Genomic DNA, 71,403 nt, shown 5'->3' on the forward strand with positions numbered 1-71,403 from the left:
CCTGAACTGAATCAAATACTTCTCAGCCCTCCCACCATGCGTGGGGGAGAGGGTAGCACACTGTGCCTGTTCTTGCCTCTCAAATCTGGGGTGCTTCCTTGTTACTGACACTTGTTTAGTCGCTCCGTCTGTCTGACTCTGCGACCAGGTGGACTGTAGCCTGCCAGGTTCCTCTGTCAATGGGATTCTCCAGACAACACTAGAGTGGGTTGCCATTCCCTTCTCCAAGGGACTCTTCCTGACCCAAGGATCGAACCTGCATCTCCTGCATGGGCAGGGAGATTCTTTACCACTGAGCCACCAGGGAAGCCCCGGGCTCTTCCTAGAGGGGCTTTATTTTCATTAGAATATGTTTGGAAGCAGCTGAGAGTGTTAGATAACAGGCACCCTGACTGCTGAGGGGGAGACCTTTGCGGCAGGAAATGATCAAGAACAGTTCATCCTTAAAAAAAATACCCTCCCTCTGACACCAGCCAGCTCAGGAGACTCGGGAGGGGGCAGTCGGAAATGAATCTCCATTCCAGAAAGAGCCAGCTCTTTCAATGAGACGCTTTCCCTCCTGCCCCCGCCATCGCTGAAATAAAATACCAGTAAGGTGTTGCACTGGCTCGTCCTTGCTTCCCAGCTCAGGTTGCCACTAGGACCCGCCTGGAGGAAGGGCGGAGGGACGGGGGAGGGGAGCGTCCCCTTGCACAGCACTCAGTAGTGCGGGCGTCGATTAACCCGCCTGGCATCCAGGCCGGTCTTCAAATCTCCTTCCTCCCTTTGGTTCCTGCCAAATCGTGGACAGTGTATCAACATTAAGGAACAGGTATATTACTCAGAGTAGTAACATAGGACATAGTGACATGCCCAGGCTGCAAGATTGCAAGCAAACTTTGGTTCAACCTACTCCTCTGCTTGCTTCACTAATTTTACCTTCGGAGCATCTCAAGTACAGCACTTCATCATCTGTAAGATGGGCCTATTGAAAGTATTCACCACATAGGAGTTGTCGGGGAAGTCAATGAAATCTTGCTTGTAAAGCCCTTTGCTTCCTGTCTGCACATAACAGCATTCAATAAAATATAGTTATTATTGTTGAATTAACAAAAACCTTTTTGGAGCTTATTCTGGGACAAGGCACCTTGGTGGGTGTTGGGCTATGTCCATAACCACACATGGGCAAGTGCTACTGGGAGAAATTCTTCAACCCAGTTCACTCTGAACTGCTATGAGGGGGATATTGGTGTGTGAGGAAATTGCCCATATTTACTAAAGGCTGAAAACAGTACTTGCCCTTGATGAGAAGGAGACCTCATGTGCTGTGCGATGCAGCGGGTGAGTGCAAGGATTCTTCCACTCTTTTGCTTGTCAGGCTGAGGGCTGCTCTGAAGGGAGAGGAAAGCTTTGTCCTTGACCCCAAAGGGGTGCTATTAATAGAAACTCCAAGGAAGCACAAGGCCTCCGGGGTTGGCTGTGCCCCAGCAGCCCTTCCCCAGCACACACCACAGATCCAGGCATGAGCTCAGGACAGTGACATCCTGCAACAGAACGCCACCTTCTGTGGGTGTGTGCATATAAGCATGTCCTTGGAGACAGGACTTGCCTCACATTTCCAGTGGGGTCTCTGACCCCCAGAGTTGAGAACCACTGCTCTTCAAATTAGTTTTGTCCCATTCTGCATGATTCTCAGACTACAGTGTGAGCACCAACTCCCTTTCTGCAACATGACTGCATTTGCCATGCATGGCTGTCACTTGATAGGGCCACGTAAAATTGTAGAATTTTATTCTACAAAATATGTAGAATTCTGTATTTTTCTACATATTTTGACTTTTCCTAGAAATCCCACTCTCACTTTGGAGAGCTGGAGGGATATAGGTGATGAATATAAATCCTTTGAGGCCTTCCTAGCAAGGTGGGTCAGGAAGACAGCGTTCATCCAAGCAGTGAGCCCTGTGCTCACCCAATAAGACTTTCCGCGTTCATCACACTCATGCCCCTCTCTCCACCCTAATTCTCCCTGATGTTCAAAGTCCAAATCAAGATGATCTTTTGAAAGAAGCCTTCCTTTTCCAGCCAGTCTCGCAGTATTTCTTCCATCTTGACCTCCTCGCCCCAGTCATACTGATAAGTAGTGGTGTGTGGTCTTGTTATCTCCTACTCCATACAGATTGGTTCTGTTGCCCGACTCGTCTATAAACTTCTAGAAGGCAGAACAGTGTGACTTTTCTTTTCTCCCCCTCACAGAGCCTCGCACAGAGTTGGACATGGACTAGAAGCCCTTTTATTAATAATACTCCTTAGATCTGATACTTGAGGAAAAGAAGTATATTTGTTACGTTGACTAGAATGGAATGAGATTGAACTGAACTGAATTGCTGGTCGGCATTTTCAGTATTGATATAGGTGACATTTGACTTTCTGGAAACATCTCAGATTAAATATAAGTTAGGAAAAAAGAAAATCCCAGTAGAAACTATGGACTCCTTAAGCCTGGCCCCATCTCCAGCCATGTGCTAACTATGCACAAAGTTTATAATGCACTGAGTGTACAAATTATTCTAATTAAGAATGCTTGATATTTAGAAGGAGAAAAGCTCAGTAACTAAACGTAATTATATTCTCTAGTTTCAACTCCTACCCCTCTATTGAGGTCTCTATCCCCTCAAAATTCCAAATCATGAACCAACTCTCATGGAAGTCTGGTTTGAGGGTGACCTTGAGATATAAACGGAGAGAGAGATGGTCCACATGGTTTCAAGAATTATTTCCTCATGTGAGCATAAATGTGTGTATTCATCATTTCCTATGAATACATGTGTGCTCTGCGTGTCCATATGTGTATGTATAGGTATTTGCCTATATATACATTTGTTTACATGTATGTGCACACTCCTGTTTGGTTCTTTGTGTGTGTGTGTGTGTAAATTCTTCCACATACCCTTAGGAACAAAGATCCTAAATTAAACTCCAGCTAAGGCTACAAAATATACTGCTGAATAACCTTTGTGGGTTTAATTTCAGCCTCTTCCATGAGGAAATCTCATTTTATAAAATGTTCATGGACTTCACAATCTGAATCTGCTCTCTATATTTATCTCAACCTCAGTGCTTTTTTCCCGGGTCTGCTCCAGTCCTAGCCCTGGCTCCACCCATTCCCCTTTTCTTATAACCTCAGCTGAATACAAGGAACACTCACCCACTCCTATTTCACCTTGCATCCACATTACATTATTTCTGTTTAAGCATTAAGGTGTTATTTGAAATTACATATTTTTGCCTGAATGTTCTATTAAGAAAGTTACAGTGCATATTTTTTGAGGAGGAAATATGTCAGCTGGTAGTACCAATCTACTGAGAATCAAGAGCTCCAATGCCCCTGTAATTATTAATCAGAGGCTGAAAGCAGGAGAGAGGAGGAGGTATGAGCTGCACAGCCATGGGTGGAGATGACTGCCTGCTGGTTTTGTAGCTCATCACAGACCCAACCACAGAAAGACCTGAACTTCTAGGGTCAATGCTGGAGGACTGTGTCCAGCGTGACTGGGAATATGTGTTCAACAACATGTGATTTCCTGTGCCTAGACACCTCCATGGACATGAACATGTGTGCCTGTGTGTGTGTGCGTGCGCAGGTGCCTGGGCACATGTGTGATGGACAACACCCCATGACCTCTGTTTTCAAACACACCAAAAGGCTAGATGCTTTGGGACTTTGGCCTATATAGATTAACTATGGAGCAGACTCAGCTTACGGAATCTAAAATTGAGAGTCATGTGTAGTAAGAAGTTCAAAAGAGCAACTTCAAGAACCCAGATCGTGCCAGCTCTAATGGGGGGTCTGCCACTGATTTGTAAAGGCGTCACTATACATCCATCTGCTGGGACAGGGTAAAGGGTCTTTGAGATGCTGTACAGGATAGACTGCTGCTACTGCTACTGCTGCTAAGTCGCTTCAGTCGTGTCTGACTCTGTGTGACTCCATAGATGGCAGCCCACCAGGCTCCCCCATCCCTGGGATTCTCCAGGCAAGAACACTGGAGTGGGTTGCCATTTCCTTCTCCAATGCATGAAAGTGAAAAGTGAAAGTGAAGTCGCTCAGTCGTATCCGACTCTTAGCGACCCCATGGATTGCAGCCTACCAGGCTCTTCCATCCATGGGCTTTTCCAGGCAAGAGTACTGGAGTGGGGTGCCATTGCCTTCTCCGCAGGATAGACTAGACTTTAAAAAAGAAACGGTATGATGGGAACAGAGGGTAGGGGCTGACTCGGGAAGATATGTTTGTAACTGCAGCCCAATGTCCACTTTGCAAGCTCTTCCTAGGCAGTATTAATTCTGGCCAAATAAACTTGTAACAATATCAAAACTTTACCAAACATGGTAGATTGCAGGCCACCTGTGACCCTGCTTCAGGGTGGGCTCTAGTCTGTCTTCTTTTTCATCTCATGACATGGGCTGGAGCTGCACCTATCTGGGGTACAAGGGCAAAAGAAGAATGAGTCTTGGTGCCACCCTGCCATATTTCTAGAAGCATCTGCTCATCTACTTACATTTCATTGGTCCAAGCCTGTCTCATGGCCAAGCCCAGGATCAATAAGGTATAAGTGGGTGATGACGGGTGTCTACCAGAGAAGTGGAAGAGTGGGTAGAAATCACTCCAGATGGCTGAAATCTTGAGAAAGAATCGGATAACGTGGAAAATAAGCTAATACATGCAAAGTCTGATTACAAAGGGCCTCCTAAGCCATGCTAAGGAGTCTACATTTCATCATGAGGTTAATGGGTGCCATTAGACGAATTTAAACATGAGAATAGGACAATCATATCTGGACTCTAATTTGGAAGCCCTGGCTGATTTTTGATGGATGGACTGGGGAAGGCACCGCATTGGGGAGTGGGGAGGAGGAAGCAAAGGAACTAATCTGTTTAATGCCTCTATGTAGCAAGCCCTAGACTTGGGTATTCCATTGCAAACCAGAACAGTAGCCCTCCAAGCACTTCATTCTCCCATGGCATGGTTCACAGTCCTGGGGGATTGGGCATGATGCCATATAGTCCTGCCCAGGTACCCATGCATCCACCCAGCATCCCTGATTGGAGTGGGAATCACTGGACCTAAAATGAGCCTATTAGATTCTGTCTCTCTCTCTCAAGAATTAGGAACAGAGTCAGAGATTTTGGAGTGCCTCCTGAGTGCCCAAAGAGGGAAACACATGAAAAGGTAGGGAAGTATTAAAAGGAGAAGAAACAGAGAAAGCTGCTCTTCCCAGAGAGAACAAAGATCCTCAGACAGAAGCAGAGAAAGGAGACCCTTCTACCACCCAGAGGGAGAAAAAGTGTTGCCTTGATAGCTATTTTCCAGTTTCTGGTTCCAGCCCGCTTAAGGCCAATGGTGTTCCCTGCCCTTCAATCCATGTGCTCACCTTGAATCCTTGTAAGAAATTCATTCTTTTGTTTCTTCTGTTGGTCTGAGCAGATTTCTGAGCTTGCACTCAGCCCAGGCACATTGGAGGCCATGAGTACATACCAGAATTTACCAGCTTGGGGCTAAGACTATCGCTGTACAGTTTTCCCTGGTCACAGTGGTCTTCTACCCTGCAGGGGTTTCAGGGAGCAAAGGCCACAAACCCCAGGATCTGGAGGCTGAAACCTGAGGCAGGCAGAGCTGGCTTCTCCTAGAGCTTAGACACATCTTCCTGACACCTGCAGGGAACTCTAGCCTCTGAGAGCTGGAAATGCCTGGGGAACCTGAGTTCAGAGAGAAGAAAGGTTTGGGGATAAGAGAGGAGAGTTTGATGAAAAAGCGCTCAGTGAAACAGATCAGAGCATAGACTCTGCAGATGAACAGCCTGGATTCAAGAACTCAGCTCTGCCATAGCTGCTGGACTTGTACTTAACATCTCTGAGCCTCAGTGTCACCACCTACAAAATGGAGCAGGTAATTGTGCCTGGCTTGTGGAGGTGTTTTGAGATGATGTGAGATAGCACAATATTTCCTAATATTACTTTTACTATTGAAAAGGAATTAATGGCAGCAAGGCTTATGGCTTTATGGATTTTGGTCTTAAGAACTGAAATTGCAGAGGCTCCTTACCAGCTGTATGACTTTGGTCAATTTGCTTAACCTCTGAATTATCTCCTCCTTTGAAAATGCTAATACTACCCAGTATATAGGATTATGGTACCCACTCTGCATTAGTATACTGTTTTGTATATAGAAGATACTCTACCCATCAAAGACATTAGAACAGATATTCCTGGCCATCTCTCTCAAGGAGCATGGGGCTGACAAGGAAGGAGTTAAGAGAGAAGAGGGGAGTTGCTTCGTTTACTCTAGGTCACATATACACAGTCCACACCCACCTATGGAGCTTTCATTGTGAGTTCTGCTTTGCACTCAACGCTGAGAACAAATACAACAGGCGGAGAAGCCTCAGTCTCAACCCCAAAGAAACATGCGATGTCACACCCTTATGCAGCTATCTTTTCTTTGAGAATTGTCTTAATGAGACCAAAACCCTGGAAACGCCATAAGATAATGCAAAATATTATGGCAGCTGAAGTTCTCTTGTTCCTCTCTGAACGGAGACCCAGTCTTTTCACATGCTTAGCTCATTTCCTTTTCCCTAACCCTTGCGAGCAAAGTAAAGGTGTTTGTTACGCCTACTTTTTATTCCCCCTAGACTGGGAAACTGACTCCATAACATTGTAGCTCATCACACTTACCCTTGGTCACACTGTTACTTAGTGGCAGAGGCAGGATTTAACCCAGATAGCCTGACACCAACACCCACACTCTTTCCAAGGCTGCCATGGATGGTGAACTGCTGACACCAAGGGAGTTGCACATGTACAAGCTCCTCTCTTTCCAACTGCTCCAGAACCTCCGGTCACACACCTGAGCACTTCCCATGACGCTTAGCCCAGGTCTGGGAAACGAGGGGGGCTTGATGATACTCGTCACCTCGAAATTAAATTTGCCTTTAGACACTTTAGTCAGGTGCTTTCTGAAAGCACACTGAACATATGCAACTGCGTAAACACACCATCCTATCATCCCAATGACAACAGCCTCAATTATTGAGCACCTACTGTCAGCCAGGTGCTCCCAAACTTTTATCTCCAGTCCCCAGTGCAACTGTATTCAATAAGCCAATGTTGAACGCTTTTTGTGTGCCCACTGGTTGTTATCCTCATAGGCAAAATAAGGCCCCAAGATTGCGTGACTTGCTAAACTGGCGAGTCTGGACCAAGGACCCAGGCCTGTATGCTGCCAAAGCCCATGCATGTCCTCTGCCCCACCCAGCCTACCTTCCCCATATGAGAGCATTTACTAACTGTATTAGAATGGGTGGAACACAGATGGTAATTTCCAGAGGGCCAACCACACCTGTCATCCCAAAACAGAATGCTACAGTGCTACCAGAGGACACCTATTACAGACTGACACTGACCTAGTCCCTCTGCACTGGTCTCGTGCACCGGTTTCCCTGAGTTACGTGATGTCCCTGGTAGGGCTATATCTTGTTTCTACCTACTTTATTAAAGCATTCTCACAGTGCTATGCATAAATTAATTAGCACACATTCTTCTAAAAGAAACAGCCCCTGGATTTTAGCCTTAATTCACAGAGACAACAAAATACAGTATTGGATTTCCAAGTTAAGAACAATCTTGGCTTTTTCCAGGTTCCCTTTTCAAAGGCATACTTACTGGAAAGCCCTGTGTGGCTGCCTTCAATGGCGGGGTGGGAGTGCCCTCTGGCCCAGGCATAGCCACCCAAGTCAGGAGAGCCAAGCGCAGTCACCAGCCAGGGGAAAGGGGTATCACTGATGAGTGGGGCTGATGCATTGTAATTAATGGTAATAAAAATAGATACTGCAGGAGAGAGAAGTGCCAAGCCAGGAATCCCTACTCTCGGATAGAATTTCTCACAGGTAATGGAAAGAAGAAAGAAAGGAAAAAAAAAAGTCACTTCTTACAGGAAACCTGATCTACACGTTGCCTACAGAGGATTTTTGTAAAGTAACTAAGGAAATGCAACTAAAGAAGCAGCCCCACAAAAATGAGAATAGCTCAACTTGGAAAACTCTCCTGCAGCCCAAGGGAGCCTGGTACTGCTACAGGCAGTTAGATCTCGAATTGCTAAGAGCAGAGCGTTAGGTCTGTCGCTTCTAGGTAGCCCTTTGGAGGCTACAGCACCCAGGACTTCTGGCTGGAGAACGCCATGAGTCTTCCCCTGCAAAGAAAGGAGGGAAAGAAGCAGGCTGGAAGCAAAGCACGGGAGGAAAGAGGAAGAAGAGGGCCATTTTCTTATTGGCCTGGTACTTCCCAGTTGTTGCTGACAGTCTAATCCCATTGGTCATTTCGTTCGAACATCTCCTGGATGCCCACTGTGTGCCAGGCAGATCCAGAGTCTCCAGGGTGTACATGCGACGGTGAAAAGCCAGTGACGGTCCCTCAAGGATCATGGGACCAATCCCTGGCAACTTACTGTGCCCTGGGACGGGTGTGTGTCTGTCTTCATGGTAGCGCGCTGCACGGACGCGCCCCACATCTCGTGCCCTCTCTGCCCGCGCGACCGGCCGGTTAGTGCCGGGGTTGGTGAGCAGGAAGGAACCGGCGGCCCTCCCCCGGCACGTCTCCCGGCTTGGCTAGAGGCCTACGGGAAACTGCGCACCGACCCACCGACCGGGACTCTGGGACCTCCCGCGTGGGGGCGCTCGCAGGCAGACCCGGAGGAAAGGCAGGGCCGGGTGCGCGGGCCCTCCGCGATTCCGCGGGAGAAAGCTGGCAGCGGACTTCCACGGCTTCTTAACCCGAAGCCGAGAGCCTGGCCCCTTCACCTGGATGCCCAACGCTCCGCGCCCCGCAACCCCTTCCCAGGCAAAGGGTCCCGCTGTCCCCTGCCAGCCTGGGAGGGAGCGCCGCGCGGGTAGGAAGGGCTCCGGGACCGAGCCGGGACCGCGGGCGGGGACGGAAAACCCCGAGCCGGGCCGAGCGTCGTAGGCAGGCGGGCTGCGCCCGGGACCTGGGGACCCATCTCAAGTCCCACTCGGCCCTGGCGCCACCCCGGGTCAATCCCCGGGTTTGCCGGCCTCCAGTCCAGCCCCGAGCCCTAAATTCTCGCTCTTTTCGTTTGAGCAAGATACCCTGTGAGCCCGCGGCCTCCAAACCGTTTGCTCGAGAGGGCGCTCCAGGCCGCCGCGTGGGTCCGGAGCAAAAGGCAGGCAGGGCGGAGGGGCAGCGGCGGCCCCCGCGGGATCCTGTTTTCCCGGCCCTGGGAGCCCGGGGCCGTGCCAGCCACGTGCGGTGCAGGCGACGCCACGATTCGCGCTGTTTCACGAGAGCGGCCACCCGGAGCCCAGTGCCCTGCATCCGCACCCGGGCTCGGGGCGCAGCGGGAACCGTCTTCAAAAAAGGAGAATTCCTGCGAGCGGAATTCCCGGGCCCTGACGTGCCCCAAACGTCGGCCAAAACAGAAAATAGTGGGGTGCGGCGGGGCGTGGAGGGGGTTTGGTTGCAGAGGGCAGGCGGAGGCGAGGCGATGCGAGCCCGCTTTCAACGAAACGAGAGCGAAGCCCAAGCAGGAGGCCAGGTCTGGGCGAGCGTGCGCGGGAACGGGGCTCTGCCGCCGCGGCCCGCCCACCCCTGCTTCCGCAACCCCAACCCCAGCCCCGACGCCCCAGAGATTCAGAACGGCCAGCAAGGCCTGAGGCGGGCGGCGCAAGGGCCCCTGTCTGCCCAGCGGATTTCTGCAATCTGTATAGGCTGGAGAAATAAAGAGAAAAGTTCTGGTCCTCTGGTTTGGCAACGAACCCCTGCCCCCTTCTCTGCTGGTCGTTGGAAATAGCCAGCTAGCATTTCCTTCACCTTAGCACCCCCTTCCTTCCGAAAAGCTCCAACTCGAAGTGAGGGGAGCCCTTGGGAGGCTGGTTCCTCTGTTTTCTCCCTTTCTCCGAAAGTCCCTGGAGTGGGCCATGTGCCATCCCTGGGATGGGAAATGGGTGCCATCTGTGGGTGCCCAGCCCCAGACTGTCCCTGACCAAGAGTCAGGGCAGGGGCATTTGTCAGTGCGGGCTCATTAAAGAACACCCATCCATACCTGCTGCTGCCTTCCCGAAAGTCTATCCCAGGGGCCTCCCAACCTACTTGGAGGTGAAAGAGACATTTCAGTAAGACCCAAATTTCCAGAGGTCTACAAAAGTTTTCTCCTCCGCAGCCATGGAGCTTCTCCGATTTGTGCAGAACTCTCAGGTGTGTCTTAGGGAGGAATAGACTGCATATTTCATAGATTCCTTGGATTGGTTGGAGGGGGTGGCGGGGGAGGTAGACCCAAGGCATCTGGCACCCTCAGGCTCTCCAGTGGCTGCTCTGAGCACTGGAACCTGGGGCTGAGATTGCCTTAGGGTCAGGCTGGTATCTATCAAGTCCTGGAAGACTCAAACACCTGCCAGTTGCTCTATCCTGTGGGGCAAAGGCTGACAGGGAGGGATGCAGAGTGTAAAGAGGCCCTAGCTGACCTCAGGAGCCTTTTTTAGGGCAGGCACTCAGGTGCCACTGTTAGCAATAGGTTTTAGCCCATACCTGCTAGAACCAGTCTCCTACAAATATGGAGAAAGGGAGAGTGGCATATGGACATATATGCATGTATTGGGTAATGGTGATACAGGATTTCTGTGCTTACTCTTTTCCTATGACACACACTGTATTGTCCAAGATGGCAGGTGCCATGGGTGTACTCCTGGCAGGTCTGACTCTTGGGCTCAGCGCCCAGAGGCCACAAAGAGAGCAACACTAGAAAGGATAGTAAGTCTGAAGCTCCAGAAAATCTGCCTTAGCTGAACATGGGCAGGACCCAGTCCCAAAAGAAGTTCAATCTTGCAGCTCCAAGGGGCCACTGAGGGGCATATTCCCAGTAGAAGCTGTGATTGAGGGTGCAGTTTACCCACCTTTTCAAGGTTAGTACTCTTAGACTCACTCCAGCAACAGGGACCTTAAAGATCACAAAGACCTCACCTAATAGTGGAGAGAATGAGGTGGAACAGACTGTAAAGTGGCCCAGAGTCTCATGCCAGGAAGTTATTGCCCAGTCCCACCCACCTGTACCAGACCAGGGTGCTCCCCACAGCTACAGCCTGATCGTGCAGTGGCCATAGCTGGGACCTGCCTACCTGTGGCTGAGAAAGGGGTCTTGAAAAGAGTAGGTTGACCTTTCTTGGGACCAGTAAGGTGGTCCCAGGTCTGAACCTCACTGCAGCCAGGGATATGTATTTCCCCATGTTTTCCAGAGTCCTCTAAGCCCGACTCTGAGATGAACTCTGTGTGGCAGGGCACAAGACTCTGGATAAAGTGGCCTGGACACAGCAGGGCTCCTCCCAGCAGATAGATACAGGCTCTGAACATGCCACCTGAACTTTTGCAGGGAGCTGTTCCTACCACTGGTTTGGAACATACTTTGATAACCCTGTGGTCTCAATACACCTGGACAAGCCCCCAGAGGCAAAAGTCCTAGGGAGACTTGGGTTCCACTCCCTGCAAGTCCCCCAGAGGACTGCTAGAACGCTAGAGCAGGGAACTTTGGGAAATGTTGCTAAGGGTTAGACGAATAAATAGGTGCCTTGCTCAAAAACACCACGCAAAGTCAAAACCTGAACCGGGGGTTCTGGGACCCCCCCCCCTTCCAGTGTTCCTAACACCAACTTCCGAGTAAATTTAAAGGGGTAGGAACCGAGAAGCGTGACCTAGACACAGACTGCACAGTCCTAAACTGAATGCTGAGCCCAGGCTGTTTTGGCCTGGGTCCTGGCACTGGGAGCCAGCGAGACTCCAGCCTTCAGGCGAAGCGGAGGTGGAAAGGACTACTCAGTGAAGGATCTAACCCCGGGGCTTTTCAAAACCGTAGAAACAGCCACAACACCCCCCTCTTCCACTCCAGCTCTCCCATCTACTCGCCTGCCCTTCTCGCAGAGAACCAGCAGCACGTGTTTACATATGCTCCCTGACAAAGAAGTAAAAAAGGCAAGATTCCCCTTTTAAGCCCCTCATTCCGGAGCTCAGCGACCCGGTTCTCATGTTGGAGTTGGCCAGAGCCGAGTCGGAGTAGAGAGGCCAGAAAGGGAGGGGGGATCTTGCCTCCACTCGGTCCTCCCCGACCACCCACAGGGGAAGCGCCACGAATTCAAGATTCCCTGCCCTCGCCTTCCCGTGGGCAGACCACCGGCTCTGCCCACCGGAGTTAACTTCCGTAGAGGCAGCACGGAAGTGCCGGGCGCATTTCGGGAGGTGGGACCCGTGGGGTTAAGTCTGTGTCCCCGCCCAGCGAGAAGCAGAGAGCGCTCAGCCGGGCGGTACCGGCCGCGGGGCAGCCGGCCCGGTTAGGAGACGAAGGAAAGGCGGGATCCTCCAAGAAGTAGATTGTCAGGCGTCTGCCTGTGGCCACTGCCAAATTTTCCCCACTTCTCTCTCTTACTCCCTCCCCCTTTCCCTAGCAGACCGGTCGGGTCCGGAGCTCCTAGGATGGGGGTGGAGCACTGTCAGCAGGAAAAGTCAAATCTTTGAGGGGCGCCCGAGAGCATCCAAACTCTTCCACCCCACTGGTCGGCTCCTGGGCACAATCCACCCGGCAAACAGCTGCCCCAGGAGCGGCGTGATGACCCAGGGGGCATCCGGAGAGGCCTTGCGAAAAGCTGCCCTAACTTTCTTCCCCATCGTGGCTCCCTCCGCCCCTCTCCTTCTTCCCGGCACCCCCTTAAACAGTCCTCCGCCTTCTCTTCTCCCCTCTTCCCTTCCCACCATGGTCCTCCCCTTTTCTTCTCCGCGCGTCTCCTCTCCGCCCCCCCACCCCACCCCGATCCAGCACCTTCCTTGCTCTTTGGGCGTCCGCCCCGTCAATCACCGCCGCCGCCAGCCCCAGCCCGGCCCTCACCTCCTCCCAGGCTTTTGGAGAGCCTCCGGCTCCTGTCTCGGGCCGCCCTCCGCTCTGCGCCGAGCCGGGCGATCTGTCAGCGGAGCCGGCCGGGGGGAGCCGCCTGGCCCGCCGGGGCTCGGGTTACCAGTGACTGACAGCGTCTCCATGGCGAATAATTTGACTCCGACTATTGTCTGGCGCGGGCAGGCCCCGGGTCAGATAACCAGACCAATCAGGGCTCGGGCCGCAGCGCCTCATGCCCGCTTAGAATAATATTATTAAAAAAGCAGCGAGCAAGCTAGACGGGAGGGAGAGAGCGAGAAGCGAACGAGGGAGCGGCGGGCGGGAGGGCGGGAGGGCGCGGAGCATGCGGAGCCGCGCCGCGGGCGGCCCCCGGGCTTGGACGAGGGCGCTGGCTAGGCGCGCGGCCGGCGGGGGCGTGGAGCGGCGCGGGATCCACGGCCTGCGCGGGGACGTACTGCAGTGACTCCGAGTTTGCCGGGAGCCAGAGCCAGGCCAGGGGCCCCAGTCCGCCTCTTGGCTCAGGACGGTCCGGCGGGGAGGCGCCCATGCCGGACCGCGCGGCGCGCTGAGGGCGCGCGGGCGGGCGCGGGAGCAGCCGGCACCATGTCCATGCTACCCACCTTCGGCTTCACGCAGGAGCAAGTGGCGTGCGTCTGCGAGGTGCTGCAGCAGGGCGGCAACATCGAGCGGCTGGGCCGCTTCCTGTGGTCGCTGCCCGCTTGCGAGCACCTCCACAAGAATGAAAGCGTGCTCAAGGCCAAGGCGGTGGTGGCCTTCCACCGCGGCAACTTCCGCGAGCTCTACAAGATCCTGGAGAGCCACCAGTTCTCGCCGCACAACCACGCCAAGCTGCAGCAACTGTGGCTCAAGGCACACTACATCGAGGCGGAGAAGCTGCGCGGCCGGCCCCTGGGCGCGGTGGGCAAGTACCGCGTGCGCCGCAAGTTTCCACTGCCGCGCTCCATCTGGGACGGCGAGGAGACCAGCTACTGCTTCAAGGAGAAGAGTCGCAGCGTGCTGCGCGAGTGGTACGCTCACAACCCCTACCCCTCACCCCGCGAGAAGCGCGAGCTGGCAGAGGCCACGGGGCTCACCACCACACAGGTCAGCAACTGGTTCAAGAACCGGCGGCAGCGCGACCGGGCAGCCGAGGCCAAGGAAAGGTACGAGTAAGTAGAGCTTCCACACCAGCTTCCCCAGGGGTCGAGGGAGAGGGGGTCCCGGGACGTCTGCTCAGACTGGGCCCCTGATCCCAGCCAGGGCCCTGCTGCGGCCTGATCTAACCCGGACTGCTCTTTCGGGAGACCAGAAGATCAGAAATTTGTCTAAAGCGGGCAAAGCAATCGGAAAGTCATCAACTAATTCCCTGGTCTCTTGTGCGCAAACGTGGAGAAGCAGCGAGCCTCGGGGTCAAGGCAAGACAGTAGGCCTGGATTCCAGGCAAGGGGGGCGGGTACCGCAGGCAGAGCCTGAGAGTTCTCTGAAGGTCGGAGGGCTGAGGGGTTTGGCGAGGACTATTGGGGTTGCGGGTTTTAAGACTGCGTGCGAGAATTCACCAGCTCTTCCTGGAACTTTCCGTCTGCCTCACTCAGCAGCACCAGGCTGTGTGATTAGGGGTCAGGACTGGGATTGGAACTTGCCTGATACAACCTGGATGTAGAGGGGCCTAGAAGAATTTTCCTTGTCTGGATAAGGGGGTTGATAGGGAAAGCGTTTTATCCCGCATTGAAAGGACCAAGAGGCAAAAGGCTTGGGGAGGAAGTGTCAGCTCCCGGAGAGAAGAAAAACACATGTCCCCTTTTCTGCCTTGTTGGACCCAGCAGCCTTGGATTGCCAAGCCTTTAGCTCCTCTCTCCTTAGGCTCTACCCTCTCTGGCGGGTAGGTCGGTAGGTCTAGGGTGAGCTGAGAGCAACAGAAGGGCTGGGAGTCACCCGTCCTCAGGGAAACCTGGACTTCCTAAACTAGCCTTGCAGTTGACAATGAGGTCCCTGTGGCTTTGGTCTCTCAGAACTCCAGATCTGGAGGAGGAGATGGGAGAGAAACTGTGGGAACAGACTCCAACCTGAGTGTAACAGAAAAACAAGACACCTGGGGTCTGTGGTACTGGGTGTGTGCAGCCCAGAGTGAAGGGCGGGGGTCAGACTGGGGGTGCTGAACAGTGTAATCTGAGGTGGGGAGGAGGCTTCCAGCTGACCCTGGTCTCTAAGACCATGAGGGTGGGGTATCCACAGTTGTAAGGATTCGGCTCCCAGCCCTGTGGAAAGTCCTCTTCCAGAAAAACAGAAAGAAAAGGCCCTGGAAAGCCAGTACAGAGAGAATTTACCTAAGAATTCAGATTTCCAAATTTGGGTGAGGGGCTGTTGGTGAAAGACCCTGCGGGAGGGGGGTTCTCCCTGTGGAGGTCCCCCTCCAGCCAGACTGGCATGTATCCAGAATCCTGAAGAACTAAGTGCACAGGCCAGGCCCCAGGTGAAGGCGGAAGAGTTTCTCAGTTTCTAGTATGGTGGGAGAATCTAGGCCAGGATTAGCAACCGTCTTCCCTCTCTCTTCTCTCAAAAGTCACCCTCCACATGCCCAGCCTCAGGCCCCAGCTGAAGCTTCCACTGGGAGCTGGGAAAAGGGCATCTTTGCCCTGGGAAAGGGCACCTTTGCACCCTTCTGGCCTGGTTCCGTAGGCCCCACAGGGAAAACTCTAACGCGGCCCGACAGTTTGGAACTAGAGGGAAAAGACCCTTAGCTCTGGAAACCTGTCCCTCTGACAGAGATTTCCCTCAGGCAGAGGAAAGCAAAGGGAGATGAGGACCTGCGAGATTTCTCAACCTCAAGTCCTCAAGTGGACCCTCAGCCTAGAATCCAGGGTTCCTGACTCTCCTGGTACCAGTTCTCCGCAACAAACCCTGGCTTTGTGTTCAGCCAGGAGTGATCTGAAAATCCAGGCACCTTCTCTTCCTCCCTGTTCCTCTCGGTGACAACTCCATGAACCCTGCTCGCCTGCCCCTCTGCTCTGGAAAAGAAAGGTTAGCCACTCAGTGGGGGCAGGCATGGAGGGCAGACACACGGAGAGCAGAAAGGTATTCCTGAGATTAAGAGCTGGAGAGGTGGGGAGACAGAAATGATACCGGGAGAAAGTACAGAGGAAGAAATCGGGTCTGGAGAGACTAAGAGAACCAGAGCCCAGACCTGGAAGAGAAAATGGTAGAAACCGAAAACACCCGCAGGCTGCGCGCGGCGGCTCTGGCTCCCGGCGACACTGAGCCGAGCGGCCTTGGTTTCCCCGCTGACCCCGCTGCTTTGCTCCTGCTCTTGCAGGGAGAACAGCGAGAACTCCAACTCTAACAGCCACAACCCGCTGGCGGCGTCGCTGAACGGCAGCGGCAAGTCGGTGCTAGGCAGCTCAGAGGACGAGAAGACGCCGTCGGGGACGCCAGACCACTCGTCGTCCAGCCCCGCGCTGCTGCTCAGCCCGCCGCCGCCCCCGGGGCTCCCGTCCTTGCATAGCCTGGGCCACCCTCCGGGCCCCAGCGCCGTGCCCGTGCCCGTGCCGGGCGGAGGCGGCGCGGACCCTCTGCAGCACCACCACGGCCTGCAGGACTCCATCCTCAACCCCATGTCGGCCAACCTCGTGGACCTGGGGTCCTAGAGCCCCTCCTGCCTCGACGCGCTTGCCTTCTGGCCTGGGCGCTGGGGACCCAAGAGGGACCGTGTCCGAAGGGCGGCCCGCGCCGGCGGCCCCACCAGGTACTGAAAGGCCCGCGCGCTGAAAGGGCAAGAACTGCCGGCCCGGCCCGGGTAGTACGGATGGCTCTCTGGTTTAGTCTTTGTTCGGGATTTTTTTTTTTTTTTTCCCAACAAGTTGCTTTGAAGGTCCTTTGGAGGCCGGACCGGGTCTTGAACCAGGGAAGGGAATAAATTATACACCATTCTCCTACTCTTTCTCTCTTTCCCTGCCTTCTCCTCCCCTCTCTTCTCTCTCTTCCTTTGCCCTCCTTGCTCATTCGTTCTTCCTCTTCCTTCCCCCTCTTCCTTCCCCTTCTTTCTCTTTCCTCCTTTCCCTTTCTTCTTTCCCCTTTTGTACTGTTTCCTCTGTGCCTCTTACTTGCCACTAGATTTCTGTTACTCATGTCTGTTTTTCTGTCTCCTCTCCGCCAGCCTCTTGCGCCTCGCAAGCTGTACCCCTCAGTGTTTCTCCTTATGCCTGACCATCTATGTACCCTCCACCTATTCCTCACTTTCCTAGGCTGGGAGTGGGAGGGGAAAGAGCAAAAAAAAAAAAAACAGGGCCTTTGAACCTGGGCTTTCTCCAGAGGCCCTTCCCCAAGGTGTCAGCTTTGTACCCAGTAACTTAAGTGAAGGAGAACGGGCCAAGGAGCAGAAGCCCCTGCACGCCCCCTTGCTTCCAGCCCCTCTGTCTTGGTGAGGCCCCGCTATGCTCTCTTATTCCTCCCCGGACAGTGGCCACCCGGCTCCAAGCGGAGCGTGCCTCCGGAGCTGCGGACTTGCCGTCTCCCTGTTATGCCCTCATGTGAATGTTCTTCGGGAAATATTTCTGCTTTTATTTTATAATAAAATTAGAAATCATAAATATAAATATGGATATATACCATGAGGCCTGCCAGCCGGACGTGCAGCTGTGTCTGATTTCCCTACAGGGACTCAACACCCCGGGTGGATCGTTCTGGGCAGCCATGCCCGGTAAGTCCTGGAAACTGGGAGATGCCTTCCCACATACACAACCTATATCAATAGCTAAGTGAAGGGACTGAATACTCTGAAACCTCCTGCCCCAAAGCCCTCTGTCCCTTTTCTTGTCCCTGAAGCTCCCCATAGGAGTGAGGAGGGGGCAGCTGCTCTTGGGGACTCCTCTGCTCCCACCAGCCCAGCAGTGTCCTCAACCGACTCTTTCTTCACCTGGGAATGGGGGTAGGAAATGAGGGGCTGTGTGCGGAAAGTGGGTACATGTGTTTGAAGATGCCAAGGCTGGGGAACAAGTTGGGCCGTGGAGTTTTCCTAAAGGGCAGACTCCTTAGCGGTGAAAGCAATGCCCAGAACCAGGTGGAAGGCACTGGGCAGATTCGCTGGATGAAAGGGCAGCCGCTGATCCAGCCGTGAAGCCGGGATCAGGCGTGTGGCCATGGAGCAAAGGTCTCCATACTTCGAAATCTGTTGGTTTGGGGTGGAGACGAAGGGGCTTGGGGAGGAGGGGAGTCCTGGAGACTGGACAAGCCCAGCTCTTGGAACGCGTGTTCTGAAAGGGAACAAGCAGATGCCAGGACTTGGCTGGTCAGATCGAGGAGTCCCTGCCATGTGTGGTGCCTCTGCGGCCATAAATTAACCTGCACTGCCCCCTCCCCTCTCGGGGATCCAGCTTCCCCGCGCCCCATTCAGCGACACGTCTAAGCCAGTCCTGGCAGATCTGAAGCAGGCGGGACTCCTCGCCAGGGAATTTGTGGCTTTTTCGTGTCAGGTCTTGGGGGCTGTTGAAATGATACACTTGGCTCCTCTGTGACCAGGAGGACACTTCTAACTAGATCTGGTGGCCCTGGGTGAGAAGGGATGGAGAGGATGAAGCGTTCTTGCGACCCGTGATCCTGGAGCTCGGGGACTTACTTCTCTGGCACTTGACTCTTTGGTGAAATTACCGCTAGAGGAGAACCCTTTTGCGCCGACTTTCTAAATACCAAGGATCTTTCCCAGTAGAGACCCTTACAATTCCGGAAGCTGGGCGTCTAATTTGGAGCGGGAGGCTTTGCCCCAGACTTCGTTCTGTGCAGGCGTGGGGGTCAGGTTTTACCCAGCAGGGTGAGATCACATCAAGCACCCAAAGTTCCCTGAACCCCAAGAGGAAGTCCAGCCCTGGCAGCTCCTGTGGCCTCTCCTGGAGGCTGTGCTCTCTGCCGCCGAAAACTCAGATTTTCCTCGGTGGGAGTGGCCCCACCCTCGCTGCCTGGCAGGGTGTAGAGCTGAGGATCCAAAGAGGCTCGAGGGATAGAGAAGCTGTCTTGGGTCAGCCAGCAGGTCGGTGATTACTTCTGGAAGGGAGGAAAGACAGTAGTCCCTGGAGCCTGAATCACCCCTATTGCCCCCCATTTTCACACTCACAATCCCAGACAAATACACTCTACACCAGCTTTCACAAGGACACATACATATTTACCATTCAATTCACTGTGCCATGCACTGTGGTTAGCACAAAAACACTCACCCGCTCACACTTGGTGGCTACACAAGGAAATCCATCACACAAAACTCCATCACGCATATAGTTCACATGCACACGAACAGAAACAAACACACACAGAAACACACAGACACATGTCCTCAGGTGAAACACTCTCCTGCACAGATGTAAGTAGTGAGGTACCTACACAAACAAGCCCTTCCCTCACCGCTGTATTCATGCACTCGAACACAAACCTCTGCTTCTCCCCAGGAACCTGCATATCCACCCCCATAGCCAGTGCCCTTGCCAGCAGCCAGTCCCAGCACATAGACCTGCTGGGGCCAGAACACAGCCCTGAAGCACAGCTGGCCGGGAAAGCCTAGGCTGCAGGAGCTGTGGTCCAAAGAAAGAGATGATGCTAACCCATCATCTCCGCAGATGGTCAGGGCTCCCAGCTGCAGCACCCTCTCTCCCCAGACCCAGATGGGATCCATGGAGTTAGCTGGGAGCTCTGATTTGGCCAGTAGGGGGCAGGGTGCCTGTCTTGGAGCTTTATTCAGGCTTAGTGGTGCTACTTGTTGCAACTTCCTTTTCTCTCCGCCTTGGAAAGTTAAGCCCAAAAATATTTATTTAAAAAGGGAAACTATGCAGAAGTTCTGAAAATAAACCTAAGCAGCTACTTACCCACTGTATAAATCTATACAAGCCAGTCCTCCACTCCACACTCCAATAGACCTACCGCACCAACTGTACATAACTTTTGCACAGACGTTGCCAGGTGAATACAACCATTCCCTGTCCAGGCCTTCATCAAACGGGGTTCTCAATGACTTGTCACCCCTCCCCTCTGCCAGTAGTCACTGAAACTGAGAGTTTTACTCAGGCCACTTGAAGGGAACGCAGCAACTAGAAGCATGAGTCTCCCTTTCTGCTTCCCCAACCACACTTGCTGTTCATTTATTCCCAGCCAGGTCCCATACCCATGCACCCCTGAAGGTGAAACACTAATGAAGAAGGTAGAATTTAGGCCTTGAGAGCAGCTGGCCAGCTCCTCTACTTGGGGGACTTAAAAGCCGAGGGCTACTGAGGGCAGAGGGGAAACTGAGGGCTGGCTATGCTGCCTCCGCAGTCTCCTTCCATGCCGGGCACTCGGCAGCCCTCTCCAGGCCTCAGGTCAGGCCTGGACCTGATGTCCCGATCTTGCAGGGCGTCTCGAGGGAGTGACTCGTCTACCTAAGGAGCAGGTGGTGATGGTGTGCCACACAAGAAAAGGTTAAACAGAGCCAGGGAGATCTGGGGAGACTACAAGTCCACTCAGTCTTCAGTTTAACCCAGTCCCTGTAGGACACACCATTTCAGTACCTGACAAAAACAGGGACCAGTCAAGTGGGGGTACTGAGTCAGGACACAGGGAATTTGGCCTCCTGGATTCCAACAGCTCCCACCTCTTGCCCAGAAGGATGCTGGGCCAGAAGAGGGAAGCGGGCTTTGGACAGGCGATATGTGAACGTCCTCATATTGAGGGGTGGGTGGAGGACGGAGGGCTTGGGCTCATGACTGGGCCCCTTCGTTTTTTTCGCGTCGCCCATCCCAACGCTGCGGCTTAGGTACCCTTGGCATTCGGAGCCGACTAGGGAAGCTGGAGAGGAAAGCGACCCAGTGCGCGAGGATGTACTGCCAGACGTGAGAAGGCTCATAAGAGTGCGTGAGCGCCGGTGCGCCTTGAGACGGCAGCTCTTTTGAGTACATAGGTGCGTGGGTGAGCCACTGAGCTGCCCAGGGCACTTGGAGGAGCCCAGAATGCGGCTTGTAAATAGAGGCGCCTGGGGCTGGAGTAGAACCAGCCTCTCCTCTCGCGCCGCGGGAACCCAACCCTGCCCGAACTGGTCCTGATTCCTGAACCCACGGCTGGACGCAGGCAGCCTGAATGAGGAGGAAAAGAGGGGGGCTGGGTTGCTGCTGCCAGGCGTGGGGGGCGCAATGGAGCCCGGAAAGATCTGGAGTCCCTGTGTCAGGGTCAAGGCCTCGCGTGCCTCTTCTCCGGAGCCTCTTCTCGAAACTCCGTGGGTCCCTGTGCGGCTGAAACTCAAAAAAGGTTTCTCATGGGTTGTGGGGTGGAATCGGAGAGGAGAGGATCAGAATGGTGCCCTTCAGAGGGGTGAGTTTTCCCTCCGTTTCTCGTCAATCACAACAGCAGGGTTGCTCCCGCGCTAGGTGAGAGACTAAATAAGACCATGTGGATGCGCCAGAAGAAAGACCCCGACAGGCGGCCCTAGTCGCCCCCAAAGGCTCCCTTTCTTGAAGGGCGCACAAACCCGACAGGCTGGCACAAGGGACGCCTTCTTTAGGATGCTAGCAGCCCTGGCAAAGGCCAGGGCTAAATCCAGAACTACCGGCCGCCTGGCCCAGCCGGAGTACCCCGTGCGTCCTCACTGTTTGACTAGCCCGAGGCGGCTGGGACTCTGGCAAGCTGCTACGGGGCGGCTGAAGCCTTCGAAGACCCAGCCGCGCGCTTGATGCCAGGCCCGGCGCGACCGGCTTTCCCAGACAAGTGACCCGCGCGCTGCTGGAGATAACGCGAGGCTCTGGGGCCTGAGCTGCGGGGAGCAGGGGCCCGCGGGACTGGACAGCCCTTCTTCTCTGGACCTTGAGCTAGCGGCGCGAGTAGGCCCAGGAGCCGGAACGCTTGGGACGCGCCGCGGGCGATAAAACCATGCGCAACCCCGCAGCCGTCCGGGCTCGGGGCTGGGGGGTGGGCGGGGCGCTTCAGCTCTGCAGGTCCAGAGCACTCAGGCCCAGCTAGCCCAGGCCTGAGATCCTGTAGTCTGCAGGCTGCGTTGCCTCGGTTGCCCCGGCCGGGGAGTCAGCCCAGTCGCCCGAGGTCCTGTAAAGAGAGCGACGGGTCAGACAGGAAGGCGAGAGCAGCCGCGGGGGCGGGCCTTGCAGAGCTGCAGGCCCTCGACTCCCTTCCTTCAGGGTTTTTCCAAGGATTTGTGTTGGCTTCCCAGGCAGGACCTTTCTTTAGTTCCAAAGCTCATTGCTGGCAGCATCATCCGGGTAACTCGCCCTGGGCCATGGAGACGCGGCTCGATGCTAGTGACTTCCCTAGTGCCCAGAGTAACAGGTCATACTTTTCCTTTCTTGAACGCTCACTCCACATCAGGCACTTTACACACCTGGTATCTGTTTAATTCTCACAGAGGCCACACAAAGAAGCTATTATTACTGATACATGAAACCGAGACGTCAGGTTCGGGAACTTGCCCAGAGTCAGACACGTTTACAGCGGTGGGACCGGCATTTGAACTTGGTCCTTGCCAGTATGCAGCGCATGTTTGCGCGGGGCCAGGGATTGGAGAGGCGCCTGGCCCCGGGGTCCTCGGGTGGCCGGGGGTGGGGGGGCGCAGATGCTTCCCTGGGGATCGGGGCAGCCCTTTGCCGCGGGAGCGAGCTGCGGCATCGGGGCTCGCAGTCCCAGTGACCCGCCCAAGTCCGGTGCAAGCGTTTATCCCTTCAACCATCAGCGTAATTACCCCGTTCCCTCACTTGAGCTCTTCTAGTTTTGAAGCACCATCGAGTACCACCAAGCAGATTTCGACCAGCGCAGGTTACTAGATAGAAAAGATAGAACCTTGGGATCCTAGGGTCAATCTGCTGCCACTTCCCTCTTCGCTCTCCTGAGACTCCGGCCTTGTCTCTGCCATTCTGATAGGGACAGTGAGGCTGATTGGGGACCCTGAGGGCTGAGACCAGAGTCTTGGGTGGGACACTCTCCTCTTTGTCCGCTTCCAGCCCCACCTCCATTAATCCTGTGCTGCGGACAGGGCTCTCTGGTGGGCTGTAAATAAAAAGCATCATTCACTTAACACAGGTTTAGTGCTGGGGTGCAAGGAGATTAGTAAGGAGGCGGAGTCCAGACACTATTTTTCAAAGACCAGAGCGCATCGGACCCATCCCAGTCCGGCTCCTCCCCTGCTTCCCCAGCGCACACCCTTCGGGCCCCTCTGGAAGCCCCCATGCCCTTCACCCGTGAAGCAGTAGATGGTGCAAGCGCTCAGATTCCACCCGAGCTAGGTGATTCTGTCAGTGTCAAGATAAGGTGTGTGCAATACCCTGTTGTCCCCAAGCAGAGCCATTGGCGACCCTGAAAAGCTGCCCGAGACACCTGAACTGATGAGGGAGATTGCTCGTCCAAGTGAATGCATGGGCTCAGCTTAAAGCCAGTCCGGTATGAGTCACTCCTTCGTTCTCCTAAGGGAAGAGCAGGCCCTGGTGGGACGGGCTAGGGAGCTGAAGGAGATTAGAAACAGGGCAAGGCAGAATCGTTTCTAAAAGCAAAATAATGTAGGGATTGCTAGGGTTTGTCCAGTCTTCAGTGGGCTCGTGCTCTTTCTTCTGCATTCTGTTATTGAGGTGGCTTCTTGAGTTTGGGGAAAATTGTTGTTCAGTCACTAAATCATGTCTGACTCTTTGTGACCCCGTGGACTGTAGCACTCCAGGCTTTCCTGTCCTCCCTATCTCTGGGAGCTTGTTCAGATTCATATCCATTGAGTCAGTGGTGCTATCTGACCATCTCATCCTCTGCCGCCCTTTTCTCCTCCTGCCCTCAATCTTTCCCAGCATCAGGGTCTTTTCCAATGAGTCAACTCTTCGTATCAGGTGGCCAAAATATTGAAGCTTCAGCTTCAGCATCAGTCCTTCCAATGAATATTCAGGGTTGATTTCCTTTAGGGGGAAAAAGCAGACACCAAACCAGCCCAAAGAATAGAGATTGTTCCCTTGGGATTGGGCAAGGGTGCAGAAAAATGGCCACCATCATGGAGCTCCAGATGCTGCTACAGAGACTTAAATGTATCTCAAAATCAGAACAAACCATCCCTGAAATCATTCAAAGGAATGCCTAACCACTGAAAGAAAGGGATCTGTTCTGACAGGCCACTTCCAAACCTTCCCCGGAGGAAGCAGGCAGAGCTGAGAACTTGAGTTTTGGTCTCTCACTGGACCTGTCAGTTAAGGCTCCCAACAAATGAGTTGTGAGCCAGAGATTTCCACAGCAGGTGAATACTGAATTTTGTGGGTGATCCCCAAAGGGATGTAGCTTTTTTTTTTTAACTGAAGAAAATGGAGAGTCAAGAGTTCTATTTACTCTGAAAGACTAGACCTTGGTGTCAGTTCAGAGCTATAGATAAAATCAAGAGTTACTTTATCATTTACTTATTTCTTTAAAGAACTAGGTTAAGCAATCACCCTAAAGGCAGATAAATATTTAGTAGGAATATTAAATAGACAAGGCTTCAGAGGAAGGATGAAGGTCCAGAATGGGTGGAGCCAAGACACAGTATCCGGGGTTAGGCAGTCCTCCTTCCCTAGAGATCAGGAACCAAGAGGGGGCAGGGAGGCACAGGGAGGTAATGCCACATCACCCAGAAGCAGCTGGAATGTGTTGGGCACCAAACTTGAGACCAGGAAAGAATCAAAATGTCGCCATACCTGGTAGCTATGTCAACAAAAGTGTGCCCCAGGCTCAAAGTCTACCCAACACAAACCAGCTTCCAATTCAGTTGGAGCTGAGGCAAAGCCCAGGAAAAGAGACTGTATTACCTATGTTTGTAGACAAATCCCCAAACAAGAGTTTATTTCTCATCCACATTCATAACAGTCTAGTGGAACATTTCTGGGCAACAGGTGGCTTCCCATGGGGTGGTTCAGGGACCAAGCCTTCCTTATCAGGTGGCTCCACCCTTAGAGTCTTTTGTATTCAGTTGCCATATGGGTAAGAAGCATGAAAGACAGGCATGGGAGGGGTGGGTGAGGTGAGAGGGTTTGGAGTGGTACACATCACTTCCACTTGCATTCCATGGAACGGAACTTAGTCATTTGATCAAGTAAACTGCAAGGGAAATTGTGAAAGGAAGCTACCTGTGTGACCAGAAAGATATCCCAGGAAACAGATTTACTGACTTTTTATGGTTAGTCAGCCCTCAGTGATTTTAAAGCTGAGAGATCTGTAAATTTTCCCTTTGCATGCATCTATATGTATTTTTTTTACAATTATGAGTTAGAATACTGTTTTTTGTTTTTTGTCTTGCTTGTCTTGGTTTTTCTGGGGTGAGGAATACACATGGAGATACCACTCTTACATTATAGGTCACTTCACTTCTCTGGGCCTCAGTTTCCTCATCTGTTTCATAGTATATTAATTAGGGCAAGGTTCAGCTAAACGTGATTTAAAAAAAAAACCCAAATCAGAGTCGCTTAAGCATAATAGAAGATCATTTCTCTCACAGATTAACATCTATGTAGGCAATCTAAGATTGATGCAAACCCAAGCTCTTCCTACTTTGTTGTTGTCTCTGAAGAAGTCTAGACATTGACTTACAAGATGGGCACTATAAATCACCTGATTTTATAATTTTTGTTTACTTATTTGTGACTGTGCTGGGCTTTCTCTAGTTGTGGAGATCAGGGGCTACTCTCTCGTTGCAGTATGTGAGCTTCTCATTTCAATGGCTTCCCTCATTGCAGAGTCCAGGCTTTAGAGCACGGGCTCAGTAGTTGTGGTACATGAACTTAGTTGCCCCTTGGCCTGTGGAATCTTCCCGGACCAAGAATTGAACCTGTGTCCCTGCACTGGCAGGCGATTCTTAACCTCTGAACCACCAGGAAAGTCCTAAATCACCCATTTGAAATATGCTCAAAGAGCTAAAAGAAACTATATCTAAAGAACTAAAAGAAAGCATGAGAACTGTGTCACACCAAACAGAGAATATCAATAAAGAAATCAGAACTACAAAAATAAATTATATAGAAATTTTGGCATTGAAAATTACAATAAATAAAATGAAACATTTTTACTAGAGGGAGTCAATAACAGTTTTAAGCTGACAGGAGAAAGAATCAGCCAACAAAATTATCCAGTTTGAGCAACAGAAAAAAGAATGAAGAAAAATGAACAATGTCTATGAGACCTGCAGGGCACCAGTGAGCATACCAACCTAGGCATACTGGGAGTTCCCTGAAGAAGAAGAGAGAGAAAAGGGCAGGAAGACTATTTGAAGAAATAATGGCTAAAAACTCCCCAAATTTGATGAAAAACATTAATTTACATATCCAAGAAGCTCAATAACCTTTATGTAAGATAAATTCAAAGAGAGCCACACTGAAACATATCATGATCAAACCATCAAGACAAAGACAATCTCTTTGGATACACTGTATCCAGAATCTTAGTTCCCCAACCAGGGATCAAACCCACACCCCTGGCAATGGAAGTATGGAGTCTTACACACTGGATTGCCAGGAAGTCCCAAGAATCTTTTTTTAAATTGAAGTTTAGTTGCTGTACAATATTATATGTTATAGGTGTACAATACAGTGATTCACAATTTTTAAATGTTATGGTCCATTTATAGTTATTATGAAATATTGGCTATATTCCCTGTGTTGTACAATATACCCTTGTAGCTTACTTTGTACAGAATAATTTGTGCTTTTTAATCCCCTATCCCTGTCTTGTCCCACCTCCTTCGCCCCTCCCCACTGGTAACCACTAATTTGTTCTCTATATCTGTGAGACTGGTTTTGTTGTTGTTGTTCTATTCACTAGTTTCTCCTATTGTTCAGATTCCACATATAAATGATATCATATAGTATTTGTCTTTCTCTGTCTGACATTTCATCTAGCATACTACAAGTCCATCTATGTTGCTGAAATGGCAAGATTTCATTCTGTTTTTATGGCTGAGTAGTATTCCATTGGAGAAGGAAATGGCAACCCACTCCAGTGTTCTTGCCTGGAGAATCCCAGGGACGGGGGAGTCTGGTGGGCTGCCATCTATGGGGTCGCACAGAGTCGGACATGACTGAAGCGACTTAGCAGCAGTAGCAGCAGTATTCCATTACATATATATACCAGGCTTCCCTGGTGGCTCAGGAGTAAAGAACCCACCTGCTAATTCAGGAGATGTGGGTTTGATCCCTGGGTCAGGAAGATGTCCTGGAGAAAGAAATGGCAACCCACTCCAGGATTCTTGCCTGAGAAATCCCATGGGCAGAGGAACCTGGTGGGCTATAGTCTATGGTCGCAAAGAGTTGGACATGACTGAGAGCCTAAATATCAACAACTATATATGGACTTTGCTAGTGGGTAAGCTAGTAAAGAATCTGCCTGCAATGTGGGAGACCTCGGTTTGATCCCTGGGTTGGAAAGATCCCCTGAAGAAGGGAACGGCTACCCACTCCAGTATTCTGGCCTGGAGAATTCCATGGACTGTATAGTCCATGGGTCTCAAAGAGTCAGACATGACTGAGTGACTTTCACATATATATATATATCACATCTTCATCCATTTGTCTTTTGATGGACACTTCGGTTGCTTCCATATATTGACTACTGTAAATAGTGCTGCTATGAACATTGGAGTGCATGTATCTTTTTGAATCTGTGTTTTTGGCTTTTCCAGATATATACCCAGGAATGGAATTGCAGTGTCATATGGTAGTTCTATTTTTAGTCTTTGAGAAAACTGCATACTGTTTTCCACAGTGGCTGCACCAGTTAACATTCTCACCAACAGTCTTCTACTGGAATAGTATGTGGATTTGTGGATATGGATTTACTTTCCCTACCAAAACAACCATCCATGGGCTTGTAGATTGCCTTAGTCACCATCATGGTATTGCATACAGCATTGCTTCTGATCAAGGAATACACCCACACAAAAGAAGCGCAGCAGTAGAGCCATGCTCCTAAGATTCACTGACCTTACCATGTCCCCCACCATCCTGAGGAAGCTGACTTGATAGAAAGGTAGAATGATCTTTTGAAGATTTAGTTACAGCATCAGCTGGATGGCAATGACTAGGGTGAGGTTCCTGAGAAAGCTGTATATGCTCTGAATCTACATCCATTTATGGTGCTGTTTTTCCCATAGCCAGACCTCACAGGTCTGGGAATCAAGGGGTAGAAATGGCAATGCCACCACTCACTATTCCTCCTAGTGACTCACAAGGAAAGTTTCTGCTTTCTGTTCCCACAACATGATGCTCTACTAGAAGTCTTAGTTCCAGAAGGAGAAATGCTTCCACCAGGAAACAAAACAATGATTCCACTGAACTGGAAGTTAAGACAGCCACCTGCCCACTTTGGGTTCCTCATGCCTCTGAATCAACAAGCAAAGAAGGGAGTTACTGTGCTGGCTGTGGTAATTGGTCCTGATTGCCAAACGGAAGCTGGACTGCTCCTGCACTCTGGAGGTAAGGAAAAGGATGTCCTGGGATACAGGAGATCCCTTAGCTTATCTCTTAGTAGTACCATGCCTTGTAATTAAGGTCAATGGAAAACTACAACAACCCAGACCAGGCAGGACTACTAAGGGCCCAGAGCCTTGAGGAATCAACCCACCAGTTGAAGAACTATGACCAGCTGAAGTCCTAGCTGAAGGCAAAGGTTTAGAATGGGTAATGGAAGAAGGTAATTATGAATACCAGCTCCAACTATGTGACCAGTTAGAGAAATGAGGACTGCAGTTGTCAAGAGTATTTCATCCTTATTTTTCTATTTATATTTTTGTGTATAATATAAGCATATATATTGGGCTGCCACAGTGGCTCAGTGGTAAAGAATCCACCTGCAGTGCAGGAGACGCAGGAGACGTGGGTTCTGTCCCTGGGTCAGGAAGATCCCCTGGAGAAGGGCATAGCAACCCACTCCAGTATTCTTGCCTAGAGAATCTCATACAGAAGAGCCGAGAAGGCTATAATCCATAGATCGAAAAGAGCTAGACACAACTGAAGCGACTGAGCATGCAAATGCATGCATATATATCTGCCTGTCAAATGCAGCAGATGCAAGAGACACAGGATCGATCCCCGGGTAGGGAAGATCCCCTCGAGTAGGAAATGGCAATCCACTCCAGTATTCTTGCCTGGAAAATTCCATGGACAGAGGAGCCTGGTGGGGTTCAGTCCTTGGGGTCTCAAAGAGTTGGACACAACTGAGCAACTGAGCACATACACATGCATATATATTAAGCAAATATCATTGGGTTTTTTCCTCTATTTCCTTATCATGTAGCATAAGATGCATTGACGTATATTATAGTACATACATTTTGTTAATTTTACATCATAGTATTTAAGTTATGGGATATCAAGGAGAGGAGTGAACATAGTTCAAGGATTTTCCCTCCTCTTCTGGGGATGGGGTTGGTGCATTTTCAATCGTACTCAGGATAGTTGAATCATTCTTGGAATTATGACCTAGTTATTGTCTTAATTTGCACATTAAGTTTGGTTTAAGGAGCTATATATGTCAAGTTGACAAAGGGTAGGCATCTGAAGGTTTTAATTTCATGTGAAGCTTGGCTGGGCCACAAGATAGATATCTGATTGAACATTATTTCTGATGAAAATTGAAATGGCCATATGTTATCATGTCACACTTGTTCGAATGAGTATTATCAAAAAGGCAAGAAATAGTAAGCATTGGCAAGGAGGTGGAGAAAAGGGAATCCTTGTACACTGTTGGTGGGAATGTAAATTGGTGCAGCCACTATGGAAGACAGCATGGAGATCCTGAAAAAATAAGAATAGAACTATCACATAATACAGCTATCCCACTTCTGAATATGTATTCAAAGAAACCCAAAAACACTCATTTGGAAAGGTATATGCACCCCTATGTTTATCCCAGCATTATTTACAATACCAAGATATGGAAGCAGCCTAGGTGCACATCAATAGGTGAATGAATAAAGAAGATGTGGTGTATATATATATATATATATATACACACATATATACACAATACAATATTATTCAGTCATTAAAAAAATAAAATATTGCCATTTGCAACAACATGGACCTTCAGGGTATATGGTAAGTAAAAGAAGTCAGATGGAAAAAGACAACTAGGATATGATTTCACTTATATGTGGAATATAAAGAACAAGCAAAAATGAAATAAATGAACAAAACAAGTGAAAACCAACATATAGATACAGAGAACAGAGTAATGGTTACCAGAGGGAACTAAATCTATGTATATGATATGGCCTCCCTTGATTCTGCTTCTCTGGACAATGACAGTGACAGTTGCTCAGTTGAGTCTGATTTTTTGTGGCCCCATGGACTGTAGCCCTCCAGGCTTCTCTGTCCATAGAATGCTCCAGGCAAGAATACTGCAGTGGGTAGCCATTCCCTTCTCCAGGGGATCTTCCTGACCCAGGGATCAAACCCAGGTCTCCTGCATTGCAGGCAGATTCTTTACCATATGAGCCACCAGGGAAGCAGCTTTTCCGAGATAGACCAACCAGGTGACCCAAGCGGAAAAATATAAAGAATTATTTTTCACACTCTTTAGTACTTTGTATGTATGCCCAGTAGGCTATTAATATCATTTATTTTCTGGTAAATGATATACTATACCTATATCTTCCCACCTCACCACCATCTGCTATTGACCCTTGTAATTTAGTCTCCACACCTTTGTTAATGATAGAACTTGCAATCTGTAACTGACCAAATGCTGCGCAGAATAAAGACTACATTTTCTGACCTCCCTTGCAGCTAAACATACCACACAACTAAGTTTTGGCTAATGAATATTATTGAAATGTTGTATGTAAACTTTTGGAAGTGTTTTTCAAGGAAGAGGATCCCTTTCTTCTCCCTTCCTCCTTTTTGCTGACAGGAATATAGATGCGATGGCCGGAGCTAGCACAGCCTTCTTGGACCATGAGGCAACATGCTGAAATTGGTGGAGCAGTCAGACAGAAGGAGCCTGATTCTAATATAACTTTGGAGTAGGTATTCTAGCCCTCAACCTCCTACTCCAGATTTCCTTAATATAAAAGAGAAATAAACCCCTATTTTATTTAAGCTACTAATCCCATAGGTTTCTCACATGTGTAGGTATATCTAATTCTAACTGAAAACTACTTTTCCAAATTCAAAGAGTATAATATTCCTATCTGGAACCCTATGGCTCTTTTACTTGTGTAATTTGCTTTTCTTCTTTCACTGTTTCTCTGAGGTGTAGTATTCTCTGACCATGCCTAGTTCACAAAAGTACAGAAAACTTGCATTCAAAGTATTGCCTAAGGCAAAGAAATGGCTTAACTGAGAAGTTGTAACTCCTAGTTCTCCAGTGCATGCTGTCCCCACGCATGCACTTGTGAAAACATAAGTTCAGCATAGTCCGGGCAACCAAATGAAGAAAGTTTCCAGCTACTCCTATGCCTAGATTAATTTGTCTGGACCCAAGAGGCTACCAGATATGTTCCCACTTTTATTTTGGGTCCTTCTCAGGCTGGCATACCCCTGAAAGAGATTTAAAAATCCACAGATGTTCCTTGATAGCAATGGTGGGGGTGGGGGCTGTGATGAGCTTTTGGAAGGCATAAAATATTGACTTTATCCCCTTCCCAGACTTGGTAAAACCTTGGTATTCCCCAGGTTTGGTAAAATCAGTACCAAAACTATTTCATTTTTATAAATGATCTGGAGGGCCATGGTGAAACCGCTAGTTTTGCAAATGACACTGTGCTCTAGTAGTGAGTGAAGGACTCAGAGGCTGAGAACAAATTCAGGAAGATCTCATAAAGGCATCTGAGTAGGCAGACCAGTGACAGGTAAACCGAGGCAAGCAAATAAGCGACTGGAGGTACATAATAATCTAAACCTGTGGGTTGGGGAGCTGGAGGTGAAGGCACAGAGATTATTATTAACTCCTCTCCAAAGACATTACCCAATGAGCTTGTCTAGCTGAGAAGGTCAATGCAGTTCAGCTGCACAACATTGATCAAGAGTCTCTGATGTGCCAGGCATCATACCAAGTGCCAGTTTATAAACACGTGTCAGAGGTAGGCCCTACCCTCATGGGGTGTGTGCTCTAGCTCCAAATGTCACCATGGAGGGAGTTGGAATATTCTCCTTCCTGCTCTATGGGACATTGTGTGCAAAATTGATCACTGTGCCCAGAATCCAAAACAGAGCTTGAGAAGGTTCAATGAAGAGGTGGAACCAGAGGGCAGGCATCTGCCATCAAGCATTGGTTGCAGAGGTGAGGGTTCCACTCTGACCCCAGATTGTATGTCACCTCCTCTGTGAAGACCTACCTGACTGTCTCCCCCAGGTAGAAATGACCTACACTTACTTTAGTTTGTAAACAATTCTGTCATGTAACTTCACTCCAACTACTTTTTTTTTTTTTATATTTCTTATCTTTCCTTCCAAAATACCTGAAAGCAAAGACCTTACAAGGTTTTGCATCCTTAGTATTTAGTATAGTATGTTCATATAGTACATGCTCCATAAATATATTTCATTGGTCTCTAAAATATATTGTTCATATGCTATGTCAGATAAAAAACATTTGATCATGTTCCATTTGTTTAAGTATATTGTATACTTTTTCTATACATTAGAAAACAAAAATAATGTGAACTGAATGAGGTATGAAATTGAATATAATGTTCTAAAAATCTTATTTTTTAACAAGACGTCAATAACAATAATGGATACAAATTCATATTTCAAATAGCCCTTGATAAGTTCAATTTTTTTTTTCATCTGACTGGGTCTGTCCTGATTAGAATATCATTGTTTTTACCCAATAACATAGCAGATGAAGTGTCATCAGATAAAATGTCACTGAACAGGTGCCTGATTTGCCATTAGAATATATATATATTTAAATTTTTTATTCTTTTTTTTTTTTTTTTTGGCTGTGCTGGGTCTTTGCCAAGGCAGGCAGGCTCCTCGGTATGTGAGATCTTAGTTCCCCAAACAGGGATTGAACCTGCGTCTCGTGTATTGGAAGTGCAGCGTCTTAGCCACTGGACCACCACAGAAGTCCCTAGAATATTTATTTTTATTTTTATTTTTTTAGAATATATATTTTTAATAAACTAATTTCAGAGCAGTTTTAGGTTCACAATGGACCAGAAGATACAGAAATTTCCCGCACACTGTCTTCCCCAGCACAAGCATAGCCCCCTCACAGATGCATCATTATCACCCAGAGCCCGTCGTGCAGAGTTCACTTGCAATGCTGCACTTTGCATGAGTTTGCACAAGTGTATGTGGGTGTGTGTCCACCATTATAGTATTATGCAGAATAGTTTCACCGCCCTGAAAATCCTCTGCACTCCCTCTATTCATCTTGCCCACCTCCTCCAATCCCTCATCTTTTCACTATTGTTACGGTTTTCCTTTTTTGGGAATATCACATAGCTGGAATCATACAGTGTATATAGCCTTTTCAGATTGACTTCTTTCACGTAGCCATATGCGCTTAAGTTTACGCCTGGCTTTCCATGGCTTGATAGCATATCTTTTTAATGCTGCATAATATTGCATTGTCGGGATGTACCACAGTTTATTTACCCACTCATCCATTGAAGGACACCTCAGTTGCTTCCGAGTTATGGCAATTATGAATTAAGTAGCTATAAACATCTGTGTACAGGTTTCTGCATGAACATATTTTTCAGTTCCTTTGGGTAAATAGCAAGGAGACTGACTGTTGAGTCAAATGGTAAGAATATGTTTAACTTTGTAAGAAACCACCAAACTGTCTTCCAAAGTGGCTGTACTATTTTTCGTTCCCATCAGTAACAAATGAGGGTTCCTGTTGCTCCACATCCTTACCAATATCTATCTGTGTGTGCATGAGTGCTCAGTCATGTCTGACTCTTTGCGACTGCATGGACTACAGCCTGCCAGGCTCCTCTGTCCATGTGATTTTTCAGGCAAGAATATTGGAGTGAGTTGCCATTTCCTACTCCATGGGAACTTCCCAACCCAGGGATCAAACCAGTGTCTCCTGCACTGGCAGGCGGATTCTTTACCACTGAGCTACCTGGAATGTTGTCTATGTTCTGAACTTTGGCCATTCTAATAGGTGTGTAGTGTTCTCTCGTTGCTTCCTTTTCCCCCCATTGTTCTGCTTGCATTATTGTTTAGTTTTTCAACCTAAAGATTATTTGCAAAATTCTCTTCTTCAACCACTGGGCATGAGTAACTTCCTTAAATCTTGCAATGAGCATCCTGGCACTCAAGTGTTTCTCTAACACAAGGAAGATGAACGATTAAGGGCCTTGCTGACAATCGTTTTGGGGAACATCACCTCTTCCTTCAGAGGATCTTGTAGACAGCAGGTAGCATATCTCCACCTGAAACAAGATCTGAAGGTGGGTACCAACCTCAACCTATATAATATCTTTTCACTTTTTACTGATTTATTTCTTTTTGGCTGTGCTGGGTCTTCATTGCTGTGTGGGCTTTTCTCTAGTTGTGGTGAGCAGGGGACACTCTCTAGTTGAGGTACACTGGCTCCTCATTACAACGGCTCCTCTTGCTGTGGAGCATGGGCTCCAGGGAGCTTCAGTAGTTGGGGCACATGGGCTCAGTAGCTGTGGCTCTCAGGCTCTAGAGCACAGGATCAATAGTTGAGGTGCATGGGCTTAGGTACTCTGCGGCATGTGGGATCTTCCAGGATCAGGGATGGAACTCGTGTCTCCTGCATTGACAGGTGGATTCTTTACCACTGGGTCACAGGGAAGCCCCTCAATCTATATGTGAAATATTAGTAAAGCTCCATTTAAAATTTTATAGGTAAAATTAAAATATGAATGTAAGTTCTGTTATTTTCTTGTCTCACCCCTAATGGATTATTTTGTGAATTGAAAACAGAATAATTTGAATAGAGAAGAAGGAGTGTAGAGCTAAAGGCAGATTCAGAAAAGCTAATTTTGATTCACTAAGTGAATCAGAACATGGTGGCAAATCTTTTTACACCTCTTCCAGCAAGAGGCGGAATTTATCTCCTTTCCCCTAGAAACTGGGTGGGGCCTCTGACTACTTCAACCAGTAGGATGCAGTGGAAGAGGCACTATGTGACTTTTATGGTTGTAAAAGGCCATAAAACTTCCACCTTCATCACTGGAACCCTCACTTGTAGAGCTCTAAGCTTTGGTGTAAAACGCCCTACTTCCCTGAGGCTACGTGCCGGAGCACCAAAAGGGGCCCTGACAGGTCCAACCCAGGCCAAGGAGCCAGACATACAAGAAAAGCTGCCCTGCACCCTGCAGACCAGCCCACAAGTCAATTAAGTGCCCCTGTAGGACCTCTGTCGATGCCACAGGGAACAGATGAATCAGGCAAGTGATCTCTGAATTCCTGACACATGAGGTCATGAGATATAAGAACATGGCTGATGTTTTTTAAATTTTTATTTTATATTATGATCCTGTTGATCAAGGCTTCCCAGGTGGCACAGTGGTAAAGAACCCACTTGCCAATATAGGAGACACAGGAGACTTAGGTTTGACCCCTGGGTCAGAAAGATTCCCTGGAGTAGAAAATGGCAACCCACTCCAGTATCTTGCCTGGAGAATTCCATGGACAGAGGAACCTGATGGGTGAGCTACAGTCCATGGGGTCGCAAAGAGGTGGCACAGCTGAGCAACTGAGTGCACACGCACGCATGGCTGATTTATAATGCGTTAGTTTCAGGTATACAGCAAAGTGATTCAGGTATACACATCTATTCTTTTTCAGATTCTTTTCCCATATAGGTTATTACAGAATATTGAGTGGGGTTCTCTGTGCTATACAGTAGAATCCTTGTTGATTATTTTCTATATAGTAGTATATATGTTACCTCTAAATTCCTAATTTATCCCTTCCCCAGCTTTCCCCTTTGGTAATCCTAAATTCGTTTCCTAAGGCTGTGGGTCTGTTTCTTTTTTTTCAATCTTGTCTGGGCTGGGTCTCAGTTGCAGCATGCAGGATCTTTGGTCTTCATTGCAGCATGCAGAATCTTTAGTTCTGGCCTGCCAACTCTTAGTTGTAGCATGTGGGATCTAGTTCCCCAACCAAAGATCAAACCTGGCCCCCTGCATTTGGGAGCTTGGAGTCTTAGCCTCTGAGCCACCAGGGAAGTCCCTGTGAGTCTGTTTCTGTTTTGTGAATAAGTTCATTTGTATCATTTTTTTAAGACTCCACATTTAAGGAAATATCATACGATATTTATCTTTCTCTCTCTGACTTTCAGAGAAAGCAATGGCACCCCACTCCAGTACTCTTGCCTGGAAAATCCCATGGAAGGAGGAGCCTGGAAGGCTGCAGTCCATGGGGTCGCTGAGGGTCGGACACAACTGAGCGATTTCACTTTCACTTTTCACTTTCATGCATTGGAGAAGGGAATGGCAACCCACTCCAGTGTTCTTGCCTGGAGAATCCCAGGGATGGGGGAGCCTGGTGGGCTGCTGTCTATGGGGTCATACAGAGTCGGACACGACTGAAGTCACTTAGCAGCAGCAGCTCTGACTTTACTTACTATGATGATCTCTAGGTTCATCTACGTTGCTGCAAATGGCATTATTTCATTCCTTTTTATGACTGCATAATATTCCATTGTGTGTGTGTGTATATATATGTGTGTGTGTGTGTGTATATATATGTGTGTGTGTGTGTGTGTATGTCACATCTTTCTTTATCCATTTATCTGTTGATGGACATTTATGTTGCTTCCATGTCTTAACTATTGTAAATGGTGCTGCAGTGAACATTGGGGTACATGTATCTTTTCGAATTATGTTTTGCACTAGATATATGCCCAAGAGTGGGATTGCTGGAGCATATGGTAGCTCTATTTTTAATTTTTAAAGAATCTCCACACTGTTCTCCCTAGTGGCTGCACCAATTTACATTCTCACCAACAGTGTAGAAGGGTTCAACGTGGTTACTTTTTTAAGTCACTAAATTTGGAGGTAGTTGTTATACAGCAGAGAATAACCAGACAATAAGGAAAGTGTTTCTCAAAAATCATAGCTACCAAACAGTGGAACAGACCACACTGAAGGGAACGATTGTGGGCAGCATTCAGTAAGAGGTAAGAACTGGACAGACATTGCCAAGGGGGATTGGGAGGAGCTGGTCATGGGAGAGGGCTCAGCTGGAAGTTGGGTGTCCTGCATATATCCTGCCACGGAGGAGCCAGGAATCCTTGGGCAAATCTCTTCACGCATGTATCTCCCATGGTTTGAAAAGTTTTTAAAGAGATATGACATCATCTGCAAACTGGAAAGGGACTTGACTTCCCTTGCCTTGTCACACTACAACCATGCGTTGGTTGAACAGCTGAGTTAGGTGAATTAATTCTGAGATTCTATAAAAGGAGATGGAGTTGTACTTCATGTAACATGGCATAAATGTATGCTGCTGTGGATGATTGATTGGTCAGGGTTTCATCTTCCCAAAGGCAGAGTTCAACCCAGGGCGTGTTCTCCTCACTGCCTCCCCAGCCCCTGAGATGTGAGAGTGTCAGTCTAGCAAGCGGTCTCATTATTAAGTTGAAAATTAGATTGAAACTACATCTGGAGAGCAGATCTTTCTACAGGGAGACTAGGGGTGTTCAGGAGAAAACTCCAGAATTTTAGGGTGATGGAGAGCATAGTTAGGACTTGCCCCAATTCCTCCTCAGGACTTCAGGAGGTTTAAGACAATAAATATTTCTGACAAGTTTGTTTATGAAGCTGAGATAAAGAATCAGAAATATTGCGGGTATGGCGAGGAGAGTGATATGAAGAAGGCTGGTTGGAATTAGTTTGCTGTCCTAAGGGTTATCAAAGCCCCAAATACTGAGAAGGGGAGTCCCAGGTGGCGACTTACATTCCTGGTTTGGAAACTCAGAGCCAACTTCCCTGTCCATGGAGGCACCGGAAGGTTAAGTTATGGTGCCACCTGCTGGAAAAACATAGGCTTGCTTCTCTTTGCTTGCTGGTTCTGTTCCTTCCTGCTGCTGCTGCTGCAGTCGTGTCCGACTCTGTGCGACCCCAGAGACAGCAACCCACCAGGCTCCCCTGTCCCTGGGATTCTCCAAGCAAGAACACTGGAGTGGGTTGCCATTTCCATCTCCAATGCATGAAAGTGAAAAGTGAAAGTAAAGTCGCTCAGTCGTGTCCGACCCTCAGCGACCCCATGGGCTGCAGCCTACCAGGCTCCTCTGTCCGTGGGATTTTCCAGGCAAGAGTACTGGAGTGGGGTGCCATTGCCTTCTCCTCTGTTCCTGCCTACACTTGCCCTAAAATTCAGTCCCCCAGAGACCCAAGACCTGGAGGGGAGCCACATCCCAGACAGGTGGGAAACCACAGTCGGGCTTATTAATATGCCTTCAGCCTTTCAAAACCTGGGCTCTTGGGGCTGGAGAATTAATATGTTATAGATCTAGCAGACCTTCTCAAAGGAGATGGAGATAGGATGAACATGCCCACCTCCCTTAAAAAGATAGGACCAGAGACTTCCCTGGCTGTCCAGAGGTTAAGATGTCAGGTCCCAATGCAGAGGGTACGGGTTCGATCCCTGGTAGGGAAGCTAAGATCCCACGTGCTTCACTAAAAAACCAGAACAGGAACAACAGAAGCAATATTGTAACAAGTTCAATAAAGACTTTAAAATTGGCCCACATTAAAAAAAAATTTTTTTTTTAAAAAACAAGCTAGGGCCAGAGGAGGGTTAGCTCCTCTGAGGTTGCCCTCAACTCAAATAGACAGCCTTCCCTGTGAGCCTACCATGATCAGCGTCCTCTTCCCTGAGTTTTCAGGAAGGACACATCTGTGGTTCTGAAGGAAGAGACATGGACCGGTGAGCCACGGAATGCCTTCACCAGCACGGGATCCAAAACCCGTACCCACACTCATCAATTTGCCAGTGCCCCATTCTGTGTGGACCAGGTCTAAAAGGCTCCATAATGACCCAGTAATGGCCAGCAGATGCCTTGAAAATGGTTCCCTCCTCTAAGGATCATTAGAAAGCTATTAAGGGTATCTAATGATTCCCTAGTGCTAATAAAGGTGCTAATAAGCCAACCAAGTTTTCTCACTTTTATGGAGATAACTAGAAGACCAATTATTTTTTATGTACATAAAGGAGCAAAATCTTAGCTGCTGTTCCTGTAGCTGTATTTTATTCTGCACTGTTACAGAAGCTGCATTGTAGCCCTTCGTTATGCATTAACAAGAAGCTTGGATTTTTAAACTCCACACCACCAGCTCACCTCAGGTTAAGAGCTGGTCTGGAGGAAGCAGAGAGAGAAAACAGAGGAGGATTGATCGTGGGGAAGGGGCCACCTTGGCCATGCAGCCCACTTCAGAAATTGCGTCCTTCCCTGCTACACGACAGAGAAGGCAATGGCACCCGACTCCAGTACTCTTGCCTGGCAAATCCCATGTGGATGGAGGAGCCTGGTAGGCTGCAGTCCATATGGTCGCTAAGAGTCAGACATGACTGAGAGACTTCACTTTCACTTTTCACTTTTATGCATTGGAGAAGGAAATGGCAACCCACTCCAGTGTTCTTGCCTGGAGAATCCCAGGGACAGGGGAGCCTGGTGGGCTGCCATCTCTGGGGTCACACGGAGCTGCTCCATGACGAGGCTTCCTGGTGGCTCAAATGATAAAGAATCTGCCTGTAATACAGGAGACCTGGGTTTGATCCTTGGGTCAGGAAGATCCCCTGGAGAAGGGAATGGCTACCCGCTCCAGTATTATTGCCTGGAGAATTCCAAGGACAGAGAAGCCTGGTGGGCCACAGTCCCTGGAGTTGCAAAGACACGACTGAGCAACTAATACTTTCACTCCCACTCCCACTTTATGACAGGGGTTCTCAAACTTGAGCACATATCGGACCCACCCAAATGCTTGTTCAAACTCATACTGATGGGTCCCATGCTGGTTTGGTTTTTTTTTTAAGAAATTTATTTATTACATTTTTACTTATTTACTGCACAAGGTCTCGGCTGCAGCATGTGAGATCTAGTTCCCTGACAAAGGATCAAACCCAGACTCCCTGCATTGGGAAATCCCCTCACCCCAGAGTTTTTGACTCACTAAATTTTCATGGAGGGGCAGAGTTGAGGGGAGATTTACATTTTTAATAGGCTCCCAAGTGAAAAGACCACTGTAAAACAAGCTTTCAAACTTGGAAAACACAGATACCCTCCTTCCCTCCCTGACAAGAGATTAATGGATAAGCTTCCAAGGAGTCTTTGACTTCGGTGGGGAAAAATGACATCTTTATCTTCACTAATTTCTCATTGAAATTTCCATCTTTTCTTAAGTTACAAACATAAGCAGACAACCACAGCAGTACTAGCCATGATAACAGATACTTTCAAATCCCATCACAGTCTAACAAGTATCTTCTGTACATATCACTGCTTCAAAACTCCAGTGGTTGTTAGTCCTGCTGGAAGATCTTATAATGTAATCCATTAATGCAGAAGTACAAATATTACTATATCACTACTTTAAAAAACATTTTGATCACTGTATTTCAACATGATTGGTTTCCTTTGAGAATCTCTGCATTTTTTTTTTAATGCATTGAAAATGTTCTTCAGGCTGCAGAGGAAGGAAGAGGGATAGGAAGCAGAAACTATAGCAAAAAAAAAAAAAACACCGCAGTTCAAACCTTGTTCTTAGGGTGTGCAATTCATTCTCAAGAAGAATTCAGAGTTTCCTTCCAGGGGAAAATTTGAGAGAAGTGATGTCACCACTTGGATGGGCAAGGAGAGGTGTGGAGGGGGTGGTGACCTAGAGGTAGGGTTCAGACAAGATGACCATCTATGCTGTTAGATTAGGCCTCTTAAAACCTCACCAGCTCAGTTTGGAATAAGCAGTGGCAATATCAACAGTAATGCTGATGTATCATCAAAAACATGATTGACTTCTATCAGGCACCAGATGGTTTATTAAGGTCTAACGTGTGTGATACACTCTATTTGGGAGACTTGATGGAGGTCATAATTTTATGACATGCTGAGACAGGGAGGCTGTCCACTCAATAATTGGGAAGATTAAGCTGATTTCTCTACTCCCAAATCCTGCACTTTCCAGCCATTTGAAGGGATGGGACCAAGCGTGTGTGTCTATGGAGGTGGCAGTTGAGACATTTGCCCATATCGTAAAATCCTTCTTTATTCCCCATCTAGGCTCACAGATCTTGTCACTGTGGTTCCCACATCCAAACCCAATGTTTTTCTCCATGTGGCATTAAGGGAAGAACCTGGAGTCTGGGGTCACTTAGACTTGAGCTCCACACTGATTCTGCCACTGTGAATTTGGATGATTTATTTGATTTCTCTGAACCTGACTCTTCATCTGTAAAATGACTACAGTATCTACTTTGCATGGCTGTTGGCACCCGCTGGGTGCTTGGTAAACACCAGCCGTCATGGTGTTTTCACCTACACTTGTTCCTGTGGCCACATACCATCACCCTCTCCCTCCCTGTCAATCTTCATTATTTCTGCCTGGCCACACCTCCTCCATCTTCTGCCCCCTTGCCCCAGCCTGCTCGCTCCTCCTAAATCTCCTTCCTTGCGATGCCCAATTCTGTGCATTTATGAACAGCTCACTGGGTATCTTCAGCTTTGCCGAAGAGGGCCTGATTATGCCTAGTTTGAGGGGCCAGGCTTCCTGCCTGAACAGAGAACTCAGTGCCTCATCAGAGGAAGAGACAGTGTCATACAGAAATCTTCCCTAGAATAGTTCTTTCCATCATATTTTTCTTTTGTTTTATTTTAATTGGGGTATAATTGCTTTACAATGTTGACTCCTGCATGAATCAGCCACAGTATAGTATAGCCCCTCCCTTGTAAGCCCCCTCCCACTGCTTCCCCATCCCACCCTTCTAGGTCATCACAGAGCGCCAAGCTGAGTTCCCTGTGCTGTACATCAGCTTCCCACTAGCTTCCTGTTTTACACTCGGTAATTTACATATGCCAGTGTGACTCCTCGATTCGTCCCATCCTCTCCTTCCCCACTTGTGTCTACAAGTCCTTTTCTCTACGTCCACATCTCTATTCCTGCTCTGCAAATAGGATCATCTGTACCATTTTTCTAGATTCCATATATATGCATTAATAGACGATATTTGTTCCAACATGTTTCTTAGCCAAAGATTGTCTGGGACTTGCTTTGATTGTGTTTCTTCCCTTCTCCCGTGTAGGTGTTGAGACAGGTTTCCCAAACCTGTGGCTTTGAGAGCAGCCCCCAAAGCTCTGTGTCATCCCCTTGTCAACTCACCCACTCTTTCTGGCTCCAGAGAAACACACTGAAGCTTTGTCTGAGAACTGGGAGGCCCTGGCAATGTCAATTTCCTCAATGTCCTGCATTCCAATGTTTTAATCCTTTTATGTGCTCCGTGTCTTTAGGCAAGTCCCCTGTCCTTTCTGGGCCTGGGGTCGACACATCCTACAGAAGGAAGACACGGTCACTCCATTTTCCTGAGTGCTCTAGAGGGGTGATGGAAGGTTCAATTAAAGTTTAGAGAGGATGAGGGCTCTGTTGCTAGACCAGAGATTCACAGTGCTTTTCCATGGCCTCTTTCCTGCCTATCCATCCATCACTGACACCTCCCTTAAAAGAAGCAGAGAATGTGACCCTTAGGCCCTCCATATAGGAGAGAGAGATTTCAATACTGGGTCTCCTGCATTGCAGGCTGATTCTTTACCATCTGAGCCACCAAGGAAGTGCCAAGTGAAGGTATTATTTGCTCAGTCGTGTCTGACTCTTTGCGACCCCATGGACTGTAGCCTTCCAGGCTCCTCTGTCCATGGAATTCTCCAGGCAAGAATACTGGAATGGGAAGCCATTCCCTTCTTCAGGGGATCTTCCCAACCCAGGGATCAAACCCAGGTCGCCTGTATTGCAGGCAGATTCTTTACCATCTGAGCCATCAGGGAAGTCTATAAACAAAAATTTTGTGCTAAATGCTTACCTGTTCAGGACTCTTGTAAAACACTCCAGGTGCAGGTAAGCCACTGACTGACCCTTCCTGGAGTTGAGCAGCTGGACTGGGAGGTGGGTCTCACACTGGGCAGAGGGAAAGGGAGGATCTGGGGTGATTCCACATATTGGGGGATGATGGATCACTAGCCAAACTGGGGCACTTAGAAGAAGAAGCAGGCTTGCCACAAAGGACAACACCTTTCCTGGTAAAGCAGGCAAGAACTTTCCCCCTTTTAACATAATTTCATTCTACAAAGGTAATGTTTTTATTATAAGAAATTTGGAAAACAATAAAAGTTTACAATTTCACTACTCAAATGAAGTTATTTTGCATTTTATTATCTTAGTATCTTTATGTACATATATATTTTTAAACAGCAAATGTTCTGTATTACTGTTTTATAATTGTTTTTGTTAAGCAATAAGTTGTGATAACCTTTTTTATGATTATGAAATTAATCTATGTCAGAAAACTTGTGAAAATAAACATTGTGAGTAATTACACTGCCCAAAGACCAAAAAAAAACCATAATCCATGAGGATGTAGGTATCTGATGCCAGGTATCAGAAGGAGTTAGAGCTAGGAGATTGTGACACAAGGGCTCCTGAACCCAGGGCCTCCCGGAAATTCCCAAAGGCAGAATGTGCCAGAGGATAATAATAGACAAAGCAAAAATAATAGTTACAAGAATCATAATAACCATTATTTATTGAGCACCTATTAAGTGCTAAGAACTTGCTTGGTGTTTTGCTCCATTTACTCTTAGTAACAAACCCACAAGGTGGGTATCACCGCTCTCATTTACAAAGAAGAAATTGCATCTCCAAGCAGATGGACCATGAACCCGTACCCAAGCCCTACTTCGGGACCCAGTGGGCACCCATGCAGGATCCCATGGAAGATTCCTTTAACTCCAGCTACTGGTGGAGGGACCACCAGCCACCATGGTCTGAATGGCCCCTCTGCTGTCCCCTCCTAAATTGGCTCCTAGCTTCAGTAGCTCCATCTGTAAGAACAAGAAAAAGCAGAATCATGAGCAACAGAGAGAAAGTCCCAACTTGGGAAACAAGGCAGTCAGCCCATTGGGTCCAAGCTATAGGTTCACATCCACTCCAGTGGGTCACCCACACTGTGGGTGAGTCGCCCACAAAGGGGCAAGAAAGAGGCAGCCATAAAAAGTCAGAAGGGGCATCTCTCCCCCTGGAGATAGCCTGGTAACTCTGATTCCGGTTCAGCTTATTCAGACCCTCTTCTTTAAAAAATTTTATATTTATTTAACTGTGTCTGCTGACTCATTGGAAAAGACTCTGATGCTGGGAGGGATTGGGGGCAGGAGGAGAAGGGGACAACAGAGGATGAGATGGCTGGATGGCATCACTGACTCGATGGACGTGAGTCTGAGTGAACTCCGGGGGTTGGTGATGGACAGGGAGGCCTGGCGTGCTGCGATTCATGGGGTCGCAAAGAGTCGGACACAACTGAGCGACTGAACTGAACTGAACTGTGTCTGGTCTTGGTTGCAGCATGTGGGATCTAGTCATCCAACCAGGGATTGAACCCCAGCCCCTTGCATTAAGAGTTCAGAGTCTTAGCCACTAGACCACCAGGGAAGTCCCCAGACCCTCTTCTTACTTGATTGGGGAATTATATATCCTTGCTAGGACCCTGACCCCATGAGTGGGGTACAGAGGAGCTGAAGAGATAAGAAGCAGACAGGAGCCTCAATATCCCCCACTTTCTGCTCTTTCTCCTGTTAACTTGATGGGTACAATAGCCAAGCCACAACCAAATGTGGACATCACGCCCAACTCCACACCCAGTAAGGAATCTTCCAGTGGTGTGTGTGTGTGTGTGTGTGTGTGTGTGTGTGTGTTACCTCTGACATTTCCTGAACTCCTCTGGCTTCAGCTCAGAGAGACAAGTGCCAGATATGCTGAAAACGGAGCTGAAAGCCAGGCAACAGCCTAGGCAGCTGACTCCACAATCCCTGAGGGCCAGGCTGAGAGGCTGGATTCCCACGGGGTCTGGGAGACAGGCTAGACCAGCCCTGGGGGGCTGCTCCAGTCCACACCAGGTAGGGTCCTATCAACAGCCAGCAGCTTCTCCCCGAAGCAGTGCAGGTCCCCCTTCCCACACTCCCATCTCAGAGAGTCCCGTAGATTTCCTGAGGATATAAGGACCACCTTCTTTCTCCCCCTTCACTTCCTGCTTTAGGGAAATAGAGGAGCTGCTGCTACTTTTATTCAAAAAGTGAGATCGCAGTGGCTTGTGCTTACCCCAAACTCTTGTCAGGAGTCTTAGAATTTTAATTCACACAGTCTCAGTTTCCCCATCGATGAAGTGGGACTAAGACTAAATAGGATAATACATGTACAAAGTCGACAACCGTTGGCAGCCAACAGCCGCTGGCGCCTTTCCCTCCCTTCCCCACGCCCTGCTATCAGCACTGCTCTTACTCTCAAGACTAAGAGTGGAGCGGGACCAACCAGGTCCCTGTGGCTGTTGCTGGCCTGAAGTCCTAAGTCAGGTCTGGGCACGGAGTTCTAGAACTAACATAAAAAACCAGGATGTTCTGTGCCTGCAACGCAGGAGACTCTGGTTTGAGAGGATCCCCTGGAGGAGGGCATGGCAACCCACTCCAGTATTCTTACCTGGAGAATTCCATGGACAGAGGAGCCTGGCGGGCTACAGTCAGGGTCGCAGAGAGTCGGACACGACTGAGCAACTAACACTTTCATGGTCACCCTCAGGGCGACTGGGTACTGGTCTGTAATATGCAGTGGGGTGCTGCGCTTGGAAAAAAGGGGCTGATGGTACCAAAGAGCTCCAAGGGCTAGACAATGGACCCATAATGGAAGCAACAGGGAGAGAGTCATTGACTTGGGAAGGAAGAGCTCTTCAGAGGGGAGTCCAGAGATGCTGTGGGCTGGCTTCAGTGGTGACGGTATATCTGATGTTCAGGCAGAGGAAGGTGAGATCAAGAGGACTGGGGGCGTAAAAGAGGGGATGGAATAAGTAAACTTATTCCTCCCCTAGTCTGGAGTTTCTGGATCTGTCAAAATAAGAGGCACAATTTGAGAAGAACTCTTCACTGCAAACCTCTCTTCTGCCCAGAGTTAATGTCTGAAATTCCTTCACTGCAGATCCATTGCTTTGGGTTAAGATGTCCCTTGGAAAATGCCAGACTCCCTAGCTGGTATCACACACTGATTAATCAAAGCCCTTATGAAGGTTCTGAAGGCAGGAGTAGGAAGATGAGGATGAGGGACATTGGCATTGCATCAGCACATTTTGGGGAGTCAAAAAGGCCTGCTGTGTTTTTAAAGAAAGCCAAGTATAAGCTCAGTACTGGAATGATAAATACATTGCATGCTTGGGTTTTTTTATCTTAATCATTTTTATTGATTTATTCTTATCTAGTTAAAATAAGACATATTAAATATGTCTTCTTACTGTTCTATAAATACATGTATCTGATTTTATATATCCAAAGTGATAAATATGATGATAAAATACCAAGGCAGTTACAAAGATGACAGCCCAACCTCAAACGTAGTATTTACCAGTCCAATCTAGAAAAAAAAATCCCAACAATACATAAAAGGGCCTCACATGAAAACAGGCAGCTTGTATATCTACTCCAATACTGGGCTTACACTTGATAGTCTTTAAATACACAGTAGGTTTTTAAAATTCCCTAAAAAGTGTTATATGTGTGTGTTTGTGTATTCTCAGTCATGTCTGACTCTTTGCGACCCCATGGACTGTAGCCCACCAGGCTCCTCTTTTCCATGGAATTTTCCAGGCAACAATACCAAAGTGGGTTGTCATTTCCTACTCCAGGGGATCCTTCTGACCCAGGGATTGAACCCACATCTCTTGCACTGGCAGGTGGATTCTTTACCACTGCACCACCTGAGGAGCCCTTGACAAGATGCAAAGCAGCTCAAGGTGTTACCATCGTTGAGAGGTTCCTGCCCTGCCACGGGAGAAGTCCCCATTTGACAGGAACGTAGGGCCCATTACAGAGGCAGAGGGAGGAGCCCTTTGGGAAGCATGTAAAATACACACTCTGGACTCACACAGATACTTGTCCACAAGTTCATAGCAGTATTACTCACAATAACAGAGAGGTGCAAATAACCCAAGTGTCCATCAGCGGATGAGTGTATCAACAGAATGTGATACCTGCATACAATGAATACAATGCACAGAATGGATACTGGAATTCAGCCTTAACAACGAATGAAATTCTGATACATGTTACAACATGGATGACCTTGAAAACATGTGAAATAAGCCCATCACAAAAGGCCAAATACCATGTGATTCCACTTACGCAGAGGTGCCTATAGGATTCAAATTCACAGAGCTACAAAGTGGAATCGTGGTTGCCAAGGAATGGGCAAAGAGAGGAATGGGGAGTCAGTGCTTCATGGATATAGAGGTTCAGTTGAGGGTGATGACAAAGCTCTGGAGATGGATGGTGGTGATGGGGACACAGCATTGTGAATGTACTCAATGTCACTGAACTGTGGACTGAAAAATGATTCCAATGGAGAAGCTTATGTTACATATATTTTACCACAATTAAAAAATACACACTCTGAAGTTTGGGGTTCAGACAGGCTCAGTGAGAAAGGCTGTGGGTTCTGCTTCCAAAGACATAGCGTGTCGGCCCTTTGCTATGGGCTCCAGTCTACTGCCCCCCCAGTGGCTGGGTTGGTGGTTGGGACCCAGGCTTTATGTTGATGGGGAAAGAGGTAGAGGGGCTTAGCAGAACCTAGTGAGGGGTTCCAGGACAAGCACTTGTGGGTGAGGGGGTTCAGAGTACCAGGGGGTATGAGGAAACTCACAGAAGCCCCACTCAGCATATGCACAGGTGCCTGGGATGATATGAACCTGGCTGGAGTGATGGCTGAATGGAACAGAAAGTTGATAGGTGTCTGAAGGGACAGCAGGGGCCACTGGGGGAGCGGTGGGAAGTTTACTGAGGACAACAATCCTGAAAGTCTCCCCTCACTAGGAAGAGTGATATCCTGTGGCCAGTGGGCACTTCAGAATTCCATGGAGAGGGGAGCTTGGAGCAAGCACTCTTTCTCTGTGCCTTGAGCAAAGGATTATTTAGTGCTTCACTGCCCTGGATGGAGCTGCAGGCTTGGAACCATGACCCATGGGAAAAACAGCAGAGTTTCTGCTTCAGTCAGCACAAAAATAATAGAGCTGTCCAGAACTGGAGATGGAGTGGGCTACCTTCAGAGGTGGTGAGTTCCCCATCACCTCTCCTAAGATAAGCTGTCCTCTACAGATTCACAGCAGAGGACCCTGGGCTGCTTGGTTAGAAGAGGGGGCAGGAGATCCGCAAGAGAGGAGGTATTGTCTGAGAGAGTGGCTGCGGCTTTTTCAAGAGGAAGCCACTAATCCTCACAGGGAGCCTTTCTGGCCCAGGGCACTAGATAATCCCAAACTGCCATTCTGGGGTTTCTTTCATCCTAGTGACTGGCGCGAGGGGCAGGGCGGCAGAGCTGTTCCCGACACTTCCTGGCAACAGTGCTGGGCGGGGGCAGACAGTCTGGCTCCCCATGCCTTTGCCCTAAATGCTGGGCTGGGAGGAGACTGGCAGCAGGATGGCAGAGAGAGAGAGAGAGAGAGAAAGAGGAAATGTCACCCTCACTCTCCCAAAGGACTGCTTCAGAACCTAGGAGTTGGTGGCCCTGGGCTAGCCTGTGGGGGAAGGCGGAGGACTGGGCTCCTGGGAGTGGGCAGGTATGGGGGTGCAGCCCATTTCACAGGCAGGTGGGTCCTGAGTGGAATGAAATGAGTTTTTGCTTCCAGCGGCTTCCAACCTTTGGAAAGAGAGATGGACTCTACAGAGAGAGCTGTCTTGTTAGGAGTTTCTGGAGGACGACACTTGCCCAAAGACAGGTGATGCTGCATGGTGGGATTTAAGGAGGGTATGGCAGGTTAGGTCTTTGGAGGCAGAGGGAATTTTCTAGCACTTTTCCACCTCATCCCTCTGCCTGTCCTACCTGAGAGTCCATCTGGCCTTCAGAACAAACCTTGAACTTCCAGTCAGCACTTCCCAGGCAGAAAAGTGTATGTATTAGGGACATAAGGGTCCCTACTGGAAACCCGCATCAAAATCACCTCCAAGATGGATAGAATGCTAACACTTACCTGTCAAGATTCCTTGCCTCTGAGGCTCATCTCTATTAAAAATATAGGTTCCCATAGCAAAGGGCTTTCCACGTGGCGCTAGTGGTAAAGAATCTGCCTGCCAATGCAGGAGACATGAGACATGTGAGTTCAATCCTTGGGTCGGGAAGATCCCCTGGAGTAGGAAATGGTACCCCATTCCAGTATTCTTGCCTGGAAACATTCCATGGACAGAGGAGTCTGGCAGGCTACAGCGCATGGGGTCACAGACAGTTGGACACGACTGAGTGACTGAGCTCAGCATGTGGGGAGACCCTGGAACCAGAACCACCATCGCTGTGGAATTTTTGCCCTGCAGGGGGCACCAGGAGGACCTGTGTGTGCCCAGGTTCGCAGGCATCCCATGGAGCCATTTACTGCTCTGTGCTAGCTCCTGAGGACAGGAATATGGGAGAGGCAGAGCACACAGCCAGCAAACTGATGACTTCTCCAATTCTCTGGATCCCAGTCACCCCATGAGCCACCACTCCAGGGCCCAGCATACAACCACACATCAGCCAGGCTCCAGGGACAGCCTCAGTGGGGGATTAGTGACTCTCCAGAGCCTCACCCAGAACCTTTGGGCACCAACTCCTCCAAGCCTGCACTGGCCTGGGCATCTGGGGTTGGATCATTTTGCCAGCTGATGAGTGTTCAGAAAACCCAGCAGGAGCTGTTTTCTCCCAGTGACAGGCAGACATCTGGGGGTGGACAGGTGTGACTCATTCATACTTCTGTGGCAGTGTTTGCTTCCAGCAGCTTCCAATCTTTGGAAAGAGGAACGGACTGACCCCTAGGTCAGAGGTGAAGGTCAAAGGGAGTTCATTTTGAGAGCCCCAGTGCAATAAGGATTGTGTCCTGACTGTATATTCCCCGCAGTGGGGAATGATAGGGAGTTGGAGTGGATCCAAGTGCTCCTATTCCTAAACCTTGGGCCCTTTTCTCAGAGCTGATTAGATCTGCTAAGAGCTTAAACATTGTCACAGATGCTAGACTATGTGACCCTGGTGCCTATAGAAGAAATGGTCTGAGGATGTTAGTGATGGATGCCACCTGCCAAGGCGGCAGCCATATAACTTGATTCTCAAGATGCCTGCAACCCTGAGTAACCTTCTGATCTCTGAATAACTCCGATCTTAACTCATGCTATATTCCAACTCAGGTTCACATAGGTTGTCTACAGCCAATGCACTGACTGATTCCCTCTGCCTTCTTTTACCAGTCCTTCTTAGAGTTCTGCCTGGTGCCTTAGTGGGGCATGCTGGGTGGACCCCTCATAGACCAAGGCCCACCATGACCCTGTTATGGGCTTGCTTCGCACATCTTCCAAAAGGCCCTCTTTTCTTGCCCCCTTACCAGCCCCGTCTCCTATGATCAAGGGAGGGTAAGAGGCTAGGTCTTTTCAACATTTTAACATTAATCATGAGTCTTAAGAGATGGTGAGGATAAAGAGCACTCTTTCCTGATAGAAGTAAACACAGTACATTTTAAAATGTACAAATAGGTCCCCATGTTTACATCGCTTGGGCAGCCTCTCCAAATTCCTGCAGGACTGGCATTTGTCACCGCCCTACCAGCGTCACCCAGACACAAATGCCTGCAAAGAATTTTCTTCTCCAGGATGTCAGCAATCTTCTCCAGGATATCGGACCTCAGAGATGACTGTTTATGATGTCATTTAGCACTTGCACATTTGGTTCAAATGCCCCTAGCTATTTTTCCTCCTCTGTCCCCTGCCCTGACCAAGGAAGAGGACCCATTTCTGAAGACTTTGAAAACCACTTTTCCTCCATCTGGCTGGGGATGTGAGTGGTCTTGTCTGCCAGCAGAGGGATGAATGAAATCAGTGGGTCTTTGGCTCCCACAGCCCATAATCGCCCATGATAGCCATGGGCCTTCATTCTCAGCTGCTGCTGCCACAATGGAAGCCCCTTTTCCCAAGTTACCACCAGCCTGACCATCAGCATGGGAGCCAGGGGGAATTAAAACCCAGGACAAAAGTATATACCGAAAGCCCTAAGGTATGAGACCATCCCACAATGCCCTTCACAGCAGAGTGAGTCCTGCGGGCTTCAGGCTCTGACCCTACCTCTTGCCACATGTCCTTCACCACCCCACCATCCCTACATCTCTGTGTGTGTAAGTAAGTCTTCATCGCTCAGTCGTGTCTGACTCTCTGCGATCCCATGGACTATAGCCTGCCAGGCTCCTCTGTCCATGGAATTCTTCAGGCAAGAATACCGGAGTGGATAGACATTCCCTTCTCCAGGGGACCTTCCCAACTCAGGGATCGAACCTGGGACTCCCACATAGTGGGCAGACTCTTTACCATCTGAGCACACAGGGAAACCCTGTAGATGAGTCCAATTAAACAGAACGGCCTCAAAGAGAAGAAACTGCAAAAAGATAGTCTGAGGAAAGCTGGGAGGAAGCAGTCCCTCATTCTGCTTTAGGGCTTGGGACAAAAAGAGTGGGGGGTTCCGTATTCCCTGAATCCTGTGACTCTCTCAGGGGTCCTGCTAGTGGGTCTACCCCACGCGCCTTGTCTTGAGGGGACCACTGAATCATCTGAGATGTCCAATCTCAGGGACCACGACAGCTATCCTTGGCCTCCACACCCTAGAAACCTCTCAAATCCTTTGAGACAACAGAACATCAGTATCTCTCAAGATTCTTTCCTGTCAGTAAGTTCTGTTTTATTCCAGGGGAAAGGGGAGTATACTAAAAAGGCTTTGTGTCCACCTGTTTATGCTGTGCATTCCTTTTTCAGGTCTAACCACCCATATGTGCGTCTGACTGCAGGAGGGCATTCGGCAGGCACCGAGCCAAGCCAACACGAGGGACGGAGATATCATCCCCTGACACCGCAGGGGAGCAGGGGACACTGGACCCTGCTTTTCCCTCTGAATCCATCAATAAGGCACATTGTAACAAGAGCGGGGCACACTCTCGGATTCTTTTTACTCTACCAACAAACCTAACATCTAGCCGGTATCTAGCTCCTCAAACTTTGCCCACAAGCTATGAACACTGAGGGCCAAGGGAGAAGGGAGGTGAAGAAGAAACTGAGGCAGGAGCAGAAGCTGGACTGGTGGGTATCACTGCTTCCGAGGCAGCTAGGGAGGAGGTATTCCATTTCCTGAGCTGTGCTTGTCCCATTTCAGCTTGAGCAGATGGAAATATAGTTCAATGTTTCAACATCATTTGCCTTTCTCGTGCTAAAATATTGATAAGTGCTGCCCAGGCAGATGCCCCTGCGGTTCCGAGCAGTAACTGGAGCATGATGTGTACTGAAGTGAGACACGGCAAAGCCTTTAACGAGTGTTTAAAATTCCTGGAATAATGCTCAAAGCTGGCTTAGCTCACTGGGCTCCTGAAAACCGCCCCCACTGGGCCGCCTCCTAAGCGGCAGGAGGGGTGTGAGCCCGGCCGGGACCCCCTGCTGGTGGCAATTAGTGCGGCAGCTGCTCCTCTCCAGGACGGGAAACAAAGCGGAGGTGCCTGCATCTGCCGCGGAGCCGCGCGGGGAGGCAGGGCCGCTCAGGGGCGCCGAGGGCGAGGCGTGATGCGTCTCCCGCCTGCAGGGGCCCGGCACGGGGCACCCAGAAAGAGGGGGCCCTGGACAGGGCTCTCGAGAAAGACAGGTGAGGGGAGGGCCAGAAAAGGGAAGAGGGAGAGGAAGAGGGTGGGGACTTGGGAAAAGAAAGAGGAAGAAGGGCTGGGAAGAAGGGTTTTGCCAGGATCAGCAAATCTCCTGGGACCAGCTCGCCAGGCCCTGAAAGGAGAATCCAACACTGCCTCCAAGACAGCCTGATGAGTGGCATCCCTGTCCTAAGACGCTCATTTTCAGATTCCATTCATGACTAAGGCCCCCCGGATTGAGGGTGTAAAAGAAACCTACAAGAGCACCTGCGATGTCACCCAAGACTCAGAACAGTGCTGGTTGCTGAGGTTCGGATCTCCGTCATCTCTGTCCCCACGTGGAGATCGGAGGGTCTAATTGTGGAGATCCCTCAATATTAGAGGTCCTCAATATTTTAAGTTTTAGGGTTTCAGAGTCTTGATTTAAATAAATAAATAAATAAAAACCTCCTTTGGGATCTTTGTGAGATTGTTCAGAAGAATGTTCTCCAAGGAGCCTACTTGAATCTGATCTGGGGAGAAAATATCTGCGTTTTTCAGGAGTGACCCGATTAAAGTGCCACCCACATGGGAGAATGCAAGGCTGTGTCCCAGCAAGCTGGGGGGCACCCCCAAGAAGAAATTCTGGGCTGATGGTTTAATAGGACTTAAAGCAGTGTAACTTGATGCCCCTGACGGAAGACTCACAGAAATTATTATTGTTGATTGAATAACATCTGCAATTGGGGAGACAGAATAAGAGACCTACAATGAGTTGGGAAACAGGGTCTAATGATTATGCTTTTCCTCTGCCTTCGAGGAAATCAAACTCAGTGAAGTCATGTAACTATAACTATTCTATTTTCTGAGATAAAAATTCAAGGGGGACGTGATCTGACACACAAGAGGACATTTATGGGGACAAACCAGATGGAGCATAACACTGAAAGGGAAGGGACAATAAAGTCTAAGACAGACATCTATCACGAATACTGGAGGCAGATTGAGGGGCTCCAGGACCCACCAGGGAAGCTGTGTTGGAAAAAACTTAATAGAGGAGGAATTGTCTGGACCCAAGACATACCATGCACTCCGGAGAGGCTGGCAGCAGTCCTATCTTGTTCTCCATCCCGAAGCCATCTAGCTGATTGAGGAACACCTCCCCTGGTGACACTATGGTACCTCCCTCCACCCACATCTTCTGCTACAGGTATCTTCCCACTCCTGTGTTGTTTCAGCTGCTGGCCCCAGTCCAGCCATCCTCCAACCACAAGCATCCTCAAAAGGTGAGCCCGTCACACAGATCAACATCTACAAGGACTGTTGCTGAGACCAGCTCTGTAGCTCTGGGCTGAGGCCCTGGCCATGGGTCTGTCCCTCTGGCACTGTGGCTCTGTCTGTCATTGTTCTCCCAGTTTTCCAGTTGCAGAGTCTGTCCACTGAATGATGGGGCATCTGGCTTCCATGGCCAGAGGCCTGTCCACTCATGGAGCGGAGTATGGGTGTGGCCAAAGTGAAGACCTGCCTGATGCTGACCACCCTCTCTAGGAGCTTATCTGCAGAAGCTGAGGAGCCCTGCCTGCAGGCACTCAGCCTGGTCACTGTGGAGGAGGAAGGCCAGCATCTGTGAGAAGACAAACAGGATGGAAAGTCCCAGGTGGCCAGAGTGAAAGGAACGATAGCAAGGGCAGGAGCCAGACAACAGTAGTAGTCACCCTTTCTAAATTTTGAAAAATCTCCTCTGATCATTACAACCCCGGCAGGTGTTATTAGTGCCAATTTATAAAGAAGAAAGCCAGGAACTCAGATCAGTGAAATCACATGACTAAGCTTACAGGCCTGATTTTCCCTACACAATGTCACCTCCTCGAGGAACTGGAAACCCAGGGAGGCACTTTTTGTGGAAATCTCCCAGGGTTCTTATTAAATCAGTGTTGGAGGGACCTAAGGCTCTTCAGTCCTAAGAAGTCCCCAGGTGATCCCAAATGCTGCTGGAATCTCCCCCAACACATACGCGTACACACACACACACACACACACACGCATGCATGCATGCAAACTGTGAGTGGCAAGGTCCTGCAGCCGTGTTTTTCCATCTCCTTGTTCACAAGCATCTCCTGGATTCTGACTCAATAAGGACTGATCTCGATAAGATTAAGTCTCAATAAGACTCAAGATGCTGACTGTCTGACAAGAGCCTCAAGCACCCTCAGATAAGCTTGGGAAATGCCCTTCAAGTGTGGGAAACATGAGGTCCCAGCTGGGAAGTTTCATCAGGGAACCAGAAGCTGGGTCCCGTCCCCTTCGATGTTCTCCTGGGTTTACCAGACACCCTTCCCTCTGACAGGAGAATGCCTGCCTTGACCCTGATGTTGCTCTGGTGTTCAGTCTTGAGCAAACTTCTTCCCATCTCTCTGCCTCCACACTCTCCTCTGTAACATGCGAAGTGGTAGCTGAATGGTAGCGCATGCAGAGGATACGATAGAGGGAGGCACCTAGAGAAGGGAGTGAGGGAGAAACAGCCAGTGTCCATCCAGCAAGTGGAAAAGAGATGGATGATGGGGAAAGGCAATGGGGAGAAAGCCACAATTGTGCTGCCTGCTAAGGAGCAAAGGTGGTGGAGCGGGGTGGGGGGGGCACCATATCCTGCCCCCACACCCTTGCACTGGCTTCCCTGGTGGCTTAGATGGTAAAAGAATCTACCTGCAATGTAGAAGATTCAGGTTCAGTCCCTGGGTCAAGAAGATCCCCTGGAGAAGGGAATGGCTACCCACTCCAGTATTCTTGCCTAAAGAATTCCATGGACAGAGGAGCCTGGCAGGCTATAGTCCACAGAGTGGCAAAGAGTCAGACAGGACTGAGCAACTAACACACACACACCCTGGCATTAGAAAACATGGAGCCGAAGGACCAAAGAGACTTTGGTCTCAAAAGCAGGAATGGAGAGGATTCTAGAGACCTGGACCATTTCCACCATGAACAAGTATGCAAAGCCATCATTTTTTCCTCCATTTCACAGGAACAGAGAAGAAGTGCTAAGAGGGTTTGGGGTGGGGTGGCCAGGGGCTCTAACTGGAATGGAGAAGAGGGCAGAGTGGCCCAGAACCAGGAGGAGCCAGGGGGCTGGACACAGACCCTCCCAGCTTCCCACTCACTGGCTTGAACCCAGTCCCAGTTGCCACCACCCCACCTGGGTCCTCTCCATAGACAGGTACTGAGCACCCACTGTATAACACGTGCTGGAAATGTCCATTATATCCTTAATGTTCTGTCTACTCTGGTAACACATGTGTTCTTGTACCCATTATACAGATGAGGAAAGCAGACCCAATGCTCAGGTTTACATAGTTACTACACGCAAGCACTGACATTCAAACCCAGGCCTCCTATTCGAACACTTCTGACTTCTACACTTCAGCATCTTTCTGAAAAGGGTGTTTGCACAGGGGCTCCAAACCCAAGGGAACCAGGGATATATTTATCCTTTCCCTCAAATCAAATTAAATGCATATTAGAGTGGTGATTTGGGCTTGTGGCACATGTGTGGGAACCTTTCACGGAGAGATATTGACCCACAGAAACTGGTTCCAATTCTAGGTTCATTTGCTGGGAATGGGCTTGCTAAGTATGTAGGCACATGGTGGTTTTTACCCTGCTGCTGCTAAGTCGCTTCAGTTGTGTCCGACTCTGTGCTACCCCAGAGATGGCAGCCCACCAGGCTCCCCTGTCCCTGGGATTCTCCAGGCAAGAACACTGGAGTGGGTTGCCATTTCCTTCTCCAATGCAGGAAAGTGAAAAGTGAAAGTGAAGTCCCTCAGTCATGTCTGACTCCTAGCGACCCCATGGACTGCAGCCTACTAGGCTCCTCCGTCCATGGGATTTTCCAGGCAAGAGTACTAGAGTGAGTTGCCATTGCCTTTGCTGGGTTTTTACCCTAATACACACCAAACACAGAGAGTTCATTTTCTTGTTTCCCTTCATGAAATCCATGACTTCACCAGGTATTCTGGGCCCACTCACTAACCAGCATTTACCATGCAAAGCCTCCTCACCCCACACATCCATGTGGAAAAAATGGGGATGTCAATTTGAGCATATATGTTTTTCCTATTTTTACAATAAGGCAAATAGGCATGAAGATTTGAGTTTAAATGGATGACTTTGAAATTCAATGAAGAAACTAGACAGGAAAAGACAAGAAGATTCTAAAATTGGTCAAAATAAGATGGGTAGATTTAGAAGCACATAAGAGCTGAGTACCACTGTCCAAACTAACCAGATACGCTCAGACAAGGATATTCTAAGTCTCAGTTCCAGGTACTTGAGTGTGAGGTCATCTCCAAGGCCCCTCCTCCCCCTCCCCTTACCCCACCCCCAACATAGCTTTGTTTCCAGCACTTTCGGGGTACCCCGCCCCTTTCTCTTGCTCTGTTCTGTTAGCACCTCCTCCTTCAAGCTCCCTGGTTGCTTCCCTTACCTCTGACCATAGAGAATCCTCCTGTTGGTCCAGGTTATCCCACCTGCTCAGGCTGTCCTCACCTCCACTCCCTTTTTAGGGATCTCTCTGACTCAGCATAGGGCTTCCCAGGTGGCACTAATGGTATAGAACCCACCTGCCAATTCAGGAGGCAGATTCGGAGGTTCAATCCCTGGGGCATGGCAACCTACACGAGTGTTCTTACCTATGGAATCCCATGGATGGGGGATACTAGCGGGCTACAGTCCATAGGGTCACAAAGAGTCAGACATGACTGAAGGGACCTAGCATGCATGTATGCACTCACCGACTCAGCATGTCCTTCCTGGATCACCTGTTGATTCTAGAAGCATATTCCATGGCAGCCTGGAATACCTGGTTTCGTTGTCTATGACCATGAGCTAGTATTTATCACTCACTCACTCATCAGTTCAACAAATATGTACCAGACTTTGGGTTAGATGCTGTGGGCAATACAAAGGTGTGTTCAATACAGCCCTGTCCCACTCTAGTCAGACACTGAGCCATACACCCAAGGCACTGTCAGTCCAGGTAGAGTGTGTCTTGGGCTCTCTGGTGACCAGGGTATCTCAGTAAAGGCACTGTGTCTGTCTGGTATGCACTGCACCATAAACTTCCCCCACAGCCTCAGTGAGTCCCTCCTCCTGCTCTGAAAACCCCAGCTCCCCTCTGGATGGCCTGTGGAGTTCCTGTTGCCTCTGCTTCTGGGCAGGCCAGGATGACTCAGGTCTCCCTGAGTCAGTCTTCTCAGCTCAGGTGACCATTCCCCACCTGTCTCTAAGCGGTTCTCCCATGACTCAGGTACCCAGATGGTCCAGAAGAGTGCACTTCCAGGCTCCTATCACTCCAAGCGTTTGGTGTTATAATAATTTACATAAACATCACAAACAACACAGTTGCAGTTGGGGGGCAGGGAGGGGAAGTGTCATCATGCTGACACTTTGTTGCCTATGGACTGTCAGGGAAAGGAGCTCCAAGGGGTTATCTTCAAGCCAGGCCTTCCTGAAGACAACCCTCTCCAGAATGCAGGATCCTTGCCATATCCTCACAAGCGATGCTACCTCCCCATTAGACCCAGAAGAAGGAAGAGATGAAAGCTGATGATGAAACTCCTTACCTGCCTGCAAAGTGACTTCAGGCAATGGAGAAAACTAGCAAGCATCCTACAATTCCCTCAGCCTTCAACTTCCTCAACTGTAAAATGAGGATAAAGATACTAGCCACCCACTATGCTGGGAGGGTTAAAAGAAATAAGATGGTAAGAAAACCCAGGACACTACCTGATGCCCAGAAAGCCTTCAATCAATGTTCCTTTTCCTCCTTCCTCTGGGGGTGCTGTCCCTCGTGTAAAAGTTTAAAGCTTGAGGCACTGATCCGTGGCTTGATGGGAGAGATGGACTTTTCCCAGAGGCACCCAGGGGTGAGATTAATGAGTCCCTGGCTGTCCCCAACTTGACCTGGGAGGTGGAGTCCAGGGTGTCCTCGGGTCTGGGAAAGGGTGAAGGCTGGCATCAAGGGGAAAGTCCAACTCGAGGAGAGAATGGCCATGAAAAATGAGAGCTATGAACTTCCCTGGTGGTCCACTGATTAAGAATCTGCCTGCCGGTGCAGGGGACACAGGTTCTGTCTCCTCCTAGTCCAGGAAGATTCCGTATGCTACAGAGCAACCCAACCCATGCGCTACAACTACTGAAGCCTGTCCCACGCTCTAGAGCCCATGCTGCGCAACAAAAGAAGCTACTGCCCGAGAGAAGCCCAGGCATCACAGCTAGAGAGTAGTCCCTGCTAGCTGCAACTAGAGAAAGTCCACACACTGCAACAAAGACCCTAGCGCAGTCAAAAATAAATTTTTTTTTTTTTAATGACAGCTGGCCCTGGGCAAGGGGTCAGCCTAGCTGTTGATTCAGAGATCTAATCTCTGCAGAACTGCATACTTCCTTGAAAGGGACCTTTTTGCTTTTTCAACTGTGAAGCTTCTTGAATCAAGTCCCTTCTTTCCAGTGAAGATGAAGATTGCATCTTCCCCTTGACTGTACAGTAAAAAGAAGAGGGAGCAGGCACGGGGAGCAGGGGCAGGGAAATCCACAGGGATGAAGGAGACCACCCAGCTGCCCACTCTCTCCTTCCAGGCTGCCCCCCACAAGCCTTCTTCATACCCAGGTGGGAGTCTGCTGTCACCACCACCCCTCTGGCCCCAAATACCCGCAGACACCCTCACCTCCAGTCCTGGGCACCAGAGAGCCCCATTTCCTCTCTTCATCCAGGGTGAGGATAGAATTGTTCTCAACAGATATACTGAATAGTAACAGGCTGTGCAGGGTATGTGTTGGAGGAGGAGGCCCTGGAAAACTACTACAGCCCAGCGCACTCAGCTTGGATGACTCTTCTTTCTGTGGCTAAAACATAGTCGCTGGCGGGTCCTCCCCCTTTACCGCAATCCTCCCTTGGCAAGGGGCTAAAATCCCCTTTCATCAACTGATAAATAGATAAGCAAAATGTGGCATATCCATATAATAGAGAATCTTGCAGCCATAAAAAGGAATGAAGTAGGGTACAGGCTGGGCTCCCCTGGTAGCTCAGCTGGTAAAGAATCTGCCTGCAATGCGGGAGACCTGGGTTCGACCTCTGGATTGGGAAGGTCCCTTGGAGGAGGCCATGGCAACCCACTCCAGTATTCTTGTCTGGAGAATCCCCATGGATAGAGGAGCCTGGCGGGCTACAGTCCATGGGGTCACAAAGAGTCAGACATGACTGAGAGACTAAGCACAGCAAAGGGTACAGGTTAGAAATGAATGAAGATTGCAAACATTTTAAGTAAAATAGTATAACACAAAAAGGTATGATTTAAGTAAAACGGTAAGACACAAAAAGTATGATTATATTTATACAAAATGTCCAGAATAGGTGCATCCAGAAAAACAGAGAGTAGACTGGTGGTAGCCAGAGGTTGGGGGCAGAGAAAGAGGGGACCCCAGGGAGTGACTACTTAATGGCTATGGGGTTCATTTTGTAGGATGATGAAAATGTTCTAAAACTAGATGGTGGTGATGGCTGAACAATACTGTGAGGGTACTAAATGCCATTGAATTGTATGCTTAAAAACAAAGTGAGGACTCTTATTGTGTATTTTACCACAATTAAAAACCTTTTCAGGCTTTGATTATTTCCTTTTCCACTTCCATCTTTCTAACTCCACCTCCATTTGGGAAAAAGAGTGTTCTAGAGCTCACTTGGGGAGAAGGCAATGGCACCCCACTCCAGTACTTTTGCCTGGAAAATCCTATGGAAGGAGGAGCCTGGTAGGCTGCAGTCCATGGGGTTGCTAAAGTCGGACACAACTGAGCGACTTCACTTTCACTTTTCACTTTCACGCATTGGAGAAGGAAATGGCAACCCACTCCAGTGTTCTTGCCTGGAGAATCCCAGGGACAGGGTAGCCTGGTGGGCTGCCGTCTATGGGGTCGCACAGAGTCGGACACGAATGAAGGGACTTAGCAGCAGCAGTATATATATATATACACACACACACACATACTGAATCACTTTGTTGTACACCTGAAACTAACACATTGTAAATCGACTATACTTCAATTTTTAAAAAAAGTTCACCAAGGACAACCCCACAGGGACTTGACTGAGAGAGTGTCACTCTCAGACCTAGTCCCAGAACTAAGAAGAAAGACGCACCCTTGTGCCCATTCCAGGCTTTTATCCTAACACATCTCCCTGCCCAGCCCACTCTCTTTCTCACCAGCACGGAGCTTCCCAGATGGTCCCCAGCCAGGAGCAGAGGAGGCTAATCCACTGTGTCCATCTTCCTCCAGGTCCTCTGGCTCCTGTAATAGGGGAGCAGGCAGGATGGAGCTGGTGCTCATGAGGTCCAAGGAGTGTTTGTCACCTGTAAGACCACACATGAGGCCTCGCAACTCACCAGGTCTGAACACAGCCTGGTCCCTGCCCCCATGCTGACCATTCCTACTGCTATGGCAAGGCCCAGATGACCACAGGAAGCCTGGACCTCCTCCCTCCTCAGTGATAACACGGAACTTCACAAGATGCCACTCAGTTGGTTGTGGACCAAATCTGACCTGGGAGTCAGTCAGCTCAACTCACCACGACATGCCCAGTAGACACCTACACTGGGCTTAGATGCGTCAAGAAGGAAGAAGATGCTTGGAGACAAGGGCCTGGGCCAGTCATCCAACTGGATGGCAGGAAGGCATCCAGAAAGATCAGTGTTCCCAGAAGGCCCTGTGGCTTCTTCTTTCCACCCTCAATGCCAAGAACCAAGATTAACCTCCTTCCTCCAGCTTGGGCAGAAATCAAGACGCTAGCCCCTTGGGTCCTCCAGGTTGCCACCAGCTGGGTAGCCTCTCTGACCTTGTCCCACAGCCAACCTGACCTACTCTTCCTGTGGACCTTAGCCTTTGTGGTTTATCCACGTACATTATTTAAATTCTAATTCCCCCAACTTCCTGTCCCACTATGGCCCGCTGTATCCTTAGACAGTACAGGCTCAATCCAATAGACTGCAATCCCCTGCCCCAAACGTTTAGGGTAAGATGCCTTTGGGAATTTAGGATCTGTGGGATTTCAGGAAGGTGCATATAATGGGGCTTGTATTATATGTTCTACAGTACCACCCTGGGGGTACAGAGCCATACCTGTAATCAAATACGCTAATATTTCCACAGTGAAACATCTGATATCTGTGCCAAATGGGACAAATAAAGACTATAAATAGCTTCACTTCAGCTTAGGTCAGATTTTGTTTCCAAATAGCTTTGGCAGCAAAAATACCAAACAAACAAGCAAAAATAGAGCTTTCCAAGTTTGGGATTTGTTGAGAAGAGACTGAAGATCAGTATTTATGCTGCTTAAGAGAGAACCAGGCAAAACTATCCCTGTGAAAGGAAAAGAGCATGCAATGGAGACTGCTCCCTCCCACCACCGGCCCCCTCCCACCACCTGCCTGCCCTCTGAGATCCTGGCTCTGGTGCCCAGGCTCCTCAGGCACTGTTTGGGACTCTATAGTGTTAGGGGTGCTTAAGGTCAGAGCCTGAGCCATCCTGGGTCTGTTTCCTGATCTCTTTTAACTGAGAAGGAAGTGATTCCACAGGCTCCTTTGACCTCTGACTTTTTATGGTCCTACTAAAAACATTAGCCAGCGCTTGCCACACTGTTCACAGGAGGCAGTGTCTTCACCATCAGAACAAGGAGCACCCCAAGAAAGCATCTGTCTCTTTCAGCACCCATGAGTGTCTTTGGACACACAGTGTCTTCCCAGTCCCCTGGATGGTCCTCTCCTCCTCACCAGCCTGGAAAACGTGTACCGGAGAACCACTTCAAAGGCCCTCCTCTGGGATCCTTCTTTATTCATGCTCCATGTGGGCATTTCTCTGCTTCTGGTGAACCGTAACTGGGTAGCTGGAGTCTACGTTGCCACCCACTGTCCCAGAGGGTACAGCAGCGCCTGGCACACAATAGGCACTCAGCAAGACATTGTGGAGAGGATGAGTGGGTGCTAGGTCCATGTGACTTCCCGCCAGGTAAGTTATCCTGGTGGAAGCAGGGCCCCTGTGCCATCTGGATGAGGCCCGGAGGCATCTGAGGGAGAGGAAGTGAACAGTGAAGGAGGAAGGAGATACACATTATCAGTCCAGGTGGACAACTCTGGGACCACATAGTAAGGCAAGAGGATGGAGCAGGAGTTCAGTTCAGTCGCTCAGTCGTGTCTGACTCTGTGACCCCATGCACTGCAGCACGCCAGGCTTCTCTGTCCATCACCAACTCCTGGAGCTTACTCAAACTCATGTCCATTGAGTCGGTGATGCCATCCAACCATCTCATCCTCTGTCGTCCCCTTCTCCTCCTGCCTTCAATCTTTCCCAGCATCAGGGGCTTTTCCAATGAGTCAACTCTTCGCATCAGGTGGCCAAAGGATTGGCGTTTCAGCTTCAGCATAAGTCCTTCCAATAAATATTCAGGACTGATTTCCTTTAGGATGGACTGGTTGGATCTCCTTGCAGTCCAAGGGACTCTCAAGAGGCTTCTCCAACACCACAGTTCAAAGCATCAATTCTTCGGCACTCAGCTTTCTTTATAGTCCAATTCTCACATCCATACATGACTACTGGAAAAACCATAGTTTTGATGAAACAGACCTATGTTGACAAAGTAATGTCTCTGCTTTTTAATATGCTGTCTAGGTTGGTCATAGCTTTTCTTCCAAGGAGCAAGCGTCTTTTAAGTTCATGGCTGCAGTCACCATCTGCAGTGATTTTGGAGCCCCAAAAATAATGTCTGTCACTGTTTCCATTGTTTCCCCATCTATTTGCCATGAAGTGATGGGACAGGAGAGGTAAACCCAAATCCACAGCCAAGATGGACGGTCCTACAGACGCAAAACTGTGGATTTTGGTATAAGACAGGGGCATTTTAATAAAAAGAGGCGATCCTGGGGTAAGCGATGCTCGGAAAAACCAAGAGGAAAAGGAAAGGCCCGGCAGCCCATCTGCACAGTCAAAGCCCTCAGAGCCCGGGACGGAGACGCTGCGCCGCAGCCGCGAGGTGGCACCAAAAACCCGCCAATTGCCCAGAGCGCACGCTGCCTTCCCACCTCCGACCAAGTTCTGCTTTTGGCCTGGGCGCGCACATCCGAAGCAGAAGGGCATCCCTTCGCTTTGCCGCCGGGTGGAGGCTGAGCACCCCGGCCAGGTTTTTCGGATCCCCGGCGGCGGAAGACGAGTCTTCCTCGAGTGCCCAGCTCAGAAAAGCTCCTAATCTGCTATCTGGAAGCTTCTCGAGGGACTCGTGGAATCTAGATGCGCTGCCCCGCTCCCCTCCTCTCCACCCCTCACCCCCACCAAGGAAACTGATCCCTTCTCCTTCCTCCCCGCGTCTCTCCGAAGGCGGGCTCACGTCCTGAATTCTTCTGGGAACAGAACTGTGGTCCGCCTTCATCCTGTCGCGTTCCCACTCACAGCTCGGGTTAGGGCCCGAGAGCGATTCTGGAAACTGAGACTCCCCGGTCCTGTTCTGCTCCCTGAGACCTGTCACACCTTCGCGCACACGCAGTAAACACTTGCTGGCGAGAGTCACACGAAGGAGGCTCGCCCCGGGCTCGTGAGGGACAGGTGTGAGAAGCCGCGAGATCACTGGACTCGATGCCAAGAGACTTGCGTTTGACTTTGACTCACTTGTTTTCTCGGGGTCCCTTAAAACCCCATTCCTCCAATATCGAGATCTTAAAGCCTCCTGGCGGCTCCAAAGCCGACGCCGTCTCCGCGTCGAAGAGCTTGCTGCAGCCTAGAAAGCTTTCTTTAGTTGTCTCTCAAATAGCAGATTTCTGCGCTGGGCCGTCTGGATCCCCGGAGTCCAAGACCCGAACAACGCGCAGAAACAGTTTGCAAAAGGCAAACCCCCAGGGCGCACGAAGTTACGCGGAGCTTGTCGCGGCAAGAGGAATTCTCCAGGCTCGTGAGTCCTGGGTCCCCCTCTCCATGTCTGACTCTCTGGGACCCTGCACCCAGGCCACACTCCCATTCACCTAGTGTGTTGGTCTCCTCGGGTCACACCAGCTACTCTCTCACCCTAGCACCCTCTCTCACTCAGAGTGAATGTTGCTGTGGGGTGAGACTAAAGCAGACGGGTGGTGGGCAAGGGAGGAGACCTGGCCACTAACATCCTGGGTAGGGGAAGGGTTTCCGAGAAAGGTACAGGGCTCTGATTGGCCCTCGGGATCCACCCACAGAACCCCTCTAAGGAGAACGTGTGAGTCTTTTAAGGAGTTGAAGGTCATGATGCTTCCAGAGTTAGAAGGTGAGAACAGGGACCTCATCACAGACCTATGAAATTGGGACCAACGCTGAAATCACATCATCAAGGTAGCCCAGAGGCCTCCCACTGGCCCTCATTCCTCCTTGGCACTGTGTTCAACCAGCCAGACAGCCTGATCTCAGTCCCCTTCACCTCCTGCCTACCTATGGGAATAGCTTCCTGACCTGCCTTCCAGCCTACAGCCTCACTCCCTCAAAGTCTTGAAGCAGAGCTCTGAGTGTGATCTCTAAAGCTCTCCATAAAGCCTTATTTGGCTCCCCAGTACCTATGGGATCAAGGCAACACAACTTACCTGACCTTGAGCTGGATCCAGACCCACCCCGCCCCCACCCGCTTCTCTCAGATTCCATTACCAGCTTCCTATGCATGTGGGCGCCTGCCGCGTGACTTTGTTCAGCGCTGGAATCCAACCTCCTCCAGGCCTTTGCTCCTACTGTTCCTGCCTGGAATCTCCTCCAGGGAGTACAATTCATCTTTCTGGTCAAAACCATCTCTTCTCCTGGAACACTCCAAAGTTGTAATTAATCTCCAAGTTGCCTCCCAAAATGCTCGGTATGCAATTCCTATGTGCGTCTGTTGGTTTTTCAGTGATATTTCAACTGTGAGTTACTCCGTGGTTAGCTACTTTAGGGCAAGGCTTGACTGTGCTTTGGCCCTCCCTCCCAACTCAGTTCTTATTTTGGAATAAGTTGGATGCAGTGGTATCCAAAGCATACATCACTTTCAACAATGTCCCTCCGCCTCTGGTACATATACAGGTAGAGATATCACAAGGGCACGAGGTCAGTATTTCTCCTGCTTCTTGGGGGAATGTGGAGGGTCTCACTGTACACTTTTCAAGGTTCACATGGACACACACTTCACTTCCAAAAACACATCATGGAGTCCTATGCCACTTGGAAGAGCTGGTGGTTCTTGCGGAGCCCTGTCCAGTCTGGAGGAGGAGCCCGCTGAAATCCCACTCATCCTCTGGGCTTCATGGGAATCCAGCCCGTTGCCCTTTGCTGGGTGCTTCTCTCCCAACTGGGCCCTGAAGCAGGAGCGTTGGTCCAAGTAAGGAACTTGGATCTACCTTGCAAGGTCCAAGTTCAGGAGCTTGAGAGAAGGTGCCTCCAAAAGGGCAGAGCCTAGGGCCACTGCCCCTGGGCCTTCCCAACTCCTTTCTCTCCCATTTTTCCTCATCTTTTGCGCCCACCTAAGGTTCTTAGGAAAGTATTTCCTCAGCTACCCGGAGTGCACGGGCTAGGAAGCCTGGGGGGGTGGGGGGCGGGGGCTGGGCATTAGAGACACAGGGTGACGGGGTTAAGGGACAGGCCGGCTGTGTGACAGTAGCCACGGCCCTCTCTGAGCTTCAATTTTTCCTTTCCGTGGAATCAGAGCCTCTTCCATCTCAAAGGCCCTGGTGCCAGGGCCTGGATTCCAAAAATCCGCAGGTGTACCTCGGTCCCTCCTTGCCCCCCAGTCCAACCTGACCCTGCGGCGCCAGTGGGACCCGGACCTGGCGGGGGCAGGCGGCAGGCGGCAGGCGGCAGGCGGCGGCGCGGCGCTACCGAGCCAGAGGCGCGCACGCCCTTAATTAGCAGCGCGTTCAGTCATCAAGGGGCCCTGCTAGGAATTTGTTTAATAAAGGTCGCAAATTAGTTATGATGGTAAATAGTCATCTCAAAACCCAACAAACTAAAGCTACTGCCGGCCTGGAAGGGCTCCAGGCTGCCTCCCCAAGTACAGCCGGGCCCTCTCCCGGGACGGCCCAGCACCGCGGGGATCCCCCGGGGGAAGGTTGGGGCGAGGCTGTGGAGCTGGGGCGTCTGGCCCGGAGAGGCTGGGGCTTCGGCCACAGCGCCTCCCAGCGGCCTGAAAGAAGAAAGCCGGAGTCCGAGCCAGAAAAGCCGGGACAAAGGCCCGAAGCCAGAGAGCGCCAAGAAGGCTGGGAGGGGGAGCGGGCCGGAGAGGAGCGGAGAGCATCCCGCAGAGCCAGGCGGCAGCCTCCCAGACTCCAAGGACCGCGTTACCCCCGGACACCGCCGGGCTCCCCTCCCCGCTGGGCCTTGCCTCGGTCCCCTCAGACCCGTTGAGATTTCTGGGCTGAGTGCACTCCCCCCGCTTCACCTCTAGAGGTCCAAGAACTTATCCTTGGCCCCAAGCCCATCTTTTCCTAGGGGAGAACACCTGCGCTCTGGAGGTCTGTAGAGCGACTCCAGCCCCGCGGAGAGGCTCTCCCGAGTCCGGCAGTGAGAGCCGGAGGCTATGCATACAAGTATCTGTAACTTTCCGTGTGCCTTCCTTCCTTGCCAGCACATTCTGTAACATCCTCAGTGTCTGAAGGGTTAGACTCCTGCAGGTTAAGGCCCTTCCCTTTTCCGAAAAAAAGTGTGTGTATAAATCCGTGAGCGTCATGGGCTTCTCTGTGAAAAGTGGGGAGATGTTGCAGGGAGTGGAGACCCTGCTTCTGTTCTGCGGAGGAGAGTGGGAAGGCTGAGTGTGTGTGTGTGCGCGCGCGCGTGCACGCGTGTGCGGCGAGAGTGGGTGAGGTTGGGCAAATGGGTGGTGTTCAAGTACCTGGAGTCAGACTGAAGTTTGGAGGTTGCAGTGTCTCCCGGTGGCATTTCTATTGTGTCTTTGGGTTGCCGCATGTATGTTGTATGTCTGAAGGGTTCCTCTGTGTATCCTCCATGTGTTTTCTGGTGGATGTGTGGTGGCTGTGTTCTCTGACTGTATGGATCGCTCACCTGTTCTTCTTCTCTGATGTGAACTTTGGGTGAGCCCTAGTCCACTGTGCATCCCAGGCTCCATGCCAAATGTTCTTGATGTAAAGACTATTGTATGCAGATGTGTTTCTTTTGCGGTGTGAATTGCTCTGGACCGCTCCATAGGAGGATGCGGTTATGAAACTGACCATGTTTGTGTGCATCTGTGCAGTTTGGAGTGAGCACACCCTGGAGAGTGTGCCTGCAGGGGAGGAGAATGAGGGGTTCTTGTGTTTGTGTCTGAGAACCGATATGGAATCTCTAAAGAGGAAATCAGAAAGGCAGGCAGGCCCTGTGTTGTGTTGGGAAGGTTTATGCATGTTGGGAAACTTCTCTCAGGGCACGCGGATGCCTAAGGGAGAGGGCTCTACTGGATTTGGATGACATGGCTTGGAGTTGAGCTGTGTGCCTAACATGGGGGGTGGGTGGTATATTTGTGTAGATAATTGTGTGTGTGTGTGTGGTGTAGCCTCTGTCAGGCTGGCTGTGCCTGCCTGCTCCTGTAGAGCCCCGCCCAACACAGCCAGCTCAATCAGCCCCTGCATGAATACACCCGAATGGAAAGTTGTGCTCAGCTGACCGGAGAAATCAGAGCCGGCTAGCACTGCTCCCCTCCTCCCGACTCCCTCCTGCCCTCCCATAGGCCAGACACCCGCCTGGCCAGGGCACTGGGACAGTGGAGGCTCAGCTCAGCTGGGGCCGGAAGGGGCCCAGGCAGTGGGAAGTTGAGTAGGCCTGAGCCCAAGAACTTGGGGCAAGCATCCCAGGGGGCTGGACATCTCAGCGCAGTTCTTGGGGGTAAAGGGGTTAGGGGAGCTCCAGGGAAATTCCCCAAGGTGGCAGTGGGTGCCTCAGGTAACAGCCGCACAAAGACCTAGGCAGGGAAGGAGACAGAAAAAGAGAGGGAGAGAGAGAAGAGAGAGAGACAGCCCCTGCTCGGAAAAGCCAAGTCCCAAGGCACCACAGACTTGTGATCTCTAGCGACCTGAGCGATGAGCTGGGTCCATATTCCAGGCTAACCCATTCTCTTTTCAGAAGAAGCTGAAGGAGCCACTCTACCACCACAGCCCACACTAGGGTTTGAGTTCTACCCCAGTTGGTTCACCTAGGCCTGGGCCTGGCCCTCCCAGTGATCACTGGAGCCCTCTGTGCATGCAAGTCCAGCCATCCCTGGCTAGTCCCACGGCCTCCAACCCCAATCCCAGGCCAGCCAGGCTCTTGTGTCTCCAATCCCACTATTGATCAGCATTCCCACTCTGCACCGTGGCAGCTTCCAGGTCATTTCATTTTAATCAGCTGTACATCTCGCCAGGGATAATCAACTGCACTGGCGCTGGGCAGTCGATTCCGCAGGATCCAGGAGGGCCAAAAGAGGGGCCTGGTCGGGGCTCAGGACAGAGCTGGGGGCAGGGCTGGGGAGGGAGAGGTGAGCAGGCTGGAAAGGAGGTGGAATGACCTATCTTTCCTCAGGCAGGCAGCTTCTAGAGGTCAATGACTTTGATACAGATTTTCCTGGTTTTGCATCCCACCCTGCAAGTTCAGGTTTCCAGTGCATCCCAGATTGCCATTGTGTTTTCTTTGAGGAGGGCAGGAATAAAGAAAATCTTCCCAAATTGGCAGTTCTTCTTTAAGCCCATCACACCCTAGCTACAGGTACCCCCACAGGCCTATGCACACAGGGAAGCTTTCCAGCCTGAGTGTGCTGGCTGGGGCGCCAGAGGGGAAGTGCACTGAGTTCGGGCAGGATGCACCCAGGGCAGCGTGTGCCACGGCACACCCAGAGTGCAGCTGGCCCCTGGGCTGCCACGGGTCCAGACAGCGGAGGGCGGATGGACGTTGGGTCCTGCTTACCCAGTCTGCCGAGCAAGTACACACACTCCCCTTGCCAGGGCACAATCTGCAACACTCCCAGGTGGTAGAGACTTCGTGCTGTGATGGCTTTTCCCCAGCAGGGCTTCAGCCAGGCCTTGCCCTTGAGCTCTGCCCCTGCGACCCCTGGGACATTGACTGCCTTGGCTGTGGCTTTGAGGGACCCAGATAGAGAAGGGGCAAGCAGCCGATTAAAGGAGAGATCCGGCCAGAAAGGGGTCTCTTTCCCTCTCTCTCTAATATTTAAAGGGGCAGGGGCCAAATTCAGTGTAACATCCAAACGTGTCAGGGTACAGGGTGGACTTCGGGAGTAGAAGAGCCTGGCTCCCTCCACCCTCTGGTCAAAGACAACCCACCAGGACTCCCATTCCTTAATGAGACAGGAAGGTGGATTAGGGGTGGGCAGCTGCCTGATGGACTGACTAGAACAAGGGAACCCACACATGTCCACACCAGATTCAAGACTCACAAGATACCTGTCCACTGCACAGAGACTCCTGTACACACAGCATCCTGTAGGTGTATTTAACCCACTCCTTGCAGAACTAGGGACACAGAAACTGCCCAAGCCACCCCAAAATACCTACACTATAGGCAATAGGCATGAAAACACAGGGCACGCACTGACTCAGTGTACACACTTTTACATCAAACATCACAACACATGCACACCTTTATATAGAGAACTTGACTGAATGGTGGAAATCAGCTTTCAGAATTACACACATCCACACCACTCACAGCCAGCATTCATGCCTGGCCTGCAGGGAACCCATAGGTAAGGTCAGATCAGACAGTGCAGAGTGGAGTACTGGTATCTGTACAGACCTAGCAGAGATGAGGAGAGGAGAGTGGCAGATGAGAGATAGTAAGACAGATAGCTGGCTGGTGACACCATGTGGGGCCTGGGACCCCGAGGATAAAGTGGAAAAGGAGGAGTGGGAGCTGAATGCCCAAATGCTTTCTCTGCCAGTTATGTTGAGAGAAGGAAGCATTTTAATTCCACTGGTTTGCCCCCTGTCCCCATCTAAAAAGGCATCTGCTCCCTAGTGCCACCTGTCAAGGCCTTTCGAGGGGTCATCCTCCAGCAGCACCCAGTCTTTCTGTCCACCCATCACTTCTAATTGGTCTGTTGGGTAGGGTCCATCCAGACACATCCAGACACTGTCTGAAGCAGCCGCGCCTTGGGTTTCCAGGCCCAAGGTCTGGGTCAGGTATGTGACAGGCCATTTGAAAATGATAGTAGGAGACAGAGCCCCTCACCCCAGACATTATTCTGTGCATCTCATCCGAGGCCCAAGCTGAATAGAATCCAGACAGCCCTTTCCCCAGATGCCTACCACTTGGGCCACTACTGCCTGAAATATAACTTCATGAGGCACATTCCCTCCCCCGCCCTCCCCCCCCCCCACCCCCCGGCAGTGAACACAAGTAGAGATGCTGATACTGGCATGCCAGGCCTTCGAACTTGGAAGCTCTCAAGGTGGTTGTGGTCATAGTGTCCTGATTCTAAGTAAGGATGCAGGTGGGGAACCTTCTCCACACAAGCCAGAGCCCTAGGTGCACAAGGCCCCACTTGCACGCAGGTCACCTCCTGTCCTGGCTGCCTTTCGGCAAAGCCCACCCCACATCAACACCATGGTACTGCCGAGGATGGGGACAAAAGGAAATCAGAAATCAAAATTAGTCTGGAAACTGGCGCAAAAATTCCAGGCACGTTTCTTCTTAATCCTCCTTGCTCTGGAAATTGGACT

The 71,403-nt window shown here is 49.9% G+C and overlaps 1 protein-coding gene across 3 annotated transcripts; it reads left to right on the plus strand.

The window, feature by feature from the left end:
- Positions 1-13,270: 13,270 nt before the first annotated feature.
- On the plus strand, positions 13,271-52,247 carry SIX2 (SIX homeobox 2). 3 transcript variants are annotated; one of them, XR_011466088.1, is made up of 3 exons: positions 13,271-14,089; positions 16,231-16,659; positions 51,846-52,247. XR_011466088.1 is itself a non-coding variant. In XM_070379645.1 (2 exons), exons 1-2 carry the CDS (start codon positions 13,524-13,526, stop codon positions 16,559-16,561), a joined length of 897 nt encoding a protein of 298 aa, XP_070235746.1. In that variant the 5' UTR covers positions 13,271-13,523; the 3' UTR covers positions 16,562-17,519. The 3 variants fall into 3 exon arrangements, 2 of the variants coding, with proteins under 2 accessions (XP_070235746.1, XP_005903359.2); XM_070379645.1 differs by lacking the exon at positions 51,846-52,247 and having other exon boundaries at positions 16,231-17,519; XM_005903297.2 differs by lacking the exon at positions 51,846-52,247 and having other exon boundaries at positions 13,271-14,083; positions 16,231-17,519.
- Positions 52,248-71,403: the final 19,156 nt, after the last annotated feature.

This window comes from Bos mutus, chromosome 11 (assembly GCF_027580195.1).
Source record: "Bos mutus isolate GX-2022 chromosome 11, NWIPB_WYAK_1.1, whole genome shotgun sequence".
NCBI classification, from domain to species: domain Eukaryota; kingdom Metazoa; phylum Chordata; class Mammalia; order Artiodactyla; family Bovidae; genus Bos; species Bos mutus.

Coding starts and splice junctions, on each gene's coding strand:
- SIX2 (XM_070379645.1), top strand. CDS start 13,524: ATGTCCATGCTACCCACCTTCGGCTTCACGCAGGAGCAAGTGGCGTGC. Junction 14,090..16,230: donor GAGGCCAAGGAAAGGTACGA/GTAAGTAGAGCT, acceptor CTGCTCTTGCAG/GGAGAACAGCGAGAACTCCA.